The sequence below is a fragment of the Ursus americanus genome, chromosome 4 (assembly GCF_024610735.1).
Source record: "Ursus americanus isolate L20-20 chromosome 4, mUrsAme1.1.p, whole genome shotgun sequence".
NCBI classification, from domain to species: domain Eukaryota; kingdom Metazoa; phylum Chordata; class Mammalia; order Carnivora; family Ursidae; genus Ursus; species Ursus americanus.
Window position 1 is genome coordinate 31,947,785 of NC_142130.1, and position 54,484 is coordinate 32,002,268.

Genomic DNA, 54,484 nt, shown 5'->3' on the forward strand with positions numbered 1-54,484 from the left:
GGCTCAGTCGGTTAGGCATCTACCTTCAGCTCAGGTCATGATCCCAGAATCCCGGGATTGAGCCCCACGTCAGGCTCCCTGCTCAGGCAGGGAGTCTGCTTCTCCCTCTCTCTCTGATGCTCTCCCCACTTGTGGTCTCTCTCTCTCACTCTCTCTCTCAAATAAATAATATTACAAAAAAAGAAGAGAGAAAGAAAGAAAGAAAGAGAAAAAGAAAGAAAGAAGAAAGAAAAGAGAGGGAGGGAGGGAGGAAGGAAGAAAGAAAGAAGAAGCAGGATTAAGTAGTAGTCTTTCTTGCAGAGGGAGTGGATACCATGCAGACAAGCCCAGATCTATGTGTACCCCTTGCCACTCAGGCGGGATACTGGGTTAGGGCTATTCATGACCCAGCCCAGTGGTTGTGCTACGTAGCCAGAGAGAAATGGGTCAGGGCAAGGGCTGGCTTTCCAGGAGCTAACTGCATAGGGATGTCCAGACAGGCTGAAGCAGAGTCTGCGGGCTCAGTCTCTGAGGGTGTTGGTGGGCGAGGGATGACTCGGGACTAGGCTACCCCGGGCAGAAAGGATAGTCAGTCTTGAGAGCCCATTCCCAGGCAAGGGCCAGCAGGGCCACCTGCACGGTGCCTGGAACAGCCCTCCGCCGTTCCAGGGGTGAGTGTCCTTGTCCGAAGCCACCTCCCTCTTCCTCCTCCGAGAGGTGAAGAAGAGGAAGCAGGTCAAGCCTGGCGCCCCACTCCAGCCAACCTTTAACCACACTCCAAAATTAGGTTTCCAAATGCATGCTCTGTGGTTCTGTTTCACCTTGCGAGTGTGTGAATGGGCTGGAGGGAAGCAGGGAGGGGTGATTTCGTTTTGTTTCCCTTTAGTTTCTCAGTAAGAGTTTTGTTAGTTTGTTTGAAGGGGGGGTGGGGGGATTCATGGTGGTGTTGGATCATTTTTGAAAAATCCTACCCTTGCTCCAGCCCTGGCTGGGTCTGCGGGAGAGGGAGGCTCCCCGGGGAGTGTGCAGGGCCTGGCTATCCAGCTGCTCTTCCCCGGAGTACGCAGTGAGGTTCCCAACAGGTCTTTCCTCTAATTCAGTTTCAGAAACTCAATTTTATCAGTTCACCTGTGGGCGTGAGGAAATCTGCTACCCAACAGCACAAAACACGGTTCACCAGGCCTCTTTATTAATTCATGTAGAGCCGGCAAGGTTGAATCTTCGCACTGACGTCTAGTGTGCACTCAAGAATTAGGATGAATGGGTTGTTTGGCCATGGTGGAGTCCCTGCAAAGGAGCTGAATGGTCTTAAGGGCTGTTTTATTTAAGCTGTGATAGGCCCAGGAATTGCCCTTGTCCACTGACAAGCTTTGTAAAATACAGGCCACTACAGTGACAGAGAAATAGCTGCCAAGCAGAAACCACTTTCAAGCCAGCTGCCCACACAGCGTGCCCTGCCTGCGGGGCATGCTGGAGAAGCGATTAATGAAAACCTCTCTTTCCTCTACAATCTACCCAAACGTGCTCTAAATCCCAGCAGCCTGGGCATCACCAGGGAGCTTGTTAGAAATACACAGTCAAGTACCAGGCCCCCACTGGGACCTTCTGAGTCAGAATCTGCATTTTAAAAGACCCTCTGGAGACTCGTAAGTGCTTTAAAGTTTAAGAAACCCCAGGCTAGAGTCTAGGCTCAGCATGGATCTCAAAATTCACTTCATTACGATTTATCTCAGCACCTGCAGGGAACCTGCCTTTCCCTTCATAAAGTCAAGGCAGGACCTTGGATCTCCGCCTGAAATGCGGACAGCCCTGGGCTCCGCAGGAATGCCTCCTGTTGCCGGGGTTCCTTTGCCTCTGGAGCTCTCCGCTGCCATCGCTTGCTTACCTTTGAGTCCTGCGTTGACTTCATTACGCAAGCCAGTGGGGCCCTTCAAATGCTGCTTTGTTTGAATCCAGTCTCAGAAGCAGTCATCTTCGGAAGTTTAGAGGTGGTTTCTCAAGACTGCATTTTTAGCGTGGCTGCTTTCTGCTTACCTGGTTGTGGGCCTTGGACCTTCGTGTCATCAGTTAAGCAAATTCAAAATCTCACTCTAGCGTAGGTTACTTCTAGGAAGCCTTCTGAGAGATAGTTATCCCAGACACACGTTACCTAGTGAGCTTGCCTTTATATTTTGGGGTCTTTTAGGGGTGCCCGTGTGGCTCAGTTAAGTGGCTGCCTTCGGCTCAGGTCATGATCCCAGGGTCCTGGGATCAAGCCCCTCATCAGGCTCCCTGCTCAGCGGGGAGTGTTCTTCTCCCTCTCCCTCTGCTGCTCCCCCTGCTTGTGCTCTCTTTCTCCTGTCAAATAAATAAATAAAATTATTTAAAAAAATAGAAGATCTTAAAGATCTCAAGCTAGGCTATGCCATTTAAAAATTGTGGCACTTTGGGGCGCCTGGCTGGCTCAGTCCACGGAACGTGTGACTCTTGATTTTGGGGTGGTGAGTTTGAGCCCCGCGTTGGGTGTAGAGATTACTTAAAAATAAAATACAGGACCATTGGGAGGCTGAGATCCGGTGACACAGTGTAAGCACCCAGCCCAGCCCCCCGACAGGGTCTGAGCCCAGTGAATGTTAGTAGACTGACACATGGGAATCTAGCTCCAGAACGCCGGCTGGGGGACACAGCTTGCCTGCCATTTCGGAGACTGTGAGATGAACGGGGAAGCCAGGCCAGCCCTCACAGGTGTAACTGTTGGAGGCTTTCTTTTCCTTTAGTACCCGTGGCTCTTGGTCACGCCACTTGAAAGAATGAAAAGGTAGACGTGACAAAATGTGGTGGGCAGCAAAGCAAAGTTTATGGAGAGATAGTACAAAGCTCCCGAAGAGGGAGGGGACCCCAGAGGGCTTAAATTTGGCATTTAATCTAGGGGTTTTTATGGGTTCTGTGTGTGAACTGTTTTAATCTGATTAACCCTCCTGGCGCCTGTCACTCAATCAGGTTTTTGTCATCTACATATGGGGGGAGGGAGGGAAGGATGGAAGGCTCCTTTCCGGGTGGTGTTTCATAGGTGGAAACCCGATCAAGCAGCCACCCAGCAGGCCACCCAATCAAGCTCTTTGTTTAAATATCCCAATAGCTGTTGAGCTGGCCCCTGGGTCTAGGTTAGGACGCCCGAGACCACTCCCCTCCTTTCTGTCACATTCAAACTGTATGTAAGTTCTCCCAATTGGAAGACTTAAAGCTGGGGCACTGAGTGAAGCCTAGAATAACAGGATGGGGTCTTTTTCCTTTTAAGGGTAGTTTCCTCTTAGGACAGGGGCCCCTTGTCCCTGCCTGCCTTTCTCCCGACTAACTTTATTATAACCACCAAAAGGTTGCCTCCTTGACCACATTTCCATGTACGAGAAATAAAAACTTTGGCAGAATCATTTTCCAAACCAAGGGCACACTTGTCTACTTGTGTCTTAAGCTGAAGAAACCAAAAAGTTTCTGATGATATGGCATTTTTCCTGAACACTGGATTTGCTGACTTGGGATTTAGATTTAATCGTCTGATTTCAAGTGCTTTCTTTACACATATGTTCATTTCCCCTGTTTACGTCAGCAGCCACCCAGCATGCCGTGTTGTTCTCTCAGAGGCCTCTTTTTAGCCTTTTTAAAAAAGTCCTCCATTTAGGCAATATTTGGCCGTATGGCATGCAGTCTATCAGAAGTATTATTGTTTAAGATGCCAGCTGTACATCCTAGAGGAAGAGAAACTCAAATACACGTGAAAGAATTGCAAACTACAGATGTTGAAAGGAGGAAGATGAAAATAAAAAAAACTAAACTGACTCACTGATATTTTGGAAACAAAGTTAATGTAATTCTTTTAATTCTTCTTATCCAAGGTAGTATAGGTTGGGAAAATTTAAAGAAACCAGGGTCAGGGCACCAGGGTGGCTCAGTAGGTTAAGTGTCTGCCTTCTGCTCAGGTCATGATCCTAGGGTCCTGGGACTGAGCCCTGCATCTCATCGGGCTCCCTGCTCAGCGGGGAGCCTGTTTCTCCCTCTCCCTCGGCTGCTTGTGCGCTATCTCTCTGTCAAATGAATAAATAAAATTTTAACAAGGAAGGAAGGAAGGAAGGAAGGAAGGAAGGAAGGAAGGAAGGAAGGAAGAAAAAGAAAGAAAGAAGGAAAGAAAGAAAGAAAGAAAGAAAGAAAGAAAGAGAGAGAAAGAAAGAAAAGGACAAACCAGGGTCTTGGAAGGACAATATGAGCACACCGCAGTTCTGTTAAACATGTACCTGATTGTCTGGGACATCAGTCATACTACAAAATCTCGTGCTTAGAACATCTGAGGTTTCTTCCTCAACCTGAATATGAATCCAAATTTTGAAATGCAATTAAAGCTGAAATGAAAAGTAAATGGATCCCCCCAAACTGGATCTTCTCAAATTGTCCGTCTTACCTTTTTTTATTTTATTATTTTATTTTATTTTATTTTAAGATTTTATTTATTTATTTGACACAGAGGGAGAGCTCAAGCAGGAGGAGTGGCAGGCAGAGGGAGAAGCGAGAGAGAGAGAGAGAGAGAGAGAGAGCACAAGCGAGGGAGAGGGGAGAAGTAGGGTCCCCGCACCTGAGCTGAAGGCAGACACTTAACTGACTGAGCCACCCAGGTGCCCCTCTGAACCTCTTTTAGTAAAGATTCTGCAGTGCCACGTGTAAGTCTGTGCCATGATAGTAGAGTGGGGTTTGCCTAGATTTGAATTCTGGTTATTACCACTTATTGGCCATATGACCTGGGGCAAATTCTTTAACTTCTGAATAATGCCAATTTTCACACATGGAAAATGGGGATAATATTAATTCTTATTTTTAAGATTGCTGTGGGGATCACATGAACTAATACTGTAAAAGGATTAGAATTGTTCCCAGCATCCATAGATGCTCAGTAAATCTTAGCTGTTATCTTCTGTCACCATTTAGTGCTAATGGTAAGGGTGTTCCCAGCCAAGTAGGTAAGACTCTTTCCCATCATGAGCTAGCTAGACTGGTGGTAAACTGGGACACAGTCCATGCACAGGGTATCAGACTGCAACAATATCTGGATATCACATTATCCATGGAATTATGGCCTACTAGTACAATGACCTAGTACATGGCAGAACTAGATTTTGAACTCAAGTCTCTCTGCTCCAATGGCCAATCTGTTTCCACTGAACTCTGTTGAAAGTTCAACATGAGTTGACAATGTGCAGTGACTGTTAGGGTAGTGAATGGGGTGGCAGGCAGATGGCATTTGTAAAGGCTTCTAGAACAGAAGAATGTGACCTGTTCCAACTAGATTGGGCAAACCACACTTCCAAAAGTGACCAGTGGGTGGGAAGATGTGGAAATGTGTCCTGTCGTAGTCCTTAGAAGGGATGAGCGTATTTAGTCAAAGAAGGGAAGACAGCTGTGGACATGAGTGCAATCTTCAAGCAGTAACAAATTTATAAAGTAGAGGGAGAAAAACTTCAGTTTAATACAAGGAAAAGCTTTCTAACCTTCTGAACTATTCAAAGCTCTCTGCTTTGGGAAGTGATAGTTTGCCCTCATATGAAAGGTTAAGGAGAAGCTAGATAAGCACTTGGTAGGGTGAAGTAGAGGGATTTTGTTCAGTGAATTCAACGTAAATTTACTGAACATCTATTATAGGCCAGGGATGGTGTAAGAGTTAAAGTTCCTTCCAAACTCAAAGTTCTATTTTGTCCAGATGCAATGAAATAGAACCTCATATCCTACTCAAAACTCCAACCAAGACCATTGTACTCAATGGCATAAATGTCCTTATAATCAATTTAAATATTAATTAATTCTTTCCTTGCTCTGAGTAACTTTTGCCACTTGCTATAAAATAGGAGCAAACTCTTCCATATTAACCTGGATATTGCCCTTGTTCCCTGTTCTCCTGTGTAAGCTTCCTTTTAGTAAAGGGAAACAAACAATAAAATTTAGTCAGCAGTATTAAGACAGGAAACTGAAGTTTCCCAAGTACATTTTTAAAGACAAAAAAAAAATGCAAAGGAAAATGCAAAAATAGTACCAACCTCAAATATGTGAGCTGACAGTCCACCTCCATTCGGTGGAATGCCTCCTGTTCCAATGTGCAGAGGTCCACATTTTTATTTTATGATTCTGGTCCTAAAGTGATCGCCCTAGGCTTAGAATTCCAAGGTAAAGAAAACGGATAGGGTTTGTCAAATAGGAGTTGCAGTCAGAGTCGAATGTAGGTTCGAGTGGCTTCTGTGGTGGTTGCCGTGAGGACCTACTATGTGACAGGCGAGCTCTGCTGCAATTGACCGAAGTGTGTGCCAGGATTTGAAAGCATTTGAAAAGATGTTATCTGTGTTTTCTAACTCTGCCTCCCAACTCATAAAACCTCAATCAATATTTGCTGAAGTGTAGGATGGTAGAAAGTTGAAACAGTGGGCAAAGTAACAGGGAGAAACCTTGGGAGTTGAAATTTAACTTTGAGCAAGTCATTTGTCCTGTTCCCTAACAAGCCTTGTGTTCTGAGACAGGAGAGGGCTTCCGACTGTGGTTTTCCAACACAGGTCACAGCCCACTGAGAAATCAATTTCATGGGTTGAAATCAGCATTTTAAAAAATTAAATGGAAAATTCCAAAGCGTTTTGCACATAACGAAGATACTATTTCATGAAACTCTTGTTCCATGTGAATACACACACACAGATACACATACACGTTTACCGAACTGTGAAGTAAAATGCATGTTTTACCGAGTGCTGTCAAAAATAGTTGACCCTAAAAGACCCCATTTAGCATTTGGACCATAGATAGGACCCCAGAAAGAGCAAATGGTTCTGGATCTTCTATTACCGAGTTGGCATATTACTGTGTTTTTTTTTTAATTGGGACAAAATATACACAACATAAACAGATCAATGTGTTTAAATGGAAGGAACAAAATACTAAAACTAAAAACCTCTCACCTGCAATTTGCATCATCTTGTAGGTTTGGGTTTATGGTGCCTTCCACCCGCCCCTACTCACCTTTTCTTTTTCCTTCCTGGGATCCGGGTCTGTCACTAAGGTGCGAGGTGTCTGTTTTGACTTTGATCTTATGGGCCAAGCAACCTAAGTTCCCTCTTGGATAGATGTGCTGAGTTACAGGAGAATGTGTACGTGCGATTGTACTTGTACATTACAAATAGTTTATTCCAAAACAGTTAAGCATAAGGATTAACTAGAATCTAAATAGGCATATAATTTGGAACAGGATTTAGAGAACCACAGGTGTGCCCTGGCGGATACACCAAAGCCTTACGTATCTTTTCAGGTCTGGACATTTGTCTGTCACAGACCCCAACCTGCTTTTAGTTTTGCTTGTATTTAACATTTGCATCCTTGTTCTCTGTCCTTCAAGTATAAATTGTTTCCCCAGCTACCTTATCTTTTCAGGGATATAGTTTTGTTTCATATCTGCCTACACGCCTTTGCCTGACCCACATCACAACTACAATAAATGTTAATAATGATGGCAATTAATTACCTTTTCTTCTCAGCCATTATCAATAATGAGCCCTTTTTTTTTTTTTTCTGAAATCAGGACACTGAAAGCCTTTAAAGACAATTTTCCTTTTCCTAAGCAATAGTTACTTAGACGTTTCCAGACTTCTCCCCCTCTGGCCACATTTACTCACTTGGCTTGGGCTCTGAACTAGCAGCACCTTATATTTGTGTAACTTGTGTGGTTTAAGGAACTTTCCTACTTTTTCATTCACTGATGAAGCAAATAAAAGGGTGCTATCTTCATGTGGCCAATGGGGAAGCTGAGGCATGGAGCCATTAAGCCCATGTTTCTGCATCACAATTGGTAAACGCTCTGACGCCAGTTGCTGACTTCTAGGCTGGGATGGCTTTTCTGGTTTGTTTTTTCCTGCAATTTCTCCTTTACCAAATAGCAAAACTTCGGCTTCCATCTCCAGGTGAAGAAAAAAGGGAAAGGGGGGGATTTTCCAGCTGATGACCCTTGTACCCCTTCTTCCACCAGTAATTCCCCTGAATTAGCTGTAGAGTAGGATCTATTAGCCATGGCATGCCACAGGCTCATTCTCACTTCAGAGTCTTCAGGCAAGCCATTCTCCTAGGGTGAAGGCCTTATTTCTTCCTCTTCATTAACCTAAAATCCTCCGCGGGTCTGCAGATATCTTCCATGTTACTTTCCTGCCTGACGCTCCATCCCACCCAGGCTGACTCAACCAATGCTGACCGAAGCCTACTATGTGCCAGTTTACTGTGTGTTTTTAGGAGCTTGCAACTGTCTTATTGCATTTAAAACCACAGAAAATCTGCAAGGCAGGTATTTTCAATCTCATTTAATCCCCGGGGGAGGGGCAGAGGAAGAGAGAGAAGTAGACTCCCTGCTGCTTGCGGAGTCTGACATGGGGCTGATCCCACAATCCCGAGATCACTACCTCAGCAGAAATCAAGAGTCGGTCACTTAACCAATTGAGCCACCCAGGCGCCTCAATCCCATTTTAGTGACGGTAACCCAGGCTCATGAAAGTTGAGAAATCCTGTTCCTTGACTCTGTGCTCTTTCTCCCCAGACTTCAACGGCTTTTCTTTTTTTTTTTTTTAAGTACATTGTACATTCCTGTCCAACCTCCTGTTTCCTTTATGCAAAATTCTGATATACATGACTTAAAAAATTTCTGTGTACCTTTTGGAAAAACATGAAGGGGAGTAGAATATGTCACCCCAAAATATACTATTTGGGCATGTGGATTATTTTGAGCTGAAGGCAGTTGAGACCTGCAGGCTCAAGAGAAAGGTTTGCCCCTCCCCTAACTACCATGAAGAGTCTCAACTGGGGGTCTTTCCCAGAGTAAGAGTTATTACCAGAGATAAATTTAGTCTGAATGACCCATCTGTATGGCAGGGCAAACATTTCATTACTAAACATCTGCTCTTCTTATAGTCCTGTGAATTACCCTCCTCCCTTTTAAAGCCCCAGACCCCTATCCCATTCCTTAGCTCTGGATGGCATATAAGCGTCAATTGTCCAACTTGTCTTTGGGTCTCATATTCTTATGGGGCTCCCATATACCTGTAATTACACTGTTTTTCTCCGGTTAATCTGTTTTATATCAATTTACCAGCCAAAGAACCTAGAAGGAAAGAGGAAAAAATTTTCCTTCCCCCAAGCTGCAAGAATTTTCGTTCCAGTGTGAGTTTTATGTAACAGTCTGAAGAAGGTTGGAACTTGAATAATAGCCATTTCAGTTTGCAAGATAGTTTAAATAAAGGTTAGTTACCCAAAACTTATTTCATTGCAAGCATCCAAATTATTGGGTCTCCAGAAGTGGGTGATAATGCTCTGTAATAATGGCAACAACAATGACAACAATGAAGATCAGATTAAAAAAATAAAATATTTGAACACTTGTGTATAATACCAAAGCAGAATTGCCTCTCAGTATGTATAGATTCTTCAAAAAAGCACGAGAAATTTATATTCATCTACTTGAAATTGCAGAAGAGGGAGATCCTGCCAAGCTTCTACAGAGAAAGGGATAGGGAAGGGAGTTTAATTACATTGTGTCCGTTATTACTAATAAGAGGTATGAAATTAAAAATATAATTGACTTTGAAGTAGTGTCTTCTTTATTGTTTCATTTTAGTGACTATAAACTTTTTCTCGTGTTACCTTTTTTTAAATTTCATTTTTTCCATCATGGTGCGTGTACTCTTTAATCCCCATACCCTGCCCACCTACCCCACCTCCCCTCTGGTTAACAACCATCAGTTCGTTCAGTTCGGTTCAGTTCGTTATCTATAGTTAAGAGTCTTGGTTTGTCTCTCTCTCTCTCTTTCCCTTTGCTCATTCCTTTTGTATTTTAAATTCCACATATGAATGAGATCAGATGGTATTTGTCTTTCTCTGACTTATTCTGCTTAGCATTATACTCTCTAGCTCTATCCGTGTTGTAAATGGCAAGAGTTCACTCTTTATGGCTGAAAAGTATTCCATTGTATATATACACCACATCTTTAGCCATTTATCTATCAGTGGACATTTGGGCTGCTTCTGTAATTTGGCTATTGTAAATAATGCTGCAATAAACATAGGGGTGCATGTATCCCTTTGAATTAATGTTTTTGTAGTTTTTGGTAAATACCAGTAGTACCATTACTGGGCCCTAATGCAGTTCTATTTTTAATTTTTGAGGAATCCCCATACTGTTTTCTGCAGTGGCTGCACCAGTGAATGTAAATTTTTTAATTTGGATTTTCATGGGTTCCCTCCTGACCGCAGACTCCTGAACCCATTTCTTCATATGGTTGTAAGATTTTCACCTGGATTCTAGCATTGTTTAAGATCTCAGCAGTCAAGGAAACGAAGAGACTCAGCCAGCCCATTGTCTGAATTTCAAGGAGGCCCCTCCACAGCTAATTCATACACATCCCATTCCTCGAGTGCACTTTTTCCTGTGCAGATCCACTAAGACGCAGCGAAGCTCCTGCTTATAAGATTGAAAAATATTTCTCCCTGGGGGGAGATTGTAAAGAACGGGGCCAAAATGAAGGGCGGTGTGCAAACCCCGTGTTGTTTCCTCTAATATATCGCAGAATAGGGGAAAGGGTCGGAGCTCGAAGCCAGGAAACGGATTTGCATTTTAAAAGACTGTCCTGCGTCCCTCGGGGCTCTGCCCTGGAAAGTGCTTTATCTGTAACCCTTTTATGGCCCTGCTCCTTTTCTCGCTTTGTAGCTGTTTGTAAACTCTTCTAATCTCCCTCCCTGGACTGTGTATTAGCGCCTAGAGGCTGGGAGAGGGTGTGGATGTCGGTAAGAGTTTAAAAAGTGACAAGAATCCTATTTTCTTTGTTATACACTGCACACCTCTGTAATAACAAGAGCAATGAACATAAAAGTTCATCTACAATTCTATCCCCCTAATAAACCTCACTTGTTTCTATTTTCCCTTTCATTTCTTCTTGCATTAAACATTATGCAAAGCACTGTGCTAGTCTTGGTCCATGTGTAGCTTTTACACATCCTAAGTACAAATTTGCATTTCGCTTTTAACTTTTTTCCTTTTTGCTTATCCTAAATATTTCTGAGGCTGCAAAATACTACAATATGGCGTTAGTGGCTACCTAATAGTCCAACAGGGACATACACTTTAAGGAATTATTTCCGTGTATGTATCCAACATTTCGGAGTAAATGCCAACACCATTTGCCTTTGCACTGCAGGGCCTGGAGGTCGGTCAAGGTTAGACTGAGGGATCTGGGTAGCAGGGCTGCGGCCCGCGCGCGCCGCAGCGGAAGGAGGCGGGGACGAAGCCAGTGCGCGGATCCCACCGCTCCTCTCGGCACCTGCAGTCTTGGCGCCTTTTCTGTCCCGCCACGCCCCGCCCCTCCCCGCTCCGCCTCGCACACTAGCGGAGGGTTCTTGGCCTGGTGCGTGCGCACCCCTCGCCCCCGGCGGTCTATTTCCAAGGCACCTCTTCGGTCTACGTGAGACAGGAAGTGACGCAAAGCCTGGGGGGGTTGGAAGAGGGTGGGGCCAAGCTATAAACAGCCGGTTGGGGGCGAACATCCCCCAGAGAGCGTCGGCTTCGGCCTGTGGCGGCTGTGGCGGTAGCGGCTGGAGGGGGTGTCTGTGTGAGTGACGCGCCGATGCTAGAATCCCAACGGCCCTCCCGGCCTCCCCTCAGCGGGCAGGGCGGGCCGAGCGGTGTCCGGTGCGGCCCCCTGGGTGCTGTCCAGCAGCGTTCGAGGGCCGCGGGGAGGCTGCGGCGACTTGGAGAGGGGCAGGCGGGGTGGAGCGGGCCCCGCGTGCGGGTCTGGAAGGGGCCGCGGCGGCTCGGGGAGCGGGCTGCAGGTGCAGCGAGGTGGAGCCGCTGTGCGGAGAAGGGCTGTTCTCTCTGCCTTTCTGCGCCCTCCGTCTCGGTCGCGGAGCGGCGAATGGTTTCTCCGTGAGGGTACTGAGGGCGAGATGAGGGGTACCCCACTGTCGCTCTGAGCCCCGCCATTCTGCTTCCGGTTCCTCAGGCCACCCGGATCCCTTGTCCTCACTAGCTCGTCCTTAAAAGATGCGGGACCTCGTGGGACAGCCCTAGGCCGCGGGCGCGGGAGTGCGAGCCACGCTGCCGCAGCGTAGACCTGCTGTGCTGGGAGCACGTGGCTGCTCTGGGAAGTGTCCGCAGGGAACCGCTGTCGGGGTGCGTGGGTGACCTTGAGCTTGCAGCCCTTCGCTCTCGGGGCCTACCCGGGCCCTAGTCTCACTGCTGAAAGGGACAGAGCTGTCCTCGAATCGGTTACGAGTGTGTGCTGGGAATCGGATGGGAGTTTCTGTACGCCGTGCGTTGGAGCTCTGGCACATCCTGATCTTCCAGCGTTGCCCCTGGCCTTGTGTGTGGGTTCTCAGTTTGACCCCAGGCAGAAGGGGTGAACGCCGCAGGCATTGACTCGAAGAATATTCTGATTGCTAGGCTCTCCTTGTTGTAAGGTGAGAGATGCAGAAATAAGACGTCTGCTTTGTGAAAGCGATGGTCTAGAGGCAAAGTAAAAGCTGTTTGGATTGGAATTGGCTTTTGCTTTCAGGAAATTAGCGATATGGCTAAAAGGCTGTGCTATATCGATATGCCTTAGAGGCCCATTGTATTACTGTTTCTAGTGGATGGCTTTCTAAGGTAGTAGTGGGTAGGGTGAGTAAGAAAATAATATTTTGTGACTTGACTCTTCGGTTAACATTTTTCCTCTGCTTCCAGCGACCTTGGGTAGACCAGGGAACTTAATTGCTTCTGCTTTCTTTTCTGGGAGGTGTGGTAAGAGGATTGAAGTAGGAAATAGCTGTTCTCTTACAGAAGTATTTGGATACCTGATACCTTTATTCTAGGCTTAGATACGAGTTGGAATACTAGATGCTGATTCAGTTGCGGCTGAGCTGGGGAATTTGACCTTATTGACAAAGACATTTAAGGTGATTTCCAGAAGTTTTATACTGCAAAGCTATCTACGATACTTGTTGGCCCTGCTGGTTTTTTCTTCTTTTCCTCCTCCTCCTCCTCCCCCTCCTCCTCCCCCTCCTCCCCCTCCTCCTCCCCCTCTCCCCCCTCTTCTCAGTTTTGGATTATAATAAACTCAGTATACTTCACAAGAAGATCTCGAATTTTAAAAAATTTCTCAGTATGAAGTATTTTCCAAAATTTTACATATAGCATAGCACCCTTTAGCTTTTCTTTGATGGAATGTTGTTGTGAAGTTAGCCTGTGCTGAAGACGTTGGGTAGAGACAATTCCACTAACTCTGCCCTAAGTTGTGGCAGTTATTTGCCTCTGATAATGTACTTACCTAGAATGGAGCAAGGTTCCTGGTGAAACTTGAAGCAGACAACAGTAAGAGCTAGTTAAAAATGATCCTCGGAGGCGTTTGGAACCCTTCCCTGTGTGCTTCTGTGCGCTCTCTCAGACGAACACCGTACAGGTAGATGGCAGTGACCTCGAGTGGTCCTGCCCTTTGAAGTTGGGCAGTCTTTTTACAGAAAGCTCAGTAGGAATGAAGATTCTCCTTGTTTTTCTCCACGGGCTTTTCATTTTTTTATTTTTAAAAAAGATTTATTTATTTATTGAGGGGGAGGGGCAGAGGGAGAGAATCTTCAAGCAGCCACCCCGCTGAGTGCTGAGCCTATCCCTGGCGCGGTCTCACCACCCATGAGATCATGACCTGAGCTGAAACTACGAGTCAGAGACGCTCAAGCGACTGAGCCACCCAGGCACCCCACAACCTTTTCATTTTAAACCCTTAAAGCTAGGAAAGGCCTTGACCATCTCTTTACAAGTCCTCCTGGGTGTACACAATTATATGTGTCCTGAGGGCTCTGCAGAAGTTTTGTAAATTCCTGTAACCTTTTCATTTTCACCTGCGAATGAATAGGGAAGCAGTTTGCAAAACGGGTGTCCATAATCAATTGCTTAAGAACTTGGAGCCCTACCAGGTAACCTTTAAAGTTTTTCTGCCCCCCCCTTTTTTAAATTTTGTTTATTTATTTGAGAGAGAGTGAACACACACGAGTGGGGGCAGGGGCAGAGGAAGAGGGAGAAAGAGAAAGAAAGAATCTCAAGCCAACTCTTTCGCGGAGCTTGGAGATCCGCTGCTGGATGCCCATCGCAGCCCCACGACTCTGAGATCATGACCTTAGCCGAAACCAAGTGTCAGAGGCCCAACCGACTGAGCCCACCCAGGCGCCCCTAAAGTTTTTCTACTTTTTAAAATCTTACCTATTGATGCTTTTCCCAGTGATTCCAGGATAAACCAGAATAGTGGCAGGAATGGGAGAAGATTCCAGGTCCAAGGTTTTCATTATATTCTTTTTTATGTAATTTCCAAATGGTATGAAAAATGAACTTCATATACATTAAGCATTCCCCATACTGTTAAGAAATAAAATATCTTTACTCTTTGTTAATTTTCACTTGTAAATTCTTTTTTTTTTTTAAGATTTTATTTATTTACTTATTTGAGAGAGAGAGAGAGAGAGCACGCAGTAGCGAAAGAGCGAGAGAGCACAAGCCAGGGGAAGGGGGTAGAGAGAGAGGCCAACTCCCTGCTCGATGTGGGACTCCATCCCAGGACCCTGGGATCGAGATCTGAGCCTAAGGCAGGCTCTTAACCGACTGAGCCACCCAGGCACCCTTGTTCTTTGTGAATTCTATATCAAGTGTAGGGCAGGGAAATCAGAGAAGGCTTCATAAAGATGTTCCCTGAGCTGAGTCAGGAAGAAAGGAGTAGAAGAAGTTCAAGAACAAAAAAGGAACGTTAGTAGAGACAGGAGCTGGTTTCTGTCCCATTTTGGAGAAAGTAGAGGGCAGTGGTTATTAGGTAGCGAAGTTCTGTAGAACAGAAACTCAAAAACAAGTAGAGGAAATTCCTTTTATGTGAACTCCAAGGACTTGAAACTGTGGTCCATTTTCTATTTTTTTTTTTATTAATAATGATTTTTTATTATATTATGTTAGTCACCATACAGTACATCCCCGGTTTTCGATGTAAGGCTCGATGATTCATTAGTTGTGTATAACACCCAGTGCACCATGCAATATGTGCCCTCCTCACTACCCATCACCGGTCTATCCCATTCCCCCACCCCCCTCCCCTCTGTAGCCCTCAGTTTGTTTCTCATAGTCCACAGTCTCTCATGTTTCATTCCCCCTTCTGATTACCCCCCCTTTCTTTATCCCTTTCTTCCCCTACTGATCATTCTAGTTCTTATGTTCCATAGATGAGAGAAATCATATGATAGTTGTCTTTCTCTGCTTGACTTATTTCACTAAGCATTATCTCCTCCAGTGCCGTCCATGTTGTAGCAAATGTTGAGAACTCATTCTTTCTGATTGCTGAGTAATATTCCATGTGGTCCATTTTCTAAATGGAAGTGGGCTTGTCAGTAATAACAAACAAGTGGCTTATTGTTATTTCAAGTAAAATCAAGTAGCAGCCTTGGGCGTCTTACACATAGGCGACGGTGTATTTTGGTACATGATCCCCCCACCCTTACCTTAGCTGTAGGTATTGTGTGCAGACTCCTGGTTTTGAGACACCCAAAGTAGCTTAAAACCTCAAGGTAGTTACTATATTTTAAAAAATTAAATGTAAATTAATGCCACATTTCCAGAAAGTAGGAATAAAACGATTTGAATTATAAAGAAGTTTAGGACTATAGCTAGTACCTTTGCCTACCTCCTGTCTTCCATCCCATGGCTCAATAAAGACATTTCAGATCCTCCTTCCATTTCATGTTTGAAACATGGCGGGGGGTGGGGGGGAGGCTCTGTTTTGCTTACCTTAATTTTCATTATTAATGTGAGAAACTGAATAGGTTTTCCAGTTATCTGAGAGCACTAAATATATACAAGGTGCTAAAATGTATAATAATCAAGGTGATGTTTGGTTTGTCTCTTGTTATAGATTATCAGTAGTGGTGACATCTTGAAATTAGCCATATGAAAGTTGTTTGGCGTTTAGATGCTGTCTTTTAACATAACTACCTGTTTATAGACGGTTATAACTGGTATGGAAAGTTTCTCCCACGCTTTTAGAGCACATAAATTAGAGTGATTTCATTTGGAAGAAAATTTGTTAAGGGGTTCTTTTAAATACAGAGCTTTACTGTGTGTGAGGTCATTTTGAAAGAATGATTCAAATTTGTTATATACAAAACTTAAGGAATAACTTTTATAGATATCATAGAATTATCGTGTTCTTCATAGATGAGGGGTTTAAATTATGAGGTTAAAATGGGAATTGCCTAGGTCACAGTTTTTTTCCTCTGACTGACTTGATTGCTTTTATGTTATAATCTTAATTTTGTGTCTGGGTATTGAAATAGAAATGACATACTGGTTTTCTCAGTAAAAAGTGTATTTAGATTTTAATTATACAAAATCATAGTTGCGTATTCTAATAATATCTTTGTTTCTGCAGACTTGCAATTGCTTAATCTCATCGTTATTTATTTAAATCCTTTACTTGGATCATTTATTTAAAAGTGTTGTCACTTTAGTCTCAAAATTAATTTAAAACTAGAGACCTTGAGGAATGGCTGGTTTAGATGACTATTAAACTTGAAAGCTGCTCTTTCCTAGAAAAGGGTGATTAAAATTGGTTCAGGGTGGAGTCTTCTAGTTCTGGTTTTAGTGATTGGGTTTGTACCGTTGTGGTGCAGTGATAGTGACAAACTTTTTGTACCAGATAGGGCAAGAGACTGTACTTCTAAGAAGATGATCTCTTGCTTCTTAGCTCTGGTCTTTAAAGTTTGGGGATTAAATTTTTGTTGTTGTTAATAGGTTTTGATAGGAGACTTTTCTAATGTCAGTAAATATAACATCTTTTACAGTCTGCTTATATCTCACAGTTTGGTTTGTGCCATGTGGATGTTAAATGTCCTGTAAGTGTAATCGTAGTATAGAAAAAGCCTTAAAATAGATAGTATGAACTAAGTGACCATTTTGTATATTTCAACATAATATTACTTTCAAACATCTAGATGCACTCAAACCAAATTAATTAGAAAGTCCAGATTTCAGTTAATATCTATGCTTTAACTCAACATAGGACTCTCTTGGTTACAGAGGTGTTTTTTACTTTTAAGGTGGTTGTCAGGGTGCCTGGCTGGCTCAGTCAGTTGGTAGAGCATGTGACTCTTGATCTTAGGGTTGTAAGTTCACACCCCACGTTGGATGTAGAGATTACTGGAAAATTAAAAAAAAAAAAAAAACACTTAAAAAAATAATAAGATGGTTGTCATTTATTTATTTTTAAATTTATTTATTTTAATTGATGTATCAATGTGTAGTTCCCATACAATATTATATTAGTTTTAGGCATACAGCATAATGATTCAGAGGTCAAAGGTTAAGATTAATTTCTTAAATTTCTGGAGATGAGAACACAATTTTTATAACCCAGTAACCCATTGAACTTCAGTTTTGGATTATCAGTTTTCAGCCTTGAACAAGACACTTAACATCTCAGATAATTGGCCTCTTTGTATACTGTGTTTTTGTTTTTTTGTCTATTCTTTTTGCATCAAAGCGCTATCAGGTCATTTGTAAGAACTGTTCATTTACTCAGAAGGATCAGGTTTTCACTCATTTTCATTGGAGATGCTTTGTTACTGGTCTTTGTAGCATGACCATGCTTGGCTTAATTCTACTTTAGTTGTTTGTTTGTTTTTTTAAGGTGCTAATCTATTGTGTTTTATCTTTATTCTTTTGATTACCAAATTCAGTTACTTAAATCTACTTAACTTGGGTGACATTCTAACTAATTTTCCCCACATATTTTTTAAGATTTATTTATTTATTTTGGGGGGTTGGGGAGGAGAATCTCAAGTAGACTCCCCACTGAGAATGGATCCCACCACGGGGCTTGATCCCATGGCTTGAGATCATGACCTGAGCTGAAACCAAGAGTCGGATGCTTTACCCAATGAGCCACCCAGGTGACCCCCCACATTTTTAATTTTGAAAAGTTTCAAGCCTGTAGAAAAAATTGAAATAGTAGTACAGTATATATCCATGTGCCCTTTACTCTGATTCACCAGTTATTAATAGTTGCCACATTTGCTTTATTTCTTATATACTTTTTAAAACTAACTGTTTGAAAGTAAGTTATAGAAGTTATGATGCAGGGCACCTGGGTGGCTCAGACGGTTAAGCGTCTGCCTTTGGCTCAGCTCATGATCTCAGGGTCCTGGGATTGAGTTCCCACATTGGGCTCCCTGCTCAGTGGGAAGCCTACTTCTCCCTCCCCCTCTACTGATCCCTCTGCTTGTGTGCTCTCTTTCTTTGTCAAATAAATAAAAGCTTAAGAAAATAAAAATAGAAGTTATGATACTTCATTCTTTTTTTAAGTTTATTTATTTTTTTTTTAGTAATCTCTACACCCAACATAGGGCTTGAACTCAAAACCCTGAGATCAAGAGTCACATGCTCTTCTAGCTGAGCCAGCCAGGCTCCCTGATACTTCATTTTAAAAATCTTCAGCATTTATTTCCTAAGAACAAGAGCATTCTTCTCTAAAAACAGAATACCATTATCGCACTCTCCAAATCTAACATCGATACAGTAGTGTTATCGAGTATATAGTCTGTATTTAGATTTAATTCTCCCAACCATATCCTTTGTCCCTGTCCCCACCCCCACCCCACCCCACCTCAATTCAGGATCTAATCAAGGAGTACATTAAATTTAGTTGTCCTATAAACCAAGTATCTTTGTTAAAGACCCTTTCTAGAAAGGTGATAATATATTTAAAAGTAAATTTGATGTATAATAATCTAGCATGATAATGAAAAGCCCACACTTTTCTGATACAGTGGTATCTATCTCATATTAATTTTCTGTTTTAATACTAGGCTCTTCTGCGTGGCAGCTCAGAATGATGGATCAAGCCAGATCAGCATTCTCTACCTTGGTAAGATATTTTAAGTTGTATTTCTTGTCACTGGTTTGTGAGAATATGAAATACACAAGAATGACTCTAACCCAGTAGGCATGAAGTAATATTCAAAGGTATCATAAAGAATTTGTTTATGTTGAGGTGGGGTCTTGAGATGTAACTGATCCCACAAAGGAGGGGTATATTCAGTCTTGAGTAGAGCGAACTTGGAAAATCCTGTAAAAATTTCCAGGGTATTTTTTGGGCGTGGTGGGAGGGGGATAGCCACGTAGATAAGAGGAACTGAAGAAAGACTGATGAAAATATATACCTATGTTAGTAGACATATATAACAGACACCCTAAATGAAAAGGCTGAATGAGATGAAGGCCAGTGTGTGGCCTAGCCCTCATCTGCCATGGATAGAACTGGGCATAGGGAAGAACGTTGCTTTGAAAGAGGAACTTCTTTTTCCTTAAGAATGTATAGCAAGTCCTAATAATGGCCCAGTAATAAGTACAGTACCTAACCAAACTTTCGTAAATGTTCCTCTTCCCTTTCTTCTCTTTCATAATGCTTTCTTTCTCTCTTTTTTTCAAATCTCAGTTTGGTGGAGAACCATTGTCCTATACCCGGTTTAGTCTGGCACGCCAAGTAGATGGTGATAACAGTCATGTAGAGATGAAACTAGCTGCAGATGAAGAAGAAAGTGTTGACAATAACGTGAGGGGTAATCGTGCCAGTGTCACAAAACCGAAAAGGTTTAATGGATTTATCTGCTATGGGACTATTGCCGTAATCGTCTTTTTCTTGATTGGTAAGAGTGGCCATTCACAACTTAAATGTCCGTTGTCACTGACTCTAGGAAGTCAGCTAATTCAGCCACGCAAACATTTATTTTGTACCTTTTTATGTGCCATTATGCTGGGCATTAGGAATACAGTGATGACTAAGATTCTTGGCCTGCCTTGAGTTCAGCCTGTTGGGGGGAGAGAGACACATGAATCATTTCATTGTAATGTGCAAATGTTGTACTAGAAATACACACAGGATACTTGTAGCATAGAAGCTTGCCCTAAGGATTCAGTGAAGGCTTCTGGGAAGAAAAGTTACCTATATCTTAAAAAAGTAACCATTTGGGGACACGTGGCTGGCTCAATCAGTAGAGCATGTGACTCTTGATCTTGGGGTCATAAGTTCAAGCCCTATGTTGGGTGTAGAGATTACTTAAATAAATAAATAGGTAAATATTTAAAGTTATTGTGCATTTGACTCTTGAACAACATGGGCTTGAACTGTGTGGGTCCACTTATGTGCAGATTTTTTCTATAAATATATTGGAAAATTTTTTGGAGATTTATGACAATTTGAAAAAACTTACAAACCAACTTCGGAGCCTAGAAATACTGAAGAAGTTAAAAAAAGATAGGTATTGTTGTAAGAATGTACTGTATAACATATAAAATACAAAATGCTTGTTAATTGGTCGTTCATGTCATCATAAGGCTTCTGGTCAACAGTGGGCTATTAGTAGTTACAGTTTTGGAGAGTCAAAAGTTATATGTAGATTTTTTACTGTGTGTGGGGGTCTACACCCTAAACCCACCCCACACAGTGTTCAAGAGTCAACTGTATGATTTATTAGATTGAATGGTTTAAAATATACAGAACTGAGATTCATTATTTACTTTCAGACGGCTTACAATTTGAATAAACCTGTATTTTCAAGGCTTAGCTGAAAGTATTAACAGTTCCTGTAGGAATATATTATGAAGGAGATTCTTTGAACTCAGCTGTGAAACGTTTTACCCTTAGGATTTATGATTGGCTACTTGGGCTATTGTAAACGGGTAGAACCAAAAGCTGAATGTGAGAGACCATCAGGAACGGAGTCTCTGGGGATAGTGGGAACAGACCCTCCAGAAGCAGAAGAGTACGTACCTGAAACATCCAATCGCTTTTTTTGGACGGACCTCAAAACAATGTTGTCAAAGAGACTGAATACCACGGAGTTCGCCACCACCATCAGGTAAACTTGAGCTGCCTCACAGATTGAATCTCAGTCCCTGAACAAATACCGATCGCCCAGAGCAGTGCAACAAAACAAACGTGCCGGTCTGGAGGAGAGACTTCTCAGAGTTAGGGGAGGCTTCCCGTGTTCAGCCGGCGGGTAGACCGTTAGTAAAGAATTCAAACTGTGTTGGACGGGGGAAAAGAACTTTTGTGAGGACACTCCTTTTTCTTCAAAAAATTCGTAGGTCTTTGATCTTTTTGTCACCTGGCTCTTTATAGCTTGTTGCTTGCTGACAGACTTTCTTCTGCTTTGATTTTTCACCTTAACCCCTTGTAAGTCACGTGGAGCTTTGCTACTGTCCACGAGGGCATCAGTAGCCTTCTTTATTCTTTGGATCAGGACTAACTTGAGTGCCCGACTTGGTAGAGAGCCTATCATGTCTTTTGTGTCTTTGATTTCTTCTGGTTCTCCTTAATCCATACGCTAAGAAGTGTCCTTAAGGTTTCTGTCCTTTGGTTTTTAAGATCTTCCTTAGACACTCACCTAACTCTGTGTAAATAATGTGTTCATCTTCTACCTATTAGGTTGGCTTCCTACAGTTCCAGTGGTACAATAATTCTCTTAGTTTTAGGTTAGGAATCTTGGCATTTTTACTTTATCTGGTGAATACTTCTGTGTATACTATATACCGGGCATTATAGAAAAAATGAGACTGTACTTTACAAAAGAAAAAAATTTGTATGATCTCTATATATTTACAGTGAGGCATAGATCAGAACGAGGAGTAGTTTTGCTTTAAAGTAGGTGCAGATTCAAACTGTACTTCTTGAGTTCACCAACAGTAACACTATCTTTGATTTTGCTTACAACGGATCTCTTGGGAACTACTCCTTTCCCCTAAAACTACCCTGAGCAGGCACCCCCTTAGGACAGGGCTCCTGAAGGACCATTTTACTTTGGATAAAGAGGTTTTAACAAGCTGAAGACATGAATTCCTCAGATAATTTCGCCATTTTTTTCTAAGTTTGTCTTTAGTCAATCCAGAAATTTTGGGTCACAGTTAATTTATCTTAGCTATGATGAGTAGTTTTGAGATGTGCTTTTGAAATATTTGCTTGATATTTGATTTCATTGTTTATTTTAAATTAAATTTCAGTTCATTTAACAGTGACGGTTTTTCCTGTAGGCAGCTGAATGAAAATCCGTATGTTCCTCGTGAGGCGGGATCTCAAAAAGATGATAGCCTTGCTTTTTTCATTGAGAATCAATTCCGTACATATCCGCTTAGCAGAGCCTGGCATGACGAACACTTTGTTAAGATTCAGGTCAAAAGCAGGTATGTTGAAAGATGGTAACCTGACTTTATATAAGTAGCTATTTTCAGGTGTGCTAATACAGCAGAGACTTTCAAAATAAATAATGCAAGTCAAATGCTAAGTGTATTAAAGCCATTTCATTTTTTCCTCCAAGGTTGTCCTTAGCTTCAGCTTCACTTTAACTTAATCTTTTTTAGCAGTGCTCAGAACTCGGTGACCATAGTGGGTACGGACAGTGGCGTGGTATACCTGGTGGAGAGTCCTGAGGGTTACGTGGCCTACAGTAAGGCGGCGACAGTTACTGTAAGTAAGGCAAAACAGTGCATGAGACTTTTTCCTGTTGAATAGCTCAGAAACTCATTACTGTTACCTTTCTTAGGAATTTTGGTGTAAATTTACTTGTAAAATGTAACTGATCTCGAGATACTCTTGTTCTCAACCCTCCTGTGCCACAGTGAAAGTAAAATCCCAGGTTCTTATCTAGGACCGCAAGGCCCTGAGTCATCCTCCTGCTCTTTTCCTCCTCCAGTGTGCTCTGGCCGCCCCAGCTTCCCTGGTGTTCCTCAGGCTCTCAAACGCAGGCATGCTCCCACCTCAAAGCCTTTGTAAAACTTACCTTTCCTTCTGCCGGCCCCACCATGGCCTGTTCCTCATTTTGTGCAAGTTTCTTCTCCACCGTTACCTCTTTAGGGTAGTCTTCCTTGATTATCTTGTTAAAAATGGCCTTCCTCCAACAACTTCCCCTTATCCTGCTTTATTTTTCCTCACGGGACTTACATACCTGACATTTGTTTCCACACTAGGAAGTAAGCTACAGGAAGGGCTAGAGATTGGCTTTATTCACTGCTATGTCACAGAGCCTTGGACAGTGCCTGACACATGGTGGTGTTTGCTGAATGAAAGTGTATATCAAGATGCCATGTGGGGACGGATAGAAGTAACCATCTTGGCTGGAGTCTAGTCTTAGCTTGAATCTTTAATGCTTGATCTTTTAAAATTTAGGCAAATATGGCCAAACTACTACAGAAATTAAAAAAACAGATCTATCTAGGTTTTTCAGGTGAAGAAAACATACGTTTGTATGTCAGGGGTGTATCTAGCGAATGCCTTCCAACCCAGATGAAGTCTTACCTGTGCCATATCACTTTCCCTGGCTACCTACAAGCTAGGGGTTTGGAGGTGGGTGGACTTCTGGCAAAGAACATTGAGGGTTTGGGGGCACCTGGGGGCACAGTAAGTTAAGCATCTACTTTTGGTTTCAGCTCAAGTCTTGATCTCAGCGTGGTGAGATTGAGCCCCGTGTGGGGCTCCACGCTAAGCACGGAGTCTGCTTGGCACACTCTCTCCCTCTCCCCCTCCTCCCACCCCCCTCTTTCTCTCTCTCTCAAGTTAATTAATTTTTTAAGAAAAAGATTTTATTTATTTATTTGACAGAGAGAGAGACAGCCAGCGAGAGAGGGAACACAAGCAGGGGGAGTGGGAGAGGAAGAAGCAGGTTTCCAGAGAAGCAGGGGGCCTGATGTGGGGCTCGATCCCAGGACCCCGGGATCACGCCCTGAGCCAAAGGCAGACGCTTAACAACTGAGCCACCCAGGCGCCCCATTAATTAATTAATTTTTTTAAAAAAGAACATTGGGTTTTAGTTCACCTGCAAGCTTTCTATATTTGGATATTTGGTTGTCAAAGTCAGTTTATAGCTCTGTTAATAGAATTTAGGGACATTATGAGACACCTTTTATAAACATCTAAAAGTTGATCTATGCCAGTCACTTTACTGTACTAGATAGTGTCAAACAATTTTCACACAGGTTTATTATCAGAACTTTCAGTTAAGACCCATTCCTATGTATGTCCTCAATTATCTAGCATTCCGATGTTAGGAACTTTATGTAATTGGTGCTGCCAGGGCTAGCCTACAGTATTTTTATTGGTATATGTCTCTTTTGTTTATCATATTCTGTTAGCTTTTCTCTCCCCCCAAAATATTGGAAGCAATGTAAAAGAGATTAAATGTCATTAGGTCAATACGAATTAGATTAAAGGCAGCATGTGATGATACGAGACGGGAACATAGGAGGCCAGAAGTCTTGATTCACTCCTGATAACTGTGACCAGTTTGACTAGAACTCTCTTGAAGCCTTTCTAGGCTTTGGCCTCCTTCTTTTTGTCTCTTTGTTTTCTCTCTTGGGTTTGATCTGTAAAACCATCCTGTCTCGGACTCTATGCCTGTTCTAATTACCATAATGCTCATGAACTCTGATGTCTTTATTCTAGGGTAGACTGGTCCATGCTAATTTTGGCACCAAAAAAGACTTTGAGAATTTAAACTCTCCTGTGAATGGATCTTTAGTGATTGTTAGAGCAGGCAAAATCACTTTTGCTGAAAAGGTGAGTATAAGTTATTCAATACATTGGTATCATACCGGTAGTTCTTCATTTAAGGGGTATTGATTTTTATACATTCTGAAAACTGTCAGTCTTTAACTCTCATACCTAATAATATAACTTATTAAAGTGTTCAACAAATTAAGTTCCAATGCTCTAAACTATAAGACACTTGTAAAACTATGGCATAGCCACTTTGTAGTATTCTGCAGTCCTTGCCTTTCAGTAAAAAAGAAGTAATCAGAAATGCTTAAGTGAAAGCAGTTTAAATTTAAAATAACAATATTCTTTTGTTTTATAGGATCATTAAATTATTGTTAAATAATTTTTTATGTATATATATAGAGTTCTATTATAACTATGTTTTATGAAAGGAAAATTAAGTCAAAGCTCCATAAGGCCTAGAATGGAATATAGCAAAAGACAATGGTTGTGTTGGATGGGTTTTTATTATTTCTCTTGTCTTTGAAACTCCTTGACGAGTTAAGGCAAGAATTTTGTCTCAACATATAAGCTATTTGAAACATTGGGGAGCTTCACTGCAGTCCTCTGTAACCCTTTGTCTTTTAGCATAAAGCCCAATACGTACTCTTCTACTTTTGTGTGACTGCATCTTCATTTTCTGATCTTTACATGTTTTCCTTTAGGTTGCAAATGCTCAAAGTTTCAATGCAAGTGGTGTCTTGATATACATGGACCAGTCTAGATTTCCCATTATTGACGCAGAGGTTCCAGTCTTTGGACATGTGAGTTTTTTTCTTAAGTAAATGAGTTTTTAGTTTCTACAAATTGTTGCCGGGTTCCATTTGCATTGGTAGAAGTTAACATGCCTTCCTTAAATGCTCCTTTTTTTCTGGGAGAGTCTAGCACTAACAAGAAGATGGGTTATGTGACGTTGAGACCTAGTTATTATTGCTAACAGAACCTTCTCAACAGTGTCTTGAATTGGGAATCTGGCGTATGCCGTATAAAAACGAGTCGCATCTTGTAGAGCCATTCAGGCTTTCAGGTGCTAAACTAAGTGTAGCCTGTACCCTCATACTGAATCTGAATCTCGTAAGGATTTCTTGAACAAATTCCTGACAGTGCATTACTCTTTTGTTTTACCAGGCTCACTTGGGAACAGGTGACCCGTACACACCTGGATTCCCTTCTTTCAATCACACTCAGTTCCCACCGTCTCAGTCGTCAGGATTGCCCAGCATTCCTGTCCAAACAATTTCCAGAGCTGCTGCAGAAAAGTTGTTTGAGTAAGTTCTTATTGGAAAGCTCTCTTATTTGAAAACTGATTTTATGATTAGAAAGGAATGATAATCATTTCGGTTAATTTGATAACATTTAAAACAATTGGCAGTAATTTTCCATATCTGGCATATTGTGGGGTGGAGAGCTATTAACTTGTAGATAAGCATGAATTTTTTCCTCCATAAAGTGATCTTAATAATTAGACATTGGATTTATAAACTCAGTGAGTCCTTGTTCAGTTTACCCAGTGAATTCCTTGTCTACTATTCCTGGCATAGCTTCTGCTTGAGGACTTCCTGAGGTAAAGCACTTTGTTGCCTCCGACAACCCATTCAATTATTGGAGTAGATGTGTTAGAATTCATGTTGAGCTGAAATCTTACTCCCTGTAACACCCATTAGTTCTAGATTTTCTTCTTAGCAACAGAACAATTCAAGTTTTCTAGTCCATAGATTGAATATCTTCAGTTCTCATGACAGTTTCCAGATGCTTTACAGTCATTAGTCCTGGCTGTCCTCCCTAATGTATTAGTATACCTCTTTAATAATAGAACCCAGTCTGATTAGAGTACTTGTCATTAGTTTTTATCTTGATCTGGACATATTTCCCACCTGGTATTGGCAGAGGATGTAGATCTGGTGTCAGACACTTATGCGAGCATTTATTTGCTGTGTGACGTAGAACAAGTTACTCTAACCCCGCTGATCATGTTTCTTTGACTTAATTAGATATTTGAAATATATTCTACTTAAGAGGGTGATTGGGTCAAATGAAGAGCATCTACATGCAAGGATACCTGTATGATACTATGTGACTCTTAATGCTATCTGCAAGGCATTTTTAATAGTGATTTTTATCATTCTTACTACCACTTACAAGTCTTCCCTAACCTGTGAAGCCAGCTCCCTATCTTGTCCTTTTGTAGTGGGGGGTGATAATGTTTTGACATACTTCTGTAAGTAGAGCAGTCATCGTTTGGATAATGTATGAGGAATTCGATAGGGGAAGATACCTAACTATCAGGAGCATGAAAATATTCTTTTATAACTGAGATAAGGATGGATACTGGTTAGTGGAGAGCGTGAGGAAACATGGGACTATATTAATGGGCTTGGTAAGAACTTCATTCTGAGCCCATCTCGGTACCTACTTAAAATGTAAATTATAACTGCGTCTCTGGCGGAAAGGCACGTGTTAGATGAGGATAGGTAGAAAAATTTTTTTAAAGCATTAGTTATACTTGGAGGTAACTCATTTTCAAATGATTGCCTGCAGGTCAGAATAAGACACAGATCATTGGCCACCAAGGAGTAAATTTTGTATACATTTTCTTTATATCTCCTCTTAGCTTAGACCTTCCCCGTGCAGTAAGGAAGACTGATTTTGAAAGCCTGGGGAAAGCAACAGTAACTCTGAACTCTGATGTCTGTTTTCTTCTAGAAATATGGAAGGAGACTGTCCTTCTGCCTGGGAAATAGACTCCTCGTGCAGGCTGGAGACCTCCCGGAACAGGAACGTGAAGCTCACTGTGAACAATGTGCTGAAAGAGATAAGAATTTTTAACGTTTTTGGAGTTATTAAAGGTTTTGAAGAACCTGGTAAAGACCCTTGTTTTTGTTTTGTTTATTTGTTTGTTTGTGTTGTCCTAGTTCTTAAGAATGTGGCCGGAAGAGGGGCGTGCAGGAAGGCTGGCTTTGGCTGGGTTTTGTGGAGTGCTAACTCTTGTCTGTCCTGAGGTGAACTGTTTAGGTGTTAGTTTTATTGGGAGATAGTAAGACTCTAGGAAATTAACTTGTCAAAAACTGGCCATTATGACTGGAAAATCTCCTTTGTGTTATTGAATAGATCAGCAGTAAGCACATTTCTTCTTAAAGGGGGCAGATAATAAACCTGGTGCAGGCAATCGGTTTCTGTTGTAACTACTGAACTCCGATGTTGCGGCATGAGAACAGCCATAAGTGATACGTACTAAATATGCATGTAGGCTGTGATTTATTACTGACCCTTTGAATAGGCCATCTATTTAAGTAGAATCTAATAGTCATATCATTTAGTAAGGAAAGCTCTTGGACTTTGGTTGCTTATTAAACAATTAGTGGGCACTAATAGGTAGTTGATGAGTAAACTTAATTGGTAATGTGGAAAGAGGAGCAATACTAATAAAAAGAGTTTAGTATTGTCATGTGAATTTTTAATTCCCAGAGTCCTAAGTCGGGTATGAAATATCTTACCCTTAGAGCATATACTGCAGTTTTACCCTTTCTACTAACATGATTATTCTTGAGTTCACTATTAGAAAACAGTTTAAAAGTTGATTGTATAATGTCTTTTTTTCTTTCTTTCTTTCTTTCTTTTTTTTTTTAAGATCGCTATGTTGTAGTAGGGGCTCAGAGGGATGCCTGGGGTCCTGGAGCTGCGAAGTCTAGCATAGGAACAGCTCTCCTTTTGGAGCTTGCCCAGATATTCTCTGATATGGTCTCAAAAGGTAGAGTACACATTTTGAGAACTTGAATCTATGTGCTATATAGTTCTAAATATTACGTGCTCTCTCACTTTTGCCTGTATTATGATGGTTCACTTATGCTGGACTTTGAGTTCTTAGGTACAAAGCAGATCATCTTTTGTTGGATCTGCCTTTAGCTCTGAAACAGCTTTCCATGCAGTGTCTTCATTGCACTAGGAATCAACTCCTTTGAGACACTAAAAAAGTGTTGTCCTGGACCCTAATTCTTACTTTGACATATTCAGAATGATATGGCAAATCTAGCATGGTCCCCTAAGGAATCTATTTTAAAGCAAGCAGTGGTATACCTCTGTATTAATTTTCTATAATTTTGTTATAAAGTCATAATATGTAATTTTATGTTATACTTAGAATACTAGATATGTTCCTATATATTTATAACATATACACACTTCCTTTCAAGCCTTTCTCCCTTGGTACTTGCCACTCCTCTACACACACACACACCCACACGCAAACCCCCATCACCTTCTTGAATCTTTGGGTCATAGGGTAAGTTGCAGTGCTTAACTTTCATGCAAAAGTACATAATACAGAAAAATACATACACAAGGAAAGGGGAGGAATGGAGGGCAATGGCACATATAGTCCCAAAAGGAGCTGTCATTAATGTAATTTCTCTGAAAACTCTTTCTTATAACTTAAATGTGTGGATTTTTATTCTATTTCATAACAGTTGTTTGTAAAGTAACCCAGTGTTTTAAGCGATCGATGTTTTCAGAGAAGATTGTTTTCAGAGAAGGTACACATTGTAGTCAAGTATTTCTTGGTCCAGAAGTTAAGGGGCTCAAAGAATGGAGTTGGAAAAAAGTGACTTCCTGTAAAAACTGGTCCCTACTATGTATTTGAAATCTTATTTGCAAATGATCTTTTATCCTGTTCTTTGTAGATTACTTTAAAATTTATTTTTATTCTTTTTGTTGTTGTTGTTGTTCTTTCACCTGGGGCCCCAAAAGGGAAAGAAATATTCTTGAATCTGCTGTCTTGAATTAGAAATTTGTGATTTCATCTTAAGTCAGTTGCCTACCTATAAGCTGTCCCAAGATAAAACTAACTTTTTGTTATCTTTTAGGTGGCTTTAGACCCAGCAGAAGCATTGTCTTTGCCAGCTGGAGTGCTGGAGACTTTGGAGCAATTGGTGCCACCGAATGGCTAGAGGTATTATTATCTGTACATCACCCATACCCAGGATAGGCAGCTGATCTTGTTTTGGCTTAATTTGTCCTCCAGAAACCATGCTCTTTTGGATTAGATTATAGTTGATCCTGAACAACACAGGTTTGAACTGTGCAGGTCCACTTACATGTGGATTTTTTTTTTTTTTAATAGATACAGTATAGTCCTCTAAATGTATTTTCTCTTTCTTATGATTTTCTTAGCATTTTCTTCTCTCTAGTTTATTTTATTGTAAGAATACAATATATAATACATATAATATACAAAATATGTGTTAATCAACTGTTTATGTTATTGGTAAAGCTTGCAGTCAACAATAAGCTATTCGTAGTTCAGTTTGGGGGGTCAAAAGTTATATGTGGATTTTCAGTTGCGTGGGGGGGGGGGCTCAGTGCCCCTAACCCCCACGTTAGGGAAGTCAACTGTATATCATTTTTGCCTTTGTATATTTAGTCTCAGTAGACTCTGAATTTAAAAAGATGTCCCTAATATTAGCTGCTCCGTGTGACAATTAGATTAATACATATTAGTACATTTGGTATTTTTCCTTCTTTTCTAGGGATACCTTTCCTCCTTGCATTTAAAGGCTTTCACTTACATTAATCTGGATAAAGCTGTTCTTGGTAAGTATCCTTTTCATTAGCTGTTTATGAATTTATATAAATTATTTATAAAATGGAAGAAAGCTTTTTACAGCAACCCTCATTATTTTTTGCAATTTACATTGCCTGTTCCCTGATCACGGCTGACTTAGCTTTCTCTTCGTAGTCCGTTAGATTATGGGATGGGAGCTGATTGCCTTTCGTGCAGTGGTTCCCAGTGTGGCCCTCAGTTAGCAGCGTTAGGATCACCTGGGAACCGTTAGCAGTGTAAAATTTCAGATCTTTTGAGTCTGAAACTGGAACACAAGTCCAGCAGACTGTGTTTTAACAAGCACTCTGGGTGATTCTGATGCACTAAAGTCTGAGAGCCGTGAGTCTGGACTATTTTCTAGACCAGAAGGACCTAAACCGGACCGTATAGAATGGTACTTCTAGAGGCTAATTCACATCTAGCTACATGATGGCATCACGAATAGACATATTCTAAACTCTTCTAAAAGAGTTTGAATGTTATTAGAAGTACAGATGTAGCCAGTGAATGAACTGAGAACAGTAAAATATCTCACTGGAAAGAACAAGGAAGGAGCTAAAATTGACTAGATTTTTATTAGACTCGTCGTTATGGCTGTCTTACCTGTGCAGCAGAGTGTATGGAGCATAGCAAGTGGACGGTAGCTAGCAGATGGCCGCCCTGATATGGGGAACTAGAAAGGCACCAAAACCACATCATTAACAATAACATACGCCGACTCAGGAGCTAGAGCTTTAGTTGAGTCAAATTAGGGTTAGCAGTTACGAAAGAAGTTGACTCTTAAATCACTTGTCTAGTTCTTGAAGAGGGTAGGTGTACTTGGCCTCTCATCTAGGTTATTGTCTTCCTTTTTTGTCGAGTACTTTTGGTTATAGAAGTAACCGTGTAAAAATTACTTGACTAGAGAAGGGGCAATGTTAAAATAATCTCTTTGCAGGTACCAAGAACTTCAAGGTTTCTGCCAGCCCACTGTTGTATTCGCTTATTGAGAAAACGATGAAAGATGTGAGTGTATACCTAATTATAAAATCTGTAACTTCATTTTTCAACTAATTTTACAGTAAGATGGAAAACGTTGAGGTTTAAACCAACATAAGTAACCAATTACAGGAATTTAGAATAAATTCTGTAGCAGCATTATTTAAGCCCTGCTCTTGGCCTTTTTGCTCTGCCCATTGAACCATGTGAGCTGAGGGTGAACTACTTGTTTACTCTCCGTAAACATAAGGTGAGGGAGGCGGTATGTGAAAGGCTCTGACCTCAAAATAGACGCGGTCTGTTTGGGGGTGCTGCAGGATTTCCTGAGGCCTAAGCTGTACTGTGGGTGTCCAGTGGGGGCTGTCTATAGAGTCAGAACGTTAAGGAAGCTCTAAATGAACTGGAGGTTGCACCTGGCTGGCTCAGTTGGTGGAACGTTGCAGCTCTTGATCTCGGGGTCGTGAGTTTGAGCCCCATGTTGGGTGTAGAGATTACTTAAAAATAAAGTCTTAAAAATTAAAAAAAAAAAAAATAAATGAACTTGAATATACCTAATACATAAATAAGAAGGCCAGATGAAATATTCATTGGGTAAAGACAGGCATGCGAATGACCGTAGTTTTGCAATGGGGGAATAAGATTTGGCTAATGGGCTTAGAGGCCATATATATCGGAATGATTTTTTTGAAGATTTTATTTATTTACTTGAGAGAGCACAGAGGGAGAGGGAGAATCAGACTCCCTGCTGAGGACTCTGAGATCATAACCTGAGCCAAAGGCAGATGCTTAACCAGCTGAGCTACCCCAGGCACCCGCGGAATGATTAAAGATGGAGAGAACAAGGGTCCGAGAACTTGACCTTGATCCTATGGGAAACTAGGAATTGCTGTAGAGTCTCCAGCAAGGCAGTAATGTGTTTGCAAGTTAGGCTGCAGTAGTATAAAATGAGCTAGAAGGAGGGGCGCCTCGGTGGCACAGCGGTTGAGCGTCTGCCTTCGGCTCAGGGCGTGATCCCGGCGTTCTGGGATCGAGCCCCACATCAGGCTCCTCTGCTATGAGCCTGCTTCTTCCTCTCCCACTCCCCCTACTTGTGTTCCCTCTCTCGCTGGCTGTCTCTATCGCTGTTGAATAAATAAATAAAATCTTTAAAAAAAAAAAATGAGCTAGAAGGAAAAAAACCAGAAACAAGATAGTCCTATCATGAAGGCTAGAAAGGGCTTTTACAATTGGCTGAGCCACCTTTAAAATGATTAAAGGAGGAGAACATTTTTTTCTCGCTGTCACTGAAGACACTGTGACAGCATGAGCCTCGTAGGAATAACTTTAGAAATTTGAAATTGTTTTAACGGTCTCAAATTTTTTTCAAGAAGATACTATAAATTTTTTTAATAAATGTTGATAGATGTAAATATATTTGTGACCAGCCTGAATAACTATGTTCTGAAAGATTCATTTTAGTGACAAATTAATTTTTTTTTTTTACAGGTGAAACATCCAGTTACTGGGCAGTCTCTTTATCGGGACAGCAACTGGATCAACAAAGTGTAAGTTGAGAAAAGAGAATGAACAGCTTCTAGAAAAGCAGAATCATCCAGTAGCACCTGCTATGTGAGGTAGAAATCTAAACCTAACCTTGCAGTGAGCTTACCTATACTTAGAGTCAGTTTAAGAATTTATTTGGGGATAGGGGTAAGGTTGCATGATAGCACAGTTTGCTCTTTAGAAAACTTTCTAGAGACACATTCTTGCTTTCCTTGCAGCGAGGAATTTTCTTTGGATAATGCTGCTTTCCCTTTCCTTGCGTACTCTGGAATCCCAGCGGTTTCTTTCTGTTTTTGTGAGGTAAGTCTGATGAAATCTAAAGTTATATCTTAGATCTTCTTTCATCAATTTTGAGACCTAGAGTGCTTAAAATGTTTTTAAGAAGTTATCCACAAGCAGTTATTGCATGCTCCCTTATTATTAGTCTTAATGTAGAATTATTCTTAATTAACAGTTGAATTTATTTGCTAAAACGTCTTCAGTCGGGTATCATGAGTTTTAATAACAAGGCTACCTATTGTACAGTGCAGATATAGACTATTTCCGCCAAACAGAAGGTTCACCTGGACATTGCTGTTCTTGATACCTGTTAAGATAATGGTTCTAGACGTTTGTCTGGAGATGTTAATCTCTTAAACAGGAATTATGGGTAAAAGCACAAAACCCAAACAGATGTAAGGTTGTTATGAGACAGAACTTTGAACTGACCAAGTTGTAGGAAAGCAAGGTTGGCTTGTTTCAGGAGCCAGTTAGAAGGCACTGAAGGCTACTCCGAGTAAACAGGGATGAAGGCGTCTGTGCTGAAGTTGGAAAGCCAGCCCTGTAGTGGGCTCTCCAAGGGATGGAGAGATCCTAGAGTTTTAGTCTCGGAGGTCAGGGTGGAAGCTGTTGATTTTGGCATCAAATTATCGATCCCACGGAGGCTAGGTCCTCACGTGACTTTTTATCACTGGATGTTTTGGCCTGGGACTAGGAGGGGAAAGGTCTGAAGAAAGAGAGCGATGTAAGATCTGGATTTGGAGAACATAGCTGGAACACTCTCGACCTGCTAGAGCAGCAATGTGGATGGCATTGAAATAGCTGGTCACAATATCCATTTAGTACATTAGGAAGAACTGAACGTCTGGTTCTAGGGTTGAGGGGATTTATGGATGATTTCTGTTGACCTCCAGAAGGTTTTTAAGAAACTTCCTACTGACTTCTTAGATGTCAAAAACCTAGCAGGTAATACAAAACTGTATAGTCTGAAAGTAAAGAATTGAGGTCGGATCAAAGGATTGTCAGTGAGATTGTCACTGAGGACAGTGGAAGGAAGTAGAGTTGAAGAAATAGTTACTTAAATTATCTAATGAAGGTAGAGAGAACTTCTTGTTAGAAAGGTAACATGTATGAATGGACTGCTGAATCATTAGAAAGAGGGTCAATTTTAGTCTAAATGTGACACTTTATATCAAAAGCACACTTCACGCATGCTGTCCTCTTTCCTTATTTAATGGGCCAAACTTCCCAGAGAGAGGAAAATAAGGATACAACCTCAAGAAATTTGGTTAGACTTCTGTTCAGGGTATATGATGCAATAGAACAGGGATTCTGTAGGACCGAGAAGAAAGCAGTCATTCTAGGAGTAGGTTAGGTTCAGAGGAAGTCGCAAAAGGGGTACCAAAGTAGCGGATGGGAGATAAAATTGGAGTAGGAATACATTAGAAGCAAGGTAAGAATTGCAACTGCTATTACCTTGATAGTAAAACTAAGGTGTGGCTCCTACTCTTAGGACCCCCTGTGAGTACATTCACCCAACTTTGTGTTTCAGGATACAGATTATCCTTATTTGGGTACTACCATGGATAACTATGAGAACCTGAAACGGAAAATTCCTCAGTTGAACCAAATGGCACGTGGAGCAGTGGAAGTAGCCGGTCAGCTTATAATGAAACTTACCTATGATTTTGAATTGAGCCTCAACTATGAGATGTATAATGACAAAATACTTTCATTTGTGAGGGATATGAACCGATTCAGAGCAGACATAAAGGTGAGCACTAATTAAAATCAGGTTCTCATGGCTGAAATATCAGTTTCAAGAATGGTATTTCGCTGTTCCTGAGGAGGGATATTACTGGTAGCTGAAGTGAACTAATGTATAATTTTTTGTAGAATTTGTAACTCATTTGAAAGGAAAGGTGAGAGGTGCTGTGGGTTATAAATCTAGAATATACCACAGTAAGTATTTTAGAATCTAATTAGCTAAGGTATGTTACGTTTGTGTAATTCCAGGTAACCTGTAAAGAGGACCCAGAGAATATAAAGATCTCAACCATGACTGGGGACCTATGAGTCTGGGCTTATATCAGATATGCCTTTCAGGGATGTCATGGATGGAGAGAGAACCTGGCCAGTAGTTACAGTCTTACTTAGTGTTGATGCTGTGCGCCTAGTATGCAAATGCTTGATAAAATCAAATTAATAGTAGTGTGTGGTTTCCAACTGGTTTTATGGTACTAGAAGTCAACTTAACAGATCCCTTACAGGAAGTAAATCACTGATAAATCTTAATGATTATGGCTTTCTTGAAACTAATTACAACTGACCAGAAAATGGGACTTATGAGAAAAATCACAGGTTGTGGAGTTCATTGAGCCAAAATGGTTAAAATTTTCCCCCATCGGCAAATTGGCCTGGAAACTATACAGCACAGTATTACATAATAAGTAAATTGTGTTAAATTTCTCGATGAGGACGCCTTCCTTGGGAGACTAAGAATGGATAACTGTGCCATCTGCTGGGCTCAGATACGAGTGTACGTCCTGGGCAAGGTGCCTAAGTCTAGCATTCTCTGCCCGCGAATCACCCCCTTTTATCAGAACCGTCTCAGTAGCTACCACTAAATTAGAAAGGTATGTAGAATAACATCCTTAGAAATAGAACGTCTAATAAGGAGTTTCGTGTCTTTCTGCTTCAGGAGATGGGTCTGAATCTACAGTGGCTGTATTCTGCTCGTGGAGACTTTTTCCGTGCCACCTCCAGACTCACAACAGATTATAAGAATGCGGAGAGGACGAACAGATTTGTCATGAGGGAAATCAATGACCGTATCATGAAAGTAAGTAAATGTCTAAAAAAGGAAGAACTAAAGTATGTTAATTTTTCATTGGTAAATCTTGCATATCTAAAAAGTAGAGTAGTGATTCCAGGAGCCTAGAATCCTTTGCTGCTTTAGAATTGAGCACAGATTTTTAGCTCTTATTGGCAAGACCTAGAACTGACATATCTGAACTGGAAATACAAAAGGCATTTAACCTGGTATTAACATTTTAGGTTTTAAAAACATTTGTAGGAAGGGATCATTAATGATTTTTAGCTATCATTTTCTCTGTATTCCTGTTCTCTAATTCAGCCCTTAACTGCTTTTATCTCAGTCTGCTTGGAAAAGGCAGAAGACTTGATTACAGCGGGAAGTTGTAAATCTTCTGTGTGTATGCTGGAACTAAAAAACCCAATACACTGAGTTGTACAAATGCACTTTTACAAAGGAATTGACAGTTTACTTTATAATTTTAATGTTAGAAGATTAGTAGCCTGCTTCTCCGTGTTCTTAAATTTGGGGGATTTTAACATTTAAAGTGAGAGAATGACAGTTTTACTACATCAGGTCCTCCCCTGACAGCGAAAGTCCCGGCGCTCTGTAAGTTCTCTTGTATGTTTTTCTTTTTGTAGGTGGAATATCACTTCCTCTCACCCTACGTGTCTCCGAGAGAGTCTCCTTTCCGACATATCTTTTGGGGCTCTGGCTCTCACACTCTGTCAGCTTTACTAGAGCATCTGAAGCTGCGTCAGGAAAATAACAGTGCTTTTAACGAAACACTGTTGAGAAACCAGTTGGCTCTAGCAACTTGGACTATTCAAGGAGCAGCAAATGCCCTCTCTGGTGACATATGGGACATTGACAATGAGCTTTAAATGTGGTGCCCGTAACTTCTACAAGAACATCAGGGTAGTGTGATTTCTAGACTTGTGCTGGTTGTGCTAAATTTTTAGTAGGGCTACAAAACCTAATATTGTTAAAATTCTACCCAACCACCTTGGTACTCCTAGATGTCTTTAGGCAGCAGCTTTTAATACAGGGTAGGTACCTGCACTTCAAGTTAAAGTGAATAACCACTTAAAAATGTTCACGATAGAATCTTTTCTCTGATCATCTCTAAAATTTTAAATGCTTTCTACGGTAACTGCCTCTTTCTTGTTACAGTTATGAAAAAGTCAGAACCAGTTACATGAAGTATTGCTCTAAATCCTAAGGACGTGAACTGGTATCTTCTAAGGGGGAGGGGAGGGTGGTATCTGCCGAAGGTTGAAAGCGGTAGCTTGGTGCGATCCTCTCCCTTCATTTGATGCTGGATAGGAGATACCAGGTTGTCAGACCTCATTCTCCATATGAGATATATGCCTTCTTTACGGATTTAGCTGGTTTCCACATCCCTGAATGAAACAGTTAACTTTCAGAAGAGATGGGACTTGCCCATGAGGTCTGAAACAGAGGTCCTTCAGCTGGACAAAATGAACTTCAAGTGTTTATCACAGGAGTAAGGCCTTAATGTGTTAACCTCAAGGTTATTTATGAAAAGAGGAGACCAGAAGCCAAAGACCTGTATTTTCTTTTCATCCGCCCCTCCCCCGTAAGCCTTTGTTTATTAGTTTTTTGTCGTTAGTGTGTTTCCCAAAGTATTTTGAAAGAGAACCAGCTTCAGGTGTTTAATTTCAAACTCAGTTTGTCAGACGTTAAAGAACACACTGCCAAATTTTGGCCAAAGTGTTAATTTTTTGGAAAAGCTTTCTATCATTTTGGCACTGAGATATTTATTGTTTATTTATCAGTGACAGAGTTCACTATAAATGGTGTTTTTTTTATAGAAGATAATTATCGGAAGCAGTGCCTTCCATAATTATGACAGTTATACTGTCGTTTTTTTTTAATAAAAGCAGCATCTGCTAATAAAACCCAACAGATACTGGAAGTTTTGCATTTATGGCCAACACTCGAGGGTTTAGAAAACAGCCACAAGCCAAATAAAATTTTAAAGCTGAATATCGGTGAAGAATTCCATTTAATTAGGGGTTGCTAATCAAGTTAGACTTCCGTTCAGCCAAGCAGATAAAAATAGCAGTTTTCCTAAAGGGAAAGAATGGTGACCAAGTTATAAATCAATGTCACTTAAAGGCTGTGTAGTGCTCATATGTGTGAAATTTTACAGCTCAATTTATCCAAGGTGTAATTTTAATTCGAATTTTGCAAAATTTCCAGTACCTTTGTCACAAACCTAACTCACATTATCGGGAGCAGTGTCTTCCATAATGTATAAAGAACAAGGTAGTTTTTGCCTACCACGGTGTCTATATCGGAGACAGTGATCTCCATATGTTACACTAAGGGTGTACGTAATTATCGGGAACAGTGTTTCCCATAATTTTCTTCATGCAATGACATCTTCAAAGCTTGAAGATCGTTAGTATCTAACATGTATTCCCAGCTCCCTATGATTCTCTTTTAGTTCTAGTTGCAGAAACATTTTATGGTCATTAAGCATTTGGTGGGTGAATTCAACCACTAGAAAATAAAATTACTTCCTTCAAGATTCTTTGTTTCTAAACCTAATGTAGTATTTCGTCGTATTTGTGGTTTCTCCAGGTCTTCTGTTTAGCGGGATAGTAGTATACATTTATAATGTTTGCCGTTGACAAATGAATTTAACTTTATCCCCTTATTTGCATGTTCTCTCCTGTAAACTTAGTTCATACAAGTTTGAATCCAGAATCGACCTTTTAGCTTAAATCAGGGGAAACTTGCCTAGGAGGCTCGGGGGGAGGGGGGAGTGAAAGGTGTAGGGAAGTGAAACTTACAAAAGGATCTTTGATCATGTCTGCCTACCTGTTAGTATGTGGTGGTTTTCAGTAAACTATAGATGTGAACAAATAAGTTTGAAGCTACATGAGTAAAGACTTTATTTTCTAGCCAGCCATCATTATAAACCTGATCATCAGCTGTTTGTCATAGGGCAGTTCACCCTAAGAAATCGTCACCTAAGAAAAAGGCCATAGGGTCTCCTAAGGTTCTTAAACGTAGCGTCACGGGCCTAAGGTAATCTAGATCTAGGTGATTACAGCCTCACTGAATTGCTTCGCTGCTCACAGTCTGTTCAGTCTTCACCGCATTTTCTCTTGAGCTGGTATTTAGTGTAGCCGAGTGAAAAGGTCATAGCTGGGATTCCTGGTTTGGGTATCACGCTTTATCATACTTTAATGAAAGCTCAGTAACTTCAAGACATAATATGAATAATGGGCATCCATTTACAGCAGTAAATCTCTTCAAAAACCTCTTTTCTATGGTGAGGATTCAGTTATTTCTAATCAAAAAAGCCAGTAAGTGGTAAGAGGCTTAGTATTCCTGAATGAAATGTGTATCTGACTAGCAGTAACCTGCTGGACTTCAGATTTTTTCTGGTCATAGATAGCAAGTGCATTCTGAAGGTAAAGGATAAAAGAAGTGAGCTCTGTCATGACTCACTGTTCCAGAACTTGCATGACCTTCACTGTGTTTCCTCTTTGAATGTTCTTGAAATTTCGGTAGGCTAAACGTGGCTTATTAGACTTGCCAACCTACTGCTCATCTGTAGCTTTGTAAACAAGTGTTATGCCCTTAAAATTGTGTCCAAGCTGGTATGTGCAACAGTGTGGAAATTCCTTATCTGATTTAATAAAATGCTTGAACACCGAGTTGTCATTTTTTAAAATAGATTTTATTTTTTTGGAGCAGTTTTGGGTTCATAGCAAAATTGAGCAGAAAGTATGAGGTTCCCATATACTCTCTGCCTACACACCCCCGGCCCAGCTTCCCCCACGATCAACATCCCCCACCAGAGTAGGACACAAGTTACAACTGATGAATATACATGGACACATCATTATTGCCCAAAGCCCATAGTTTACATTAAAGTTTACTTTCAGCAGTGTCTATTCTGTAAGTTTGGACAAATCTACAATGAACTGTTTCTGCCATTTATAATACAGTATGGAATAGTTTTCCTGCCTTGAAAGTCCTCTGTTCTCCACCTCTTCATCTTCCCTCTCCCTAATTCCTGGCAACCACTGCTCTTTTTATTGTCTCCATATTTTTGCCTTTTCCAAAATGTCATGGAGTTAGAATTGTATGGTATGTAGCCTTTTCAGCTTGGCTTCTTTCACTTAGTAGTAATAGGCACGTAAGGGTTCTCCATGTATTTTTATGGCTTGATAGCTCACTTTCTTTTTAGTGCCATATTTTACGTTGTCCGGATGTAACTTAGTTTATCCATTCACCTACTGAAGGACGACCTCTTCACTGCTTCCAAATTTTGGCAATTATGAATAAGGCTGCTATAAAGATATGTGGACAGGTTTTTATGTGGACATGTTTTCAGTTCATCTGGGTAAACACCAAGGAGAGCAGTTGCCGGATCATACGGTAATAGCACGTTTAGTTTTGTAAGAAACTGCCAAACTGTCTTCCAGAGTAGCTGTAGCATTTCAATTCCTATAGCAGTGAATGAGTTCCGGTTGTTTTGCATACTTGCCTGCATCTGGCGGTGTCAAGTGTTTGTGATTTTAGCCATTCTAATAGGTGTGCTAGTAGTGAGATCTTGTTTTAATTTCCATTTTGCTGATGACATTATATTGAACGTCTTTTCATGTGTTTATTTATCAAGTGTGTATCTTTGGTGAGGTGTCTGTTAGGTCTTTTGCCCCTTTTTCTAATTGGGTTCTTTATTTTAGGAATTTTTGGTATATCTTGGATAACTGTCATTTGTCAGATACGTGTTACAAATATTTTTGCCTGGTCTATGGATCGTCTTCTCATTTTCTTGGCAATGTCTTTAACAGAGCAGAAGTTTTTCATTTTAATGAAGTCCAATTTAATTCTTTCTCTCACTGATCATACTTTTGGTATTTTATCTAAAAAGTCACCGCCAAACCCAGCGCCATTTAGATTTTCTCTTGCGTTATCTTCTAGGGTTTTATAATACGTTTTGTATTTTACGTTTAGGTCTGTGATCCATTTTGAGCATTTTTGTAAAGGGTATATATATATATGGTCTGTGATTCATTTTTTTTTACATGTGGATGTCCAACTGGTCATGAGTTTTTGTTAAGAATACTCTAAAAGACTCTCCCCTCAGAAATACGAGCTATGTGTATAATTTTAAGTGTCCTTTTAGCCACATTAAAAAACTAAAAAGAAACAGGTGAAATTTTTCTGTTTAACTCCATATATCCAAAATACTATCATTTCAACATGTGTCTATTAAAAATTATTGCCAGGATATTTTGTATTCCTTTTTTCAGGGTAAGGCTTCAAAATCCGTTGTACTTACAGCACATCTCAATTTGGGATACCCACATTTCAAGTGCTCAGTAGCTACTTACAGTTAGTGGACACTGCTGCTATATAGTGAAAGGCATGATTGGTAAGGTTTTTGGTTTGGTTTTGCTTTTGTTTTTTCTTTTTTATAGGCTTTCTACTATGCAGTTACCAAAAAAGCCATCATACAATTTAATCTCCTCACTACAAGTGCCAGCCAGGGTTCTTCAGTAGGATTGCAGGAATTGCCCCCACTAGAATAGGGAGGCTTCTAAATTGCTGCCCCTGTGCCCAATCTTGCTCCTGTGAGAAGGAGTAGCTGCATGCATAGCCTTGAGGAGAAGCATGACAAAAATCAAACTGCTGTGTTCTACAGGGGCAAGTGCCTATGTGAAAGATGGCGGGCCAGGAGGCAACCCTTAAAGATGTGAAGACGTGTTTATCTGCAAGACACACTTGCACTTGGAATATAACACATCAGATACTGGTATCTTCCTTGTGGCTACCAGTGGGTTTGCTTTCTTAGGTGATCAGGTTAGAGCTTTTGCCGTTTGCTCCATCTGTCCTTTAAATGCCTAATGTTTAATCCGTCCCATATGGAATGCTTTGACTAGTTAATACCCCCCTCCTTTTTTTTAGACTAGTTAATACCTTTTTTGAAAATACGCACTTACTATAAATGGTCAAAGTGAGAGGGATCTGTGTTGGAAAATGTTAAGTTTTTCCTCTTGTTTTTCACAATTTCTCCCTGTATCCACAGTCACCAATTTCTTTCTTTTTTTTTTTCCTCAGTCACCAATTTCTTGTGTATACTTTCTTTTCTTTTTTTTTTTTTTTAAAGAGTTTATTTATCTGACAGAGAACAGAGAGAGAGACAGCCAGCAAGAGAGGGAACACAAGCAGGGGGAGTGGGAGAGGAAGAAGCAGGCTCCCAGCGGAGGAGCCTGATGTGGGGCTCGATCCCAGAACGCCGGGATCACGCCCTGAGCCGAAGGCAGACGCTTAACGACTGAGCCACCCAGGCGCCCCTCTTGTGTATACTTTCAAAGTAGTCTATGCATAAGTGAAAATGTCCATGAAACCCTCATAAAAGCACACATGGGGGGGTTGGTTCCACTTTCACAATGTAAGCCCTACAACCCAACCCTCCCTCTGCTTACAATGATAAACTGGTTAAAATAGAAAAAAAGAAAAAGAAAACCACCCAAGGGCTTTAAAAAGTAAACAAAGGCAAACAGACTGGAGGGGAGTAAAACCTGAAGTGTTTGACAAGAACAAAAAGAGGAGACAAACTAATTGAATAATGGTATGCCAAAGTCCAACCATATCAATAATTATGTATATATTATTGACCTATTAACATTCTAATTAAAAGACTGACAGTGGGTTAGGGAAAAGCTCATTTCTATGCTGCCTATAAGAAACACTTTTAAAGACAGATGTTAAAGTCAGAAGATGGAAAAATAGAACATACGAATTAGACTAGAGTGGCTATATAAATCCCAGATAAAATAGACTTCAATACAAAGATTATTGCCATAGATAAAAATCAGGAACATTTCATCATGATAAAAGGGAAGGAACTATTCTTCAGGAAGATAGTACAAGTATAAATGTGTGTGTGCCTAACAGCCTTAAAATACATGAATAAAAGTTTAGGGAATTGAAGGAAGGAACTGACATTTTTGCCATAGATTAAAAAAAAAATTTTAAATAGGCTCCACGCAATGTGGGGGCTTGACTTCATGACCCTGAGATCAAGAGTCACGTGCTCTACTGCCTGAGCCAGGCTGCACCCTGCCGTGGATCTATTAACACCCACTTAGCAGTTAATAGATCAACTGGACAAATCAGGACAAAAGATTTAAACCACTTTATCAGCCACCTCGATCAACTTGACATTTATAGAACACTACCTCCAACAACTGCAAAATACTTTTCTTCAGGTATGTGTGGCATATTCATCAAGATAGAACATATTCTGGGCTATAAAGCAAGTCAAAAGTATTAAAATTATGCACAGTGATTTCTTTGACCACAGTGGAATGAGAAATCAGTTACAAGTTACAGAGGAAATCCCAAAACATCAGGATATTAAACCACATATTTGTAAATAATACATGGGTCAAAGATGAAATCACAAGAGGAATTAGACAAATTTGAATTTAATGGTACAATATAAAATTTGTGGATGCAGGTAGAGATGCTTAGAGATGCATTGCTCAATAAAGTAGCCACTAGCCACATGTGATTAAATTTAATTAGAATTAAGAGTTCCAATTTCTCAGACAACTGGCCACATTTCAAGTGCCCAGTAGTTACATGTGGCTAGTGGCCACTGTATTGGACAGCAGAAAATAGGATATTTCCATCACTGTAGAAAGTTCTATTAGTCATGGCTTAGAGGGAAACTTAAAGTTTTAAATATTTATATTAGAAAAGAAAAAAAATCTCAATGACCTCAGTTTCCACCTTAACAAGGTAGAGAAAGAAAAGCAAAGTAAGCTCAAATGAAATAGAAAAAAATATAATAGCAAGAATCAAAGTAGAAATCAGACAATAAATAACAAAGCCAAAATCTGATTCTTTGGAATGAAAAGCACAACTGAGAAAACCCTAGCTAGACTGATCAAGAAAAACATATAAACAATCAACAAAATCAGAAATGAAAAAAAGATTATCACTGCAAGTCCTATGGACATTAAAGGAAAATAAAGGTATACTATGAACAACTTTATGCCAACAAATTAGACCACTTACACAAAGTCAACAAATTTATTTATAATTCAACCAAAACTAACACAAGAAAAATCAGGAAATCTGAATGGCCCTATATCAAAGAAAAATGTATCAAAACTTTCCAAAAAGCAAACTCAAGACTCAGTTTCACTGGTGAATTCTACCAACCATTCAAGGAAGGAATACCACCAATCTTACACAAACTTTTTCAGAACACAGAAAGAGGAAACTGTTGAGGCTAATACAACATACCAAAGCCTAACAGACATTACAAAAACTACAGACCAAAAAACAAAACAAAACAAAACAAAACAAAAACTACAGACCAATATTATAATGAATATAGAAGCAAAAATCCTCAACAATACTAGCAAATTGAAAACAATGTATAAAAGGATAATATATCATGACCAAGTAAGATTTATTACAAGAATGTAGGGTTAATACTCAAAAATCAATGTACCCAGCAATGTTCCATGTATATATATACACACATATACATATCTACACGTATATATATGAAATATATGTGTATATGTGTGTATATGTATATATGTGTATATGTATATATATGAAATGAAAAAAACATGTCCACACAAAAATGTATACGTGAGATATATTATTCATAACAGTAAAAAAATAAAAACCTAAGTGTTCATTACCTGACGAATGAAACAAAATGTGTTATAGGCATACAATGGAATATTATTTGGCAAGTAAAAGGAATGGAATGAAGTAATACCATGGAAGATGGCACAGTAGGAAGCCATTCCTTCACCTCAGTAGCTATTGAGCTGGCAAGAACTATCTAAAGTAACTATTTTGGAACAGGAGTCTAGTTGAACATTTGCAATGTCCACGGTAGAGCTTGATGAAGAGGCTAGTAAATTTCAGTAAATTCTAGTCAATTTTGGCTTTTCACATGGTGGCTAGCATCCCCCACTTCCTACCCTCAGCAGGCAGCTGAGAGGAGGGACAGTAGCCCACACTCGTGGTGCAGCTTCCTGGAGCCAGAGTAGGCAATCAGGACCTTGTCCTCTAAATATCAAGAGTTGTGTATTTTGATTGACACTGCTCTTGATCACTTCTTAAGAAATATTTATTTTAGAGCATGTGCATGAGAGGGGGAGGGGCAGAGGGAGATAATCTCAAGCAGACTCCCCACTGAGCATGGAGCCCAACACGGGGTCAATCCCATGACCCATGAGATCATGACTTGAGCTATAACCAAGAGTCTGTCACTTAACTGACTGAGCCACCCAGGCGCCCCTGCTGTTGATCACTTTAGATTGTTTGTGCCCCTGTGGGCTGAAGTGACTTACAAGAGATTTAAAAAGACAATATTTCTCTTTGAGAACCAGACATTTAAGGAAATCTTTGTCGGGTCACTGGCTGCAGAGATAACAGAACAGAAACTTGAATGACCACACACAACAGCAATTCACACTTTGCAAAAATTATTTGGAAACGTCACAAGCACATGGCTCCAGCCCTCAACATGCAAGATCTAAGAATCCCCGAGGGGAATTAGATTTTCAGAATTACCACATCATGCTCAGTATGTCCAGTTCTCAATTTAAAAAATTACAGGAAACAGAAACAAAAAAGTCCAGCCCACACTGGGGAAAAAATTGACAGAAAGCACCCCTGAGGAAGCTCAGATCTTGGAATTACTCATTAAAGATGTTAAAAAGAACTGCTTTAAATATGTTGAATGAGCTAAAGAAACCATGGGCGAAGAACTAAGGGAAATCAGGAAAACTGTGTAGAACAAATGAGAATATGAGTAATGAGAAAGAAATTATAAAAAGGAGCCAAACATTCTGGAGCTGGGACGTAAAATAACTGAAATGAAAAGCTCATGAGAGGTATTCAATGGCAAATTTGAGCAGCTAGGAGAAAGGATCTGTGAACTTAAAGACAGACAATTGAAATTATCCAGTATGAGAAGCAGAAAGAAAAAAGGATGAAGGAACATGAACAGAGCCTGAGGGACCCAGGGGTCACAATCAAATGTAACAACATAGGCATTATGGGAGTCCCAGGAGAAGAGGGAGACATGGGGCAGAAAACACCTTTGAAGAAATGATGGTTAAAACTTCCCAAATCTGGGGTGCCTGGCTGACTCAGTCGGTAGAGCATGCAACTCTTGATCTCTGGGTTGTAAGTTTGAGCCCCATGGTGGGTGTAGAAATTACTTAAAAATTTTAAAAAACAACAAAAAACAAAAAACTTTCCCAAATCTGAGGAAAGACAAACTACATATCCAAGTTCAGTGAATTTCAAAGAAGATAAACTCAAAAAGAGGACTTATTATATTTGAATTTTCACAACCAGAAGAAAAAGGAAGTTTGAAAGCAGCAAGAGAAGTGACTCATTTCTTACAAGAAAACCTCAATAAAATTGACAGCTGATTATGGAAGCTATGAAGGCCAGAAGGTAATGGGCTGGCCTATTTAAAGTCCTGAATGAACTATCAACCAAGAATTCTATGTCTGACAAGACTTTTTCAAGAATGAAGGAGAAATTAAGACATTGCAGGTAGAAACTGAAGGAGTTCATTTTCAATAGACCTGATGTACAAGAAATGCTAAAGGGAGTCATTTAGGCTGAAATGACAGAACACTAGACAGTAACAGAGAGACATGAGGAAAAATAAAGGACACTGGTAAAGGTAACTAGGTAAACATAAAAGCCAGTATTATTGTACTTCTGGTACGGTATGTAGCTTCTCTCTTCTTCCTATATGACTTAATATGCAAATGTATAAAACAACAATTACACATCTATGTCAACGGGCATATAACATATAAAGGTGTAATCTGTGACAATAACGGCATAAAGAGAGAAGGACGGAAATGTATAGGAGCAGAGTGTTTGTATCCTATTGAAATTAAATTGATGTTCTGACTAGGTTGTTATAAGTTTAAGATGTTAATTGTAATCCCCAAGGTAACCATTAAGAAAATAATTTAAAGGGTCCCTGGGTGGCTCAGTCAGTTACGCATCTGCCTTTGGCTCAGATCATGAACTCAGGGTCCTGGGATCAAGCCTCATGTTGGGCTCCCTGCTCAGTGGGGTGTCTGCTTGTCCCTCTCCTTGTGCCCCATCCCTACTTGGGAGCATTTTCTCTCTCAAATAGATAAATAAAATCTTTCAAAAAAAAGAAAATAATTTAAAAATATACAGAAAATGAGGGGCGCCGGGGTGGCTCAGTTGTTAAGCGTCTGCCTTTGGCTCAGGGCGTGATCCTGGAGTCCTGGGATCGAGCCCCACATTGGGCTCCCTGCTCTGCTGGGAGCCTGCTTCTTTCTCTCCCACTCCCCCTGCCTGTGTTCCCTCTCTCGCTGGCTGTCTCTCTCTGTCAAATAAATAAATAAATAAATAAAATCTTAAAAAAAAAAAAAAGAAAATGAAAGAAGGGAATTAAAAGTCACAGTACAAAAAATAAAAACAAAAAAGAGCAGAAATAGGGGAATTGAGGAACGAAAAACCATAAAGGACATATAGAAACCAAATACATGATACATGGCAGGAGAAAATCCTGTTTTATCAGTAATCATATGAAATGTAAATGGATTAAAATCTCTCATCAAAAGGCAAGATTGGCGGATTGGATTAAAAAAACAGGATCCATCTATATGTCATCTACAAAAGACTCACTTGAGATGTAAGGACACAAAAAAGTTTAAAGTAAAAGAATGGGAAAAGATATTCTATGTAAATAGTAACCAAAAGAAAGCTGGGTGGCTATATTATTATCAGACAAAGTGGACTTTAAATAAAAAAAACAAAACCAAAACAGGTGCTATGTGGGCAAAGATGGATAAACCAATTTTATCCAAATTATGGTTGCATGGCAAAGAAATAGCCTAAACCAATCATAAGGTAATTGACAAACTGATCAACAGTATTTTCTCCACACATAAAAGGCCTCCTTAATTCCTAAAAAGGCTCTATAATACCTTTTGATGCAGCATCATTCCCCTGGCTCCTCCTTTTCTCTGTACTTGCTGCCCTGTTTCCTGTTCTTCTCCCTGCTGAAAAGTCTGTCCTACATAAGTGCCCACACCAAGGACCAGGAACCTCATCAGCTCAAATTGTGACTATTATCTATGTCGACTACCAGTATTCAAGAAGAAAGTGTATGTGGGTATGTTCATGTATGTGCCAGTTGGAAGGTAACAGGGAGGCCCTAACAGTCTAACCTGTCCCTGTGCTAGAATCCAGTCACAGCCTTTCCTGATATCCAGCTGGTCCCCTCAACAAATCCCTTAAGGTGCTTTCTCAACACTCCCAACCAAGTGTATAGAGACCGGGCCACCACATATAATTCTTACACGTAAGTCCTCAGCTCCACTAAAATTTTATTTATTTATTTATTTATTTATTTATTTATTTATTTATTTATGTATTTATGTATTTATGTATTTATGTATTTATGTATTTATTTATTTATTTGAGAGGGAGAGAGAGCTCACTAGCCAGCGGGGGTGGGGGGCAGAGGGAAAGGGAGAGAATCATAAGTGTGGAGCCTGACACAGGACTCGACCTCATGACCCTGAGATCATGACCTGAGCTGAAAACAAGAGTCTGATGCTTGATCGACTGAGCCGCCCAGGTGTCTCTCCACTAAAATATTTTCACTCTCTTAGGTTTGTTTTTACAGCTCAGCTTTGGCATGGCATACAGGTATGTGCTAGAAGGGTTAGGGAGTTGGGTGAAAGAAAATTAGAGTTTGTATCTGGGTCATGGAGATTCTAATTGAAGTTTAGTCACCACTCTTAAATTGTTGGGTGTCCTTGGGTGAGCTGCTACGCCCCTCAGTTCCCTCACTTCTACATGAGGCCTGATGGTCTCTGATGGCCTTTCTAGCTCTCACATAAAATCCCTCTCCCACTGAGAATGTGCGTTTCCTCTTTCAAACCCAGATTCAATTCTCTCCTTTAAGGGTACCCTTATAATCCTTTTTCCCCTTCCCAAGAGTTCAGCTGTGCTATTGATGTGACTGTGTTAATCTGAACTTATCTTGGAGGCAATCTTCAGGTACTTGTTCAGGTGTCCTGGGTGTTCCCCTTGGGTCTCACCATCTGTTCACCTCCTTTGGGGCTGTAGATATTGAGGTGTCTTGGACAACTAAAACTAGCGTTCTAGGAACTTGCCCTTCTACTATGGGCGAACCCACCCTTGTAGGACTTACAGGTTAGTATCCTTGCTGATTGTGACTTGTATCTGCTGTTCTAGCTGCTTCTCTGATTTCTGACATACTGACTGCCTTGTCTTCTGGAAACAGAATTTTCTTCGGTTCTAACCCACAGACCTGTCGTGACCTCTAGTTTCAGACTGTTGGCCCATCTGGACTCACTTTCTCACTGTCACCAGGATGAATCACCTGCTGTGAGTTGCAGACTACTTAGGGGGAACTGGGGAGCAACTGAAAGTTCTTGAGTAAGGGAGTAATGTGATTAACAGGTATTTTGGAAAAATTAATAGAGAATTAAGATGGAGGCAAAGAGACTGAGTCGGTAAGATCATGAAAGGACATTTGTGGGAAAACACGATTCAAGGGAATACACCTATCACAGTATCATCTTGTTGAATCCTTACAATCTTCCAGGGAAGGGAGAAACAGAGGTCCACTGACGAAAGGATTTGTTCCACCTCACAGGGAAGTAAATGTGTAGGTAGATGCGTAGGTCCTTGATTACCATTTAAATGAAGAAATGGTGCGCTGAAGCTGGGCCCTGGGCCCAGGTTCTCCCGAACTGCACTGAGGTGGTGGCTGAGAGGAAGCTGGGAGAGGAGGCAGGAGGGAGGGTGGGACCCTGCAATGTTTGGGGTCTGCAGAGAGTGCGGTTGGACGAGATGGCTAAAGAGCTTGCCAAAGACCTGCGTCTGGTTTCTGGGCCAGTGAGAGAACTAGGGGAGTAAGGGAGACAGAGCTGCAATTGAGTTTGGATTCCATTGCCACTTCCTCAGATTGGCGTGACCAAATCCAGGTGTCTGGGAGTCAGTGTCCCCCCGGAGGCAGCCACAGAAGGGGGGGTCTCTATCCATGCAGGCCTCGTGAACTCAGAGGTGTGTGTGTGTGTGTTAGTGGACATGAGCTACCAAGCTGAGAGGGTGTCTCAAAAAGCAGCTGGGAGGGGCTTCTCCGGGATGGTCATCGTTGGAGCAGGAGAGAGGAAAAAGCAGCGAAGGACTGTGCTGTGTCTACGCTACCAACGGGGAGATTTAAACAGAGAAAGAGAGGTACAAAAGGATGAAATAGCTCGCCATTTAAGGGTAAGCCCTGACAGCTCCTCATTTCTAAACTCTACTGTGAATTCAGGAGAAGCCAGATTGCAGATTTCGGGGGCGTAAAGGAGTAGATAGAGCATAAAAGGAGCCAGTCTTTCATATGTTTAGTCAGTAGTAGTTTCTGGATTACGCACATTGGGCCATGTCTTACGGGACTGTGAGGGACACTGGGGGGACGCATGATAAATCACGAGTACGCGTCCCCACGGGTCCGTTTGTTGGTTACTAAGCTTCACTTCTAGGTGTCCACCAGGGGGCGTCAGAACCCAGGTCTGTGGTGCGCCGCAGTGACTAGCCACTGTTGATGGAGGGTTTGTCATCTCTTGGCTCATCTGGCCTTTTCCGAGGCTCGGCAGAAGGGGCAGGCGCGTGGGAGCCGCTGGCAGCACCTCCTCCCAGTGCCCTAGTAAGGTTTTGAAACTGTCTGACTTGCTTGGGGGCACGTGAGCCCCGCCCATCTGAGCAGTTCCAGGGAGCTCTGACTTGCTCGATAGGGTCAAGGCACGGTATGTTCCTAGTCCTGCGAGGCCATGGCCTGGGTTAGCAGATAGCCCCATGCCCAAGAGTTCCTTCAGAAATCCCGCCCCTCACCTCCACTAAGAGACAGATGGTCCCTTCCTAAGAAATCTTCTGCCCTTTGTCAAATTGGATTGTTTGCTCAGATACCAGACGTGACCCCACACCTCACTCCCCTCTCACCTCAGCTCAAGCTTTATTCTAGGCGCTGGGGCTGCGCGGGGGACCAAGCAGCTGCCATTTCTGGTTGCATCCTGGAATCACCTGGGGAGCATTTATAAACTATAGGTGCTGCGCCTCGCCCCAGGGATTCCAACTGAATTATTCTGGAGTGGAGCCTGGGCATCAGTGTTTCATTTTTGTTTTTTTATTTTAAGTAGGCCCCACACCCAAGGCGGGCTGGAACTCATGACCCTGAGATCAAGAGTCACGCGCTCTACCGAGCGACCGAGCCTGCCAGGCGTCCGTGGGCATCAGTGTTTTTAAAAGCTTCTCATGTGATTCTTACGTGTAGCATTATTGAAAATCTCTGGGTCCAAAGCCTTGCTATTCAAAGTGTAGAAACCTGACAGAAATGTCGAATCTCAGCATCCCCTTCCCTACTTGCTGAATCAGAATGTGCATTTCGACAAGATCCCCAGGTCATTCAGTTGCACACTGAAGTTTGAGAAGCCCTGATCTGGTTAGGACATTGTTCTGCTTTCCCCATGCTCTCACCTGCCTGAATCACAGCCTCCCCAACTTTCTCAAGCTGGAGCAGTGGCTTTTTGGAGCACAAGTTTTTGACTGTGACCTACAGAAATAGATTTTATATCAAGAAGTAGAGCACGTGTGTGTATATAATGAAACAAAAAGGTCACAAAAAACTAAAACCTTTACTACCTGTAAATGCAATTCATCCAGTATCGTTGGCACCTACTGCACCGTGGGCATTACCTGCGCTTGCGCAGTCTATTCGCAGACAAAACTCTCCGCCATTTTGCGTTTGGGGAGCAAGGAGGGTTGTCAGAAAGTTAAAAAAATAAATCCTGAGTATGAAGGGCATGCTAGGTTAATAACATTTACTTTAAAAATTAGATTTGGAGGTACGTCTGGGTGCTGGTTATATATGTCCTGTTTCTTGATCTGGGTGCTGGGTATATTCGCTTCCTGAAAGGTGCAAGTTCTTGCACTTCTCTGGATGTATGTCATACTTTCATTAAAAAGTTCCAAAAATTACATCCTGATGTTTTCTATTGTATTAACGTCCTCTTCCATTAAAAAAAAAATTCAGTGAAAACCCACTGAACCCGTTGAATTCAGTTCACCTCCCATTCATAGGTTGCGACAGGAGTTTAAGAAAACATTGGTCTATTAAAAAAAGAAGAAGAACAAAAAACCTTCAGCCCAATCACTCAGCAGCATCCACGACTCTTGGCTGAGTTCCTGTTTGCAGGTATGAGCCAGGCTGCCCGTCACCACCCCACAGCTGCCTTCCTTGCCCTCCTGTATGCCCCCCAGTGCAGCCATCTCATTGTGGAGATTCTTAAGGGCACCCCCATAAGCCTCCCTCAGGCAGCTTGTCCGCCTCCACTTAGAACGAGACCCGACAAGCCCTGCTCCCTGCAGTCACTCTGCTGTGGGCAACTCTCCTCAAGTTCCAGATCTGGAAAGAGACTGGTACAGGCACGTTACAGGGTTGGGGTTTCTCCCCACAGCCACCTCGTGAAGCTCCTGAGCTCTATGCTTCTAGACTGTGTCTCATTTCCTCCCATAAGCTGTCAGCTCTCTGAGGGCAGAGCAGTCTCCCTCGGTGTCCCCAGGCTACCAGTACTGGGCTCACAGAACAATGCAGAGGAGGAGACAGACAGCCTCAGAGAGCTCTCTCAGTACAGTCCCCAGTGCTCAGTGGTGGTGGCGGAGACATGCAGGAGTTGGGACTAGGCAGGATGAGGGAGGGAAGGGAGCAGGAGACCTCGTTTCTGTGAAACGGAAGCTCCAGATAACCTTGCACTAGGGAATAAGGCATGGATCTGGCTCGTAGGCAACTGGAGGGGAGGTGGAAGAATGGCGAGCTGGGCTCCCTGAGAGAAGCACCTAGCAGGACCAACCAGGATACAAGTGTTTTGACCTCTTGCTTTGTTTGATTTGGGGCTTGATTTCCAGGCAGAAAGCTTGCTCCAAATCAGTTGTCTGCATCTCTTGACCCCCCCCCCCCCCCCCCGCCAAATCTAGTCAGCTCGAATGCATCCCAAGGTGAGGCTCCTGGGTTTGGCATTGCTTTCTTGTGTATTTATCCTTCTGAGTCGACTTTGGAGTCAAAAACTGGATCTGAATTCTGGCTTTAATAGTACCGGCTGTATGACCCTGAGCAAGTTACTTAACAATGTAAAGTCCGTCTTTAAAATGAGGATGGTAATGTGTACCTCATTCGATTGTGGTGGCAGTTACATGAGAATACATGCCAAGCGGGGCCTTACCCATAGGAAGGTTCCATAAACCTTAGCAATGGTCATTACTGAGGTAGTGTAAAGGAGCTTGGGAGGGGACTCCTCTCAGATTCCTTCCCCTCTGGCTTTCCCCCCTGAGATCAGGCAATAGGGGGATTTTGGCTGTACCCAGAGGTGGTCAGTCCTGCCTGCTCTAGACCGTCTCTTGGACCAGGCAGGGTGGTCCACCCTCTGGTGGCCCTGGCTTCCTGATTAAGGGAAGCTGCTACACACACTGTTACCAAATGATTTAGTGGAGGGGCACCTGGTGGCTCAGTTGGTTACGTGTCTGACTCTTAACTCTTGATCTCAGCTCAGGTCATGATCTCAGTGTGGGATTGAGCCTTGCGTTGGGCTCTGCGCTCAGCGGGAGTCTGTTTGAGATTCTCTTCCTCTCCCTCAGCCCCTTCCCCTGCTCATGCTCTGCTCTCTGTCAAAAATAAAGAGATCTTTTTAAAAAATGATTTAGTGGAAAGTTGCCCTGCCTACTTCACAGGGCAAGACAGCATGACCCAAACCCACTCAGTCCAGCCCCCCATAGGTGTCTGGAACCCATCCCTTTTTCATCGCCCTACTGCCCTCTGGCCAGGGCCCTTGGGCCCAATGCCGGAGAAGAGGGGTGTTGAAAGAGCCATCCTTGTACGGTTCTTTGATGTCTGATCCTTGGGACAGTTCTCTCTGGACTTGTTTTATTATTGTACCCATTTTATAGATGAGGTAGTCAGTAACAGGGCCAAGTGGACTTAAGCCTTTGGGTTTCAGGCACTGTGGTTCAAGGCTGCTTTCAACTAGCTAGGATCTGGATCTGAGGGCTGCACTATCACTGGGAAGAGGAGCTCTGAATTTTCCCCTTCTTTGTGGGTGCAGGGAGGAGATCACCCAAGAGGGAGCAGTGCAGGAGGGAGGAAGGCCCCCTTTGCCAGGGACTTTTTCTGCCTGTGTTCCCCAAAGGAAGTGTCGCAGGCTTGAAACCACCTCTCCCTTGCTGAAATGTTCTCCTTTGGCCCCAGGGAAAGGATGGGGGTGTCCCAGGTTCCCAGGCCTCTGAACTCCTGCTGAGAGATTAGGACTTGAGTCCCTCTCTGCAAACACTCACTGGATTGCGGCCTTGGAAACTTTCCAATCCAGGCTCCCCATTTTAGAAACAAAGCAACTGAGACCAGGTGGAAGTGACTTTCACAAGATAAGTCAGCAGCAGCTGAACTGCTGCTACTGAGAATTCGAGACTCCTGTTTCAGTGCTCCTCCATTGGGTCCGGTTGACTGCACAACCTCCGTGGGAACTCCCTACCTTCCGATTCATCGCTCCTCCTGTAGGCACATAAGAAGGCGCAAGGTGGGTCCGGGTTGGGGAGATTCCC

The 54,484-nt window shown here is 41.5% G+C and overlaps 1 protein-coding gene across 2 annotated transcripts; it reads left to right on the plus strand.

Moving 5' to 3' along the window:
* Positions 1–11,475: 11,475 nt before the first annotated feature.
* TFRC (transferrin receptor) lies at positions 11,476–39,480 on the plus strand. Of its 2 annotated transcripts, none has more exons than XM_045812568.2 (19): positions 11,476–11,621; positions 18,877–18,935; positions 19,506–19,716; positions 20,715–20,928; positions 22,100–22,249; positions 22,430–22,532; positions 24,504–24,617; positions 25,262–25,360; positions 25,725–25,864; positions 27,300–27,457; positions 28,225–28,344; positions 29,456–29,541; positions 30,119–30,182; positions 31,130–31,197; positions 32,656–32,714; positions 32,931–33,012; positions 34,523–34,744; positions 35,672–35,812; positions 36,427–39,480. In XM_045812568.2, the coding sequence occupies exons 2-19, from the start codon at positions 18,900–18,902 to the stop codon at positions 36,667–36,669; spliced, it is 2,310 nt and encodes a 769-aa protein (XP_045668524.2). In that variant the 5' UTR covers positions 11,476–11,621; positions 18,877–18,899; the 3' UTR covers positions 36,670–39,480. The 2 variants fall into 2 exon arrangements, with proteins under 2 accessions (XP_045668524.2, XP_045668523.2); XM_045812567.2 differs by having other exon boundaries at positions 11,477–11,621; positions 22,427–22,532.
* The last annotated feature ends 15,004 nt before the right edge of the window (positions 39,481–54,484 follow it).

Coding starts and splice junctions, on each gene's coding strand:
- TFRC (XM_045812567.2), top strand. CDS start 18,900: ATGATGGATCAAGCCAGATCAGCATTCTCTACCTTG. Junction 18,936..19,505: donor GATCAGCATTCTCTACCTTG/GTAAGATATTTT, acceptor TTCAAATCTCAG/TTTGGTGGAGAACCATTGTC. Junction 29,542..30,118: donor GTGCCACCGAATGGCTAGAG/GTATTATTATCT, acceptor CTTCTTTTCTAG/GGATACCTTTCCTCCTTGCA.